Genomic DNA, 72,089 nt, shown 5'->3' with positions numbered 1-72,089 from the left:
GTATAGTAAGGCGTCAAAATCGGCCAAAAAAAGTCCAAATTTTTTTTTACCTCAAAATGTCATAAAAAACGTCATAGTATAGTAAGGCGTCAAAATCGGCCAAAAAAAGTCAAAAACTTATTTGACCTCAAAATGTCATAAAAAACGTCATAGTATAGTAAGGCGTCAAAATCGGCCAAAAAAAGTCAAAAATTTTTTTGACCTCAAAATGTCATAAAAAACGTCATAGTATAGTAAGTCGTGTTTTTCGACCAAAAAAAGTCAAAAAATTTTTTGACCTCAAAATGTCATAAAAAACGTCATAGTATAGTATGGCGTTTTTTTCGGCCAAAAAAAGTCAAAAGTTTTTTTGACCTCAAAATGTCATAAAAAACATCATAATATAGTATGGCGTCAAAATCGGACAAAAAAAGTCAAAATTTTTTTTGACCTCAAAATGTCATAAAAAACGTCATAGTATAGTATGGCGTTTTTTTCGGCCAAAAAAAGTCAAAATTTTTTTTGACCTCAAAATGTCATAAAAAACATCATAGTATAGTAAGGCGTCAAAATCGGACAAAAAAAGTCAAAAATTTTTTTGACCTCAAAATGTCATAAAAAACGTCATAGTATAGTATGGCGTTTTTTTCGGCCAAAAAAAGTCAAAAATTTTTTTGACCTCAAAATGTCATAAAAAACGTCATACTATAGTAAGGCGTCAAAAAATGCCAAAAAAAGTCAAAATTTTTTTTGACCTCAAAATGTCATAAAAAACGTCATACTATAGAAAGGCGTCAAAAAATGCCAAAAAAAGTCCAAATTTTTTTTGACCTCGAAATGTCATAAAAAACATCATACTATAGTAAGGCGTCAAAATTGTCCAAAAAAGTCCAAATTTTTTTTTTACCTCAAAATGTCATAAAAAACGTCATACTATAGTTAGGTGTCAAAAAATGCCAAAAAAAGTCAAAAATTTTTTTGGACCTCAAAATGTCATAAAAAACGTCTTAGTATAGTATGGCGTCAAAATCGGCCAAAAAAAGTCCAAATTTTTTTTGACCTCAAAATGTCATAAAAAACGTCATAGTATAGTAAGGCGTCAAAAAATGCCAAAAAAAGTCCAAATTTTTTTTGACCTCAAAATGTCATAAAAAACGTCATACTATAGTAAGGCGTCAAAAAATACCAAAAAAAGTCAAAAAATTTTTTGACCTCAAAATGTCATAAAAAACGTCATAGTATAGTAAGGCGTCAAAATCGGACAAAAAAAGTCAAAAAATTTTTTGACCTCAAAATGTCATAAAAAACGTCATAGTATAGTAAGGCGTCAAAATCGGACAAAAAAAGTCCAAATTTTTTTGGACCTCAAAATGTCATAAAAAACGTCATAGTATAGTAAGGCGTCAAAATCGGACAAAAAAAGTCAAAATTTTTTTTGACCTCAAAATGTCATAAAAAACGTCATAGTATAGTATGGCGTTTTTTTCGGCCAAAAAAAGTCAAAATTTTTTTGGACCTCAAAATGTCATAAAAAACGTCATAGTATAGTAAGGCGTCAAAATCGGCCAAAAAAAGTCAAAAAAATTTTTGACCTCAAAATGTCATAAAAAACGTCATAATATAGTAAGGCGTCAAAATCGGCCAAAAAAAGTCCAAATTTTTTTTGACCTCGAAATGTCATAAAAAACATCATACTATAGTAAGGCGTCAAAATTGTCCAAAAAAGTCCAAAATTTTTTTTTACCTCAAAATGTCATAAAAAACGTCATACTATAGTTAGGTGTCAAAAAATGCCAAAAAAAAGTCAAAAATTTTTTTGACCTCAAAATTTCATAAAAAACGTCTTAGTATAGTAAGGCGTCAAAATCGGCCAAAAAAAGTCAAAAAATTTTTTGACCTCAAAATGTCATAAAAAACATCATAGTATAGTAAGGCGTCAAAATCGGACAAAAAAAGTCAAAAAAATTTTTGACCTCAAAATGTCATAAAAAACGTCATAGTATAGTATGGCATTTTTTTCGGCCAAAAAAAGTCAACCTTTTTTTGGACCTCAAAATGTCATAAAAAACGTCATAGTATAGTATGGCGTTTTTTTCGGCCAAAAAAAGTCAAAATTTTTTTTGACCTCAAAATGTCATAAAAAACGTCATAGTATAGTAAGGCGTCAAAATCGGACAAAAAAAGTCCAAATTTTTTTTGACCTCAAAATGTCATAAAAAACATCATAGTATAGTATGGCGTTTTTTTCGGCCAAAAAAAGTCAAAATTTTTTTGGACCTCAAAATGTCATAAAAAACGTCATAGTATAGTAAGGCGTCAAAATCGGACAAAAAAAGTCAAAATTTTTTTTGACCTCAAAATGTCATAAAAAACGTCATAGTATAGTATGGCGTTTTTTTCGGCCAAAAAAAGTCAAAATTTTTTTGGACCTCAAAATGTCATAAAAAACATCATAGTATAGTAAGGCGTCAAAATCGGACAAAAAAAGTCAAAATTTTTTTTGACCTCAAAATGTCATAAAAAACATCATAGTATAGTAAGGCGTCAAAATCGGACAAAAAAAGTCAAAAATTTTTTTGACCTCAAAATGTCATAAAAAACGTCATAGTATAGTAAGGCGTCAAAATCGGACAAAAAAAGTCAAAAATTTTTTTGACCTCAAAATGTCATAAAAAACGTCATAGTATCGTAAGGCGTGTTTTTCGACCAAAAAAAGTCAAAAATTTTTTTGACCTCAAAATGTCATAAAAAACATCATAGTATAGTATGGCGTTCTTTTCGGCCGAAAAAAAGTCAAAATTTTTTTGGACCTCAAAATGTCATAAAAAACGTCATAGTATAGTATGGCGTTTTTTTCGGCCAAAAAAAGTCCAAATTTTTTTGGACCTCAAAATGTCATAAAAAACGTCATAGTATAGTAAGGCGTCAAAATCGGACAAAAAAAGTCAAATTTTTTTTTGACCTCAAAATGTCATAAAAAACGTCATAGTATAGTAAGGCGTCAAAATCGGCCAAAAAAAGTCAAAAATTTTTTTGACCTCAAAATGTCATAAAAAACATCATAGTATAGTATGGCGTTTTTTTCGGCCAAAAAAAGTCAAAATTTTTTTGGACCTCAAAATGTCATAAAAAACGTCATAGTATAGTAAGGCGTCAAAATCGGACAAAAAAAGTCAAAATTTTTTTTGACCTCAAAATGTCATAAAAAACGTCATAGTATAGTATGGCGTTTTTTTCGGCCAAAAAAAGTCAAAATTTTTTTTGACCTCAAAATGTCATAAAAAACATCATAGTATAGTAAGGCGTCAAAATCGGACAAAAAAAGTCAAAAAAATTTTTGACCTCAAAATGTCATAAAAAACGTCATAGTATAGTATGGCGTCAAAAAATGCCAAAAAAAGTCAAAATTTTTTTTGACCTCAAAATGTCATAAAAAACGTCATAGTATAGTATGGCGTTTTTTTCGGCCAAAAAAAGTCAAAAAATTTTTTGACCTCAAAATGTCATAAAAAACGTCATAGTATAGTAAGGCGTTTTTTTCGGCCAAAAAAAGTCAAAAATTTTTTGGACCTCAAAATGTCATAAAAAACATCATAGTATAGTAAGGCGTCAAAATCGGACAAAAAAAGTCAAAAAAATTTTTGACCTCAAAATGTCATAAAAAACGTCATAGTATAGTATGGCATTTTTTTCGGCCAAAAAAAGTCAAACTTTTTTTGGACCTCAAAATGTCATAAAAAACGTCATAGTATAGTAAGGCGTCAAAATCGGCCAAAAAAAGTCCAAATTTTTTTTGACCTCAAAATGTCATAAAAAACGTCATAGTATAGTAAGGCGTCAAAATCGGCCAAAAAAAGTCCAAATTTTTTTTTACCTCAAAATGTCGTAAAAAACGTCATAGTATAGTAAGGCGTTTTTTTTGGCCAAAAAAAGTCAAAAAATTTTTTGACCTCAAAATGTCATAAAAAACATCATAGTATAGTAAGGCGTCAAAATCGGCCAAAAAAAGTCAAAAATTTTTTTGACCTCAAAATGTCATAAAAAACGTCATAGTATAGTATGGCGTTTTTTTCGGCCAAAAAAAGTCAAAAATTTTTTTGACCTCAAAATGTCATAAAAAACGTCATAGTATAGTAAGGCGTCAAAATCGGCCAAAAAAAGTCCAAATTTTTTTTCACCTCAAAATGTCATAAAAAACGTCATAGTATAGTAAGGCGTCAAAATCGGCCAAAAAAAGTCCAAATTTTTTTTTACCTCAAAATGTCATAAAAAACGTCATAGTATAGTAAGGCGTCAAAATCGGCCAAAAAAAGTCAAAAACTTATTTGACCTCAAAATGTCATAAAAAACGTCATAGTATAGTAAGGCGTCAAAATCGGCCAAAAAAAGTCAAAAATTTTTTTGACCTCAAAATGTCATAAAAAACGTCATAGTATAGTAAGTCGTGTTTTTCGACCAAAAAAAGTCAAAAAATTTTTTGACCTCAAAATGTCATAAAAAACGTCATAGTATAGTATGGCGTCAAAAAATGCCAAAAAAAGTCAAAAATTTTTTTGACCTCAAAATGTCATAAAAAACGTCATAGTATAGTATGGCGTTTTTTTCGGCCAAAAAAAGTCAAAAATTTTTTTGACCTCAAAATGTCATAAAAAACATCATAGTATAGTAAGGCGTCAAAATCGGACAAAAAAAGTCAAAATTTTTTTTGACCTCAAAATGTCATAAAAAACGTCATAGTATAGTATGGCGTTTTTTTCGGCCAAAAAAAGTCAAAAGTTTTTTTGACCTCAAAATGTCATAAAAAACATCATAATATAGTATGGCGTCAAAATCGGACAAAAAAAGTCAAAATTTTTTTTGACCTCAAAATGTCATAAAAAACGTCATAGTATAGTATGGCGTTTTTTTCGGCCAAAAAAAGTCAAAATTTTTTTTGACCTCAAAATGTCATAAAAAACATCATAGTATAGTAAGGCGTCAAAATCGGACAAAAAAAGTCAAAAATTTTTTTGACCTCAAAATGTCATAAAAAACGTCATAGTATAGTATGGCGTTTTTTTCGGCCAAAAAAAGTCAAAATTTTTTTTGACCTCAAAATGTCATAAAAAACGTCATAGTATAGTAAGGCGTCAAAAAATGCCAAAAAAAGTCAAAATTTTTTTTGACCTCAAAATGTCATAAAAAACGTCATACTATAGAAAGGCGTCAAAAAATGCCAAAAAAAGTCCAAATTTTTTTTGACCTCGAAATGTCATAAAAAACATCATACTATAGTAAGGCGTCAAAATTGTCCAAAAAAGTCCAAATTTTTTTTTTACCTCAAAATGTCATAAAAAACGTCATACTATAGTTAGGTGTCAAAAAATGCCAAAAAAAGTCAAAAATTTTTTTGGACCTCAAAATGTCATAAAAAACGTCTTAGTATAGTATGGCGTCAAAATCGGCCAAAAAAAGTCCAAATTTTTTTTGACCTCAAAATGTCATAAAAAACGTCATAGTATAGTAAGGCGTCAAAAAATGCCAAAAAAAGTCCAAATTTTTTTTGACCTCAAAATGTCATAAAAAACGTCATACTATAGTAAGGCGTCAAAAAATACCAAAAAAAGTCAAAAATTTTTTTGACCTCAAAATGTCATAAAAAACGTCATACTATAGAAAGGCGTCAAAAAATGCCAAAAAAAGTCAAAATTTTTTTTGACCTCAAAATGTCATAAAAAACGTCATAGTATAGTATGGCGTCAAAAAATGCCAAAAAAAGTCCAAATTTTTTTTGACCTCAAAATGTCATAAAAAACATCATAGTATAGTAAGGCGTCAAAAAATGCCAAAAAAAGTCAAAATTTTTTTGACCTCAAAATGTCATAAAAAACGTCATACTATAGTAAGGCGTCAAAAAATACCAAAAAAAGTCAAAAAATTTTTTGACCTCAAAATGTCATAAAAAACGTCATACTATAGAAAGGCGTCAAAAAATGCCAAAAAAAAGTCAAAATTTTTTTTGACCTCAAAATGTCATAAAAAACGTCATAGTATAGTATGGCGTCAAAAAATGCCAAAAAAAGTCCAAATTTTTTTTGACCTCAAAATGTCATAAAAAACGTCATAGTATAGTAAGGCGTCAAAATCGGACAAAAAAAGTCAAAAAATTTTTTGACCTCAAAATGTCATAAAAAACGTCATAGTATAGTAAGGCGTCAAAATCGGCCAAAAAAAGTCAAAAATTTTTTTGACCTCAAAATGTCATAAAAAACGTCATAGTATAGTAAGGCGTTTTTTTCGACCAAAAAAAGTCAAAAAAATTTTTGACCTCAAAATGTCATAAAAAACGTCATAGTATAGTAAGGCGTGTTTTTCGACCAAAAAAAGTCAAAAAATTTTTTGACCTCAAAATGTCATAAAAAACGTCATAGTATAGTAAGGCGTCAAAAAATGCCAAAAAAAGTCAAAATTTTTTTTGACCTCAAAATGTCATAAAAAACGTCATACTATAGAAAGGCGTCAAAAAATGCCAAAAAAAGTCCAAATTTTTTTTGACCTCGAAATGTCATAAAAAACATCATACTATAGTAAGGCGTCAAAATTGTCCAAAAAAGTCCAAATTTTTTTTTTACCTCAAAATGTCATAAAAAACGTCATACTATAGTTAGGTGTCAAAAAATGCCAAAAAAAGTCAAAAATTTTTTTGGACCTCAAAATGTCATAAAAAACGTCTTAGTATAGTATGGCGTCAAAATCGGCCAAAAAAAGTCCAAATTTTTTTTGACCTCAAAATGTCATAAAAAACGTCATAGTATAGTAAGGCGTCAAAAAATGCCAAAAAAAGTCAAAATTTTTTTTGACCTCAAAATGTCATAAAAAACGTCATACTATAGTAAGGCGTCAAAAAATACCAAAAAAAGTCAAAAATTTTTTTGACCTCAAAATGTCATAAAAAACGTCATACTATAGAAAGGCGTCAAAAAATGCCAAAAAAAGTCCAAATTTTTTTTGACCTCAAAATGTCATAAAAAACGTCATAGTATAGTATGGCGTCAAAAAATGCCAAAAAAAGTCCAAATTTTTTTTGACCTCAAAATGTCATAAAAAACATCATAGTATAGTAAGGCGTCAAAAAATGCCAAAAAAAGTCAAAATTTTTTTGACCTCAAAATGTCATAAAAAACGTCATACTATAGTAAGGCGTCAAAAAATACCAAAAAAAGTCAAAATTTTTTTTGACCTCAAAATGTCATAAAAAACGTCATACTATAGAAAGGCGTCAAAAAATGCCAAAAAAAGTCAAAATTTTTTTTGACCTCAAAATGTCATAAAAAACGTCATAGTATAGTATGGCGTCAAAAAATGCCAAAAAAAGTCCAAATTTTTTTTGACCTCAAAATGTCATAAAAAACGTCATAGTATAGTAAGGCGTCAAAATCGGACAAAAAAAGTCAAAAAATTTTTTGACCTCAAAATGTCATAAAAAACGTCATAGTATAGTAAGGCGTCAAAATCGGCCAAAAAAAGTCAAAAAATTTTTTGACCTCAAAATGTCATAAAAAACGTCATAGTATAGTAAGGCGTTTTTTTCGACCAAAAAAAGTCAAAAAAATTTTTGACCTCAAAATGTCATAAAAAACGTCATAGTATAGTAAGGCGTGTTTTTCGACCAAAAAAAGTCAAAAAATTTTTTGACCTCAAAATGTCATAAAAAACGTCATAGTATAGTAAGGCGTCAAAATCGGCCAAAAAAAGTCAAAAAATTTTTTGACCTCAAAATGTCATAAAAAACGTCATAGTATAGTAAGGCGTGTTTTTCGACCAAAAAAAGTCAAAAAATTTTTTGACCTCAAAATGTCATAAAAAACGTCATAGTATAGTAAGGCGTCAAAATCGGCCAAAAAAAGTCAAAATTTTTTTTGACCTCAAAATGTCATAAAAAACGTCATAGTATAGTAAGGCGTTTTTTTCGACCAAAAAAAGTCAAAAAAATTTTTGACCTCAAAATGTCATAAAAAACGTCATAGTATAGTAAGGCGTGTTTTTCGACCAAAAAAAGTCAAAAAATTTTTTGACCTCAAAATGTCATAAAAAACGTCATAGTATAGTAAGGCGTCAAAATCGGCCAAAAAAAGTCAAAAAATTTTTTGACCTCAAAATGTCATAAAAAACGTCATAGTATAGTAAGGCGTCAAAATCGGCCAAAAAAAGTCAAAAATTTTTTTGACCTCAAAATGTCATAAAAAACATCATAGTATAGTAAGGCGTCAAAATCGGACAAAAAAAGTCAAAAAATTTTTTGACCTCAAAATGTCATAAAAAACGTCATAGTATAGTATGGCATTTTTTTCGGCCAAAAAAAGTCAAACTTTTTTTGGACCTCAAAATGTCATAAAAAACGTCATAGTATAGTAAGGCGTCAAAATCGGACAAAAAAAGTCAAAAAAGTCAAAATTTTTTTGACCTCAAAATGTCATAAAAAACGTCATAGTATAGTATGGCGTTTTTTTCGGCCAAAAAAAGTCAAAAGTTTTTTTGACCTCAAAATGACATAAAAAACGTCATAGTATAGTAAGGCGTCAAAATCGGCCAAAAAAAGTCAAAACATTTTTTGACCTCAAAATGTCATAAAAAACATCATAGTATAGTAAGGCGTCAAAGTCGGACAAAAAAAGTCAAAAAATTTTTTGACCTCAAAATGTCATAAAAAACGTCATAGTATAGTATGGCGTTTTTTTCGGCCAAAAAAAGTCAAACTTTTTTTGGACCTCAAAATGTCATAAAAAACGTCATAGTATAGTAAGGCGTCAAAATCGGACAAAAAAAGTCAAAATTTTTTTGACCTCAAAATGTCATAAAAAACGTCATAGTATAGTATGGCGTTTTTTTCGGCCAAAAAAAGTCAAAAAATTTTTTGACCTCAAAATGTCATAAAAAACGTCATAGTATAGTAAGGCGTCAAAATCGGCCAAAAAAAGTCCAAATTTTTTTTGACCTCAAAATGTCATAAAAAACGTCATAGTATAGTAAGGCGTCAAAATCGGCCAAAAAAAGTCAAAAAATTTTTTGACCTCAAAATGTCATAAAAAACGTCATAGTATAGTAAGGCGTCAAAATCGGACAAAAAAAGTCCAAATTTTTTTTCACCTCAAAATGTCATAAAAAACGTCATAGTATAGTAAGGCGTCAAAATCGGACAAAAAAAGTCAAAATTTTTTTTGACCTCAAAATGTCATAAAAAACGTCATAGTATAGTATGGCGTTTTTTTCGGCCAAAAAAAGTCCAAATTTTTTTTGACCTCAAAATGTCATAAAAAACATCATAGTATAGTAAGGCGTCAAAATCGGACAAAAAAAGTCAAAATTTTTTTTGACCTCAAAATGTCATAAAAAACGTCATAGTATAGTATGGCGTTTTTTTCGGACAAAAAAAGTCCAAATTTTTTTTGACCTCAAAATGTCATAAAAAACGTCATAGCATAGTAAGGCGTCAAAATCGGACAAAAAAAGTCAAAAATTTTTTTGACCTCAAAATGTCATAAAAAACGTCATAGTATAGTAAGGCGTTTTTTTCGGCCAAAAAAAGTCAAAAAAATTTTTGACCTCAAAATGTCATAAAAAACATCATAGTATAGTATGGCGTTTTTTTCGGGCAAGAAAAGTCAAAATTTTTTTGGGCCTCAAAAAGTGCCAGAAAACGTCATAGTATAGTATGTCGTTTTTTTCGGGCAAAAAAAGTCAAAACTTTTTTTGGCCTCAAAGTGTCATAAAAAACGTCATAGTATAGTATGGCGTTTTTTTCGGGCAAAAAAAGTCCAAATTTTTTTTGACCTCAAAATGTCATAAAAAACGTCATAGCATAGTAAGGCGTCAAAATCGGCCAAAAAAAGTCAAAATTTTTTTTGACCTCAAAATGTCATAAAAAACGTCATAGTATAGTAAGGCGTTTTTTTCGGCCAAAAAAAGTCCAAATTTTTTTTGACCTCAAAATGTCATAAAAAACGTCATAGTATAGTAAGGCGTTTTTTTCGGCCAAAAAAAGTCCAAATTTTTTTTGACCTCAAAATGTCATAAAAAACGTCATAGTATATTAAGGCGTTTTTTTCGACCAAAAAAAGTCAAAAAATTTTTTGACCTCAAAATGTCATAAAAAACGTCATAGTATAGTAAGGCGTCAAAATCGGCCAAAAAAAGTCAAAAAAATTTTTGACCTCAAAATGTCATAAAAAACGTCATAGCATAGTAAGGCGTCAAAATCGGCCAAAAAAAGTCAAAATTTTTTTTGACCTCAAAATGTCATAAAAAACGTCATAGTATAGTAAGGCGTTTTTTTCGGCCAAAAAAAGTCCAAATTTTTTTTGACCTCAAAATGTCATAAAAAACGTCATAGTATAGTAAGGCGTTTTTTTCGGCCAAAAAAAGTCCAAATTTTTTTTGACCTCAAAATGTCATAAAAAACGTCATAGTATAGTAAGGCGTTTTTTTCGACCAAAAAAAGTCAAAAAATTTTTTGACCTCAAAATGTCATAAAAAACGTCATAGTATAGTAAGGCGTCAAAATCGGCCAAAAAAAGTCAAAAAATTTTTTGACCTCAAAATGTCATAAAAAACGTCATAGTATAGTAAGGCGTCAAAATCGGCCAAAAAAAGGAAAAAAATTTTTTTACCTCAAAATGTCATAAAAAATGTCATAGTATAGTAAGGCGTTTTTTTCGGCCAAAAAAAGTCAAAAAATTTTTTGACCTCAAAATGTCATAAAAAACGTCATAGTATAGTAAGGCGTCAAAATCGGCCAAAAAAAGTCAAAATTTTTTTTGACCTCAAAATGTCATAAAAAACGTCATAGTATAGTAAGGCGTCAAAATCGGCCAAAAAAAGTCCAAATTTTTTTGGACCTCAAAATGTCATAAAAAAACGTCATAGTATAGTAAGGCGTCAAAATCGGCCAAAAAAAGTCAAAAAATTTTTTGACCTCAAAATGTCATAAAAAACGTCATAGTATAGTAAGGCGTCAAAATCGGCCAAAAAAAGTCCAAATTTTTTTGACCTCAAAATGTCATAAAAAACGTCATAGTATAGTAAGGCGTTTTTTTCGGCCAAAAAAAGTCAAAAAAATTTTTGACCTCAAAATGTCATAAAAAACGTCATAGTATAGTATGGCGTTTTTTTCGGGCAAGAAAAGTCAAAATTTTTTTGGGCCTCAAAAAGTGCCAGAAAACGTCATAGTATAGTATGTCGTTTTTTTCGGGCAAAAAAAGTCAAAACTTTTTTTGGCCTCAAAGTGTCATAAAAAACGTCATAGTATAGTATGGCGTTTTTTTCGGGCAAAAAAAGTCAAAATTTTTTTGGGCCTCAAAATGTCATAAAAAACGTCATAGTATAGTAAGGCGTCAAAATCGGCCAAAAAAAGTCAAAATTTTTTTTCACCTCAAAATGTCATAAAAAACGTCATAGTATAGTAAGGCGTTTTTTTCGACCAAAAAAAGTCAAAAAATTTTTTGACCTCAAAATGTCATAAAAAACGTCATAGTATAGTAAGGCGTCAAAATCGGCCAAAAAAAGTCCAAATTTTTTTGACCTCAAAATGTCATAAAAAACGTCATAGTATAGTAAAGCGTCAAAATCGGCCAAAAAAAGTCAAAAAATTTTTTGACCTCAAAATGTCATAAAAAACGTCATAGTATAGTAAGGCGTCAAAATCGGCCAAAAAAAGTCAAAAATTTTTTTGACCTCAAAATGTCATAAAAAACGTCATAGTATAGTAAGGCGTCAAAATCGGCCAAAAAAAGGCAAAAATTTTTTTTACCTCAAAATGTCATAAAAAATGTCATAGTATAGTAAGGCGTTTTTTTCGGCCAAAAAAAGTCAAAAAATTTTTTGACCTCAAAATGTCATAAAAAACATCATAGTATAGTAAGGCGTCAAAATCGGCCAAAAAAAGTCCAAATTTTTTTGGACCTCAAAATGTCATAAAAAACGTCATAGTATAGTAAGGCGTTTTTTTCGGCCAAAAAAAGTCCAAATTTTTTTTGACCTCAAAATGTCATAAAAAACGTCATAGTATAGTAAGGCGTTTTTTTCGACCAAAAAAAGTCAAAAAATTTTTTGACCTCAAAATGTCATAAAAAACGTCATAGTATAGTAAGGCGTCAAAATCGGCCAAAAAAAGTCCAAATTTTTTTGACCTCAAAATGTCATAAAAAACGTCATAGTATAGTATGGCGTTTTTTTCGGGCAAGAAAAGTCAAAATTTTTTTGGGCCTCAAAAAGTGCCAGAAAACGTCATAGTATAGTATGTCGTTTTTTTCGGGCAAAAAAAGTCAAAAAAATTTTTGACCTCAAAATGTCATAAAAAACGTCATAGTATAGTAAGGCGTCAAAATCGGCCAAAAAAAGTCAAAAAATTTTTTGACCTCAAAATGTCATAAAAAACATCATAGTATAGTAAGGCGTTTTTTTCGGCCAAAAAAAGTCAAAAAATTTTTTGACCTCAAAATGTCATAAAAAACGTCATAGTATAGTAAGGCGTCAAAATCGGCCAAAAAAAGTCCAAATTTTTTTTGACCTCAAAATGTCATAAAAAACGTCATAGTATAGTAAGGCGTCAAAATCGGCCAAAAAAAGTCCAAATTTTTTTGGACCTCAAAATGTCATAAAAAAACGTCATAGTATAGTAAGGCGTCAAAATCGGCCAAAAAAAGTCAAAAATTTTTTTGACCTCAAAATGTCATAAAAAACGTCATAGTATAGTAAGGCGTCAAAATCGGCCAAAAAAAGTCCAAATTTTTTTGACCTCAAAATGTCATAAAAAACGTCATAGTATAGTAAGGCGTTTTTTTCGGCCAAAAAAAGTCAAAAAAATTTTTGACCTCAAAATGTCATAAAAAACGTCATAGTATAGTATGGCGTTTTTTTCGGGCAAGAAAAGTCAAAATTTTTTTGGGCCTCAAAAAGTGCCAGAAAACGTCATAGTATAGTATGTCGTTTTTTTCGGGCAAAAAAAGTCAAAACTTTTTTTGGCCTCAAAGTGTCATAAAAAACGTCATAGTATAGTATGGCGTTTTTTTCGGGCAAAAAAAGTCAAAATTTTTTTGGGCCTCAAAATGTCATAAAAAACGTCATAGTATAGTAAAGCGTCAAAATCGGCCAAAAAAAGTCAAAAAATTTTTTGACCTCAAAATGTCATAAAAAACGTCATAGTATAGTAAGGCGTCAAAATCGGCCAAAAAAAGTCAAAAATTTTTTTGACCTCAAAATGTCATAAAAAACGTCATAGTATAGTAAGGCGTCAAAATCGGCCAAAAAAAGGCAAAAAATTTTTTTACCTCAAAATGTCATAAAAAATGTCATAGTATAGTAAGGCGTTTTTTTCGGCCAAAAAAAGTCAAAAAATTTTTTGACCTCAAAATGTCATAAAAAACGTCATAGTATAGTAAGGCGTCAAAATCGGCCAAAAAAAGTCCAAATTTTTTTGGACCTCAAAATGTCATAAAAAACGTCATAGTATAGTAAGGCGTTTTTTTCGGCCAAAAAAAGTCCAAATTTTTTTTGACCTCAAAATGTCATAAAAAACGTCTTAGTATAGTAAGGCGTCAAAATCGGCCAAAAAAAGTCCAAATTTTTTTTTACCTCAAAATGTCGTAAAAAACGTCATAGTATAGTAAGGCGTTTTTTTTGGCCAAAAAAAGTCAAAAAATTTTTTGACCTCAAAATGTCATAAAAAACGTTATAGTATAGTAAGGCGTCAAAATCGGCCAAAAAAAGTCAAAAATTTTTTTGACCTCAAAATGTCATAAAAAACGTCATAGTATAGTAAGGCGTGTTTTTCGACCAAAAAAAGTCAAAAAATTTTTTGACCTCAAAATGTCATAAAAAACGTCATAGTATAGTAAGGCGTCAAAATCGGCCAAAAAAAGTCCAAATTTTTTTTCACCTCAAAATGTCATAAAAAACGTCATAGTATAGTAAGGCGTCAAAATCGGCCAAAAAAAGTCCAAATTTTTTTTTACCTCAAAATGTCATAAAAAACGTCATAGTATAGTAAGGCGTCAAAATCGGCCAAAAAAAGTCAAAAACTTATTTGACCTCAAAATGTCATAAAAAACGTCATAGTATAGTAAGGCGTCAAAATCGGCCAAAAAAAGTCAAAAATTTTTTTGACCTCAAAATGTCATAAAAAACGTCATAGTATAGTAAGTCGTGTTTTTCGACCAAAAAAAGTCAAAAAATTTTTTGACCTCAAAATGTCATAAAAAACGTCATAGTATAGTATGGCGTTTTTTTCGGCCAAAAAAAGTCAAAAGTTTTTTTGACCTCAAAATGTCATAAAAAACATCATAATATAGTATGGCGTCAAAATCGGACAAAAAAAGTCAAAAATTTTTTTGACCTCAAAATGTCATAAAAAACGTCATAGTATAGTATGGCGTTTTTTTCGGCCAAAAAAAGTCAAAATTTTTTTTGACCTCAAAATGTCATAAAAAACATCATAGTATAGTAAGGCGTCAAAATCGGACAAAAAAAGTCAAAAATTTTTTTGACCTCAAAATGTCATAAAAAACGTCATAGTATAGTATGGCGTTTTTTTCGGCCAAAAAAAGTCAAAAATTTTTTTGACCTCAAAATGTCATAAAAAACGTCATACTATAGTAAGGCGTCAAAAAATGCCAAAAAAAGTCAAAATTTTTTTTGACCTCAAAATGTCATAAAAAACGTCATACTATAGAAAGGCGTCAAAAAATGCCAAAAAAAGTCCAAATTTTTTTTGACCTCGAAATGTCATAAAAAACATCATACTATAGTAAGGCGTCAAAATTGTCCAAAAAAGTCCAAATTTTTTTTTTACCTCAAAATGTCATAAAAAACGTCATACTATAGTTAGGTGTCAAAAAATGCCAAAAAAAGTCAAAAATTTTTTTGGACCTCAAAATGTCATAAAAAACGTCTTAGTATAGTATGGCGTCAAAATCGGCCAAAAAAAGTCCAAATTTTTTTTGACCTCAAAATGTCATAAAAAACGTCATAGTATAGTAAGGCGTCAAAAAATGCCAAAAAAAGTCCAAATTTTTTTTGACCTCAAAATGTCATAAAAAACGTCATACTATAGTAAGGCGTCAAAAAATACCAAAAAAAGTCAAAAAATTTTTTGACCTCAAAATGTCATAAAAAACGTCATAGTATAGTAAGGCGTCAAAATCGGACAAAAAAAGTCAAAAAATTTTTTGACCTCAAAATGTCATAAAAAACGTCATAGTATAGTAAGGCGTCAAAATCGGACAAAAAAAGTCCAAATTTTTTTGGACCTCAAAATGTCATAAAAAACGTCATAGTATAGTAAGGCGTCAAAATCGGACAAAAAAAGTCAAAATTTTTTTTGACCTCAAAATGTCATAAAAAACGTCATAGTATAGTATGGCGTTTTTTTCGGCCAAAAAAAGTCAAAATTTTTTTGGACCTCAAAATGTCATAAAAAACGTCATAGTATAGTAAGGCGTCAAAATCGGCCAAAAAAAGTCAAAAAAATTTTTGACCTCAAAATGTCATAAAAAACGTCATAATATAGTAAGGCGTCAAAATCGGCCAAAAAAAGTCCAAATTTTTTTTGACCTCGAAATGTCATAAAAAACATCATACTATAGTAAGGCGTCAAAATTGTCCAAAAAAGTCCAAAATTTTTTTTTACCTCAAAATGTCATAAAAAACGTCATACTATAGTTAGGTGTCAAAAAATGCCAAAAAAAAGTCAAAAATTTTTTTGACCTCAAAATTTCATAAAAAACGTCTTAGTATAGTAAGGCGTCAAAATCGGCCAAAAAAAGTCAAAAAATTTTTTGACCTCAAAATGTCATAAAAAACATCATAGTATAGTAAGGCGTCAAAATCGGACAAAAAAAGTCAAAAAAATTTTTGACCTCAAAATGTCATAAAAAACGTCATAGTATAGTATGGCATTTTTTTCGGCCAAAAAAAGTCAACCTTTTTTTGGACCTCAAAATGTCATAAAAAACGTCATAGTATAGTATGGCGTTTTTTTCGGCCAAAAAAAGTCAAAATTTTTTTTGACCTCAAAATGTCATAAAAAACGTCATAGTATAGTAAGGCGTCAAAATCGGACAAAAAAAGTCCAAATTTTTTTTGACCTCAAAATGTCATAAAAAACATCATAGTATAGTATGGCGTTTTTTTCGGCCAAAAAAAGTCAAAATTTTTTTGGACCTCAAAATGTCATAAAAAACGTCATAGTATAGTAAGGCGTCAAAATCGGACAAAAAAAGTCAAAATTTTTTTTGACCTCAAAATGTCATAAAAAACGTCATAGTATAGTATGGCGTTTTTTTCGGCCAAAAAAAGTCAAAATTTTTTTGGACCTCAAAATGTCATAAAAAACATCATAGTATAGTAAGGCGTCAAAATCGGACAAAAAAAGTCAAAATTTTTTTTGACCTCAAAATGTCATAAAAAACATCATAGTATAGTAAGGCGTCAAAATCGGACAAAAAAAGTCAAAAATTTTTTTGACCTCAAAATGTCATAAAAAACGTCATAGTATAGTAAGGCGTCAAAATCGGACAAAAAAAGTCAAAAATTTTTTTGACCTCAAAATGTCATAAAAAACGTCATAGTATCGTAAGGCGTGTTTTTCGACCAAAAAAAGTCAAAAATTTTTTTGACCTCAAAATGTCATAAAAAACATCATAGTATAGTATGGCGTTCTTTTCGGCCGAAAAAAAGTCAAAATTTTTTTGGACCTCAAAATGTCATAAAAAACGTCATAGTATAGTATGGCGTTTTTTTCGGCCAAAAAAAGTCCAAATTTTTTTGGACCTCAAAATGTCATAAAAAACGTCATAGTATAGTAAGGCGTCAAAATCGGACAAAAAAAGTCAAATTTTTTTTTGACCTCAAAATGTCATAAAAAACGTCATAGTATAGTAAGGCGTCAAAATCGGCCAAAAAAAGTCAAAAATTTTTTTGACCTCAAAATGTCATAAAAAACATCATAGTATAGTATGGCGTTTTTTTCGGCCAAAAAAAGTCAAAATTTTTTTGGACCTCAAAATGTCATAAAAAACGTCATAGTATAGTAAGGCGTCAAAATCGGACAAAAAAAGTCAAAATTTTTTTTGACCTCAAAATGTCATAAAAAACGTCATAGTATAGTATGGCGTTTTTTTCGGCCAAAAAAAGTCAAAATTTTTTTTGACCTCAAAATGTCATAAAAAACATCATAGTATAGTAAGGCGTCAAAATCGGACAAAAAAAGTCAAAAAAATTTTTGACCTCAAAATGTCATAAAAAACGTCATAGTATAGTATGGCGTCAAAAAATGCCAAAAAAAGTCAAAATTTTTTTTGACCTCAAAATGTCATAAAAAACGTCATAGTATAGTATGGCGTTTTTTTCGGCCAAAAAAAGTCAAAAAATTTTTTGACCTCAAAATGTCATAAAAAACGTCATAGTATAGTAAGGCGTTTTTTTCGGCCAAAAAAAGTCAAAAATTTTTTGGACCTCAAAATGTCATAAAAAACATCATAGTATAGTAAGGCGTCAAAATCGGACAAAAAAAGTCAAAAAAATTTTTGACCTCAAAATGTCATAAAAAACGTCATAGTATAGTATGGCATTTTTTTCGGCCAAAAAAAGTCAAACTTTTTTTGGACCTCAAAATGTCATAAAAAACGTCATAGTATAGTAAGGCGTCAAAATCGGCCAAAAAAAGTCCAAATTTTTTTTGACCTCAAAATGTCATAAAAAACGTCATAGTATAGTAAGGCGTCAAAATCGGCCAAAAAAAGTCCAAATTTTTTTTTACCTCAAAATGTCGTAAAAAACGTCATAGTATAGTAAGGCGTTTTTTTTGGCCAAAAAAAGTCAAAAAATTTTTTGACCTCAAAATGTCATAAAAAACATCATAGTATAGTAAGGCGTCAAAATCGGCCAAAAAAAGTCAAAAATTTTTTTGACCTCAAAATGTCATAAAAAACGTCATAGTATAGTATGGCGTTTTTTTCGGCCAAAAAAAGTCAAAAATTTTTTTGACCTCAAAATGTCATAAAAAACGTCATAGTATAGTAAGGCGTCAAAATCGGCCAAAAAAAGTCCAAATTTTTTTTCACCTCAAAATGTCATAAAAAACGTCATAGTATAGTAAGGCGTCAAAATCGGCCAAAAAAAGTCCAAATTTTTTTTTACCTCAAAATGTCATAAAAAACGTCATAGTATAGTAAGGCGTCAAAATCGGCCAAAAAAAGTCAAAAACTTATTTGACCTCAAAATGTCATAAAAAACGTCATAGTATAGTAAGGCGTCAAAATCGGCCAAAAAAAGTCAAAAATTTTTTTGACCTCAAAATGTCATAAAAAACGTCATAGTATAGTAAGTCGTGTTTTTCGACCAAAAAAAGTCAAAAAATTTTTTGACCTCAAAATGTCATAAAAAACGTCATAGTATAGTATGGCGTCAAAAAATGCCAAAAAAAGTCAAAAATTTTTTTGACCTCAAAATGTCATAAAAAACGTCATAGTATAGTATGGCGTTTTTTTCGGCCAAAAAAAGTCAAAAATTTTTTTGACCTCAAAATGTCATAAAAAACATCATAGTATAGTAAGGCGTCAAAATCGGACAAAAAAAGTCAAAATTTTTTTTGACCTCAAAATGTCATAAAAAACGTCATAGTATAGTATGGCGTTTTTTTCGGCCAAAAAAAGTCAAAAGTTTTTTTGACCTCAAAATGTCATAAAAAACATCATAATATAGTATGGCGTCAAAATCGGACAAAAAAAGTCAAAATTTTTTTTGACCTCAAAATGTCATAAAAAACGTCATAGTATAGTATGGCGTTTTTTTCGGCCAAAAAAAGTCAAAATTTTTTTTGACCTCAAAATGTCATAAAAAACATCATAGTATAGTAAGGCGTCAAAATCGGACAAAAAAAGTCAAAAATTTTTTTGACCTCAAAATGTCATAAAAAACGTCATAGTATAGTATGGCGTTTTTTTCGGCCAAAAAAAGTCAAAATTTTTTTTGACCTCAAAATGTCATAAAAAACGTCATAGTATAGTAAGGCGTCAAAAAATGCCAAAAAAAGTCAAAATTTTTTTTGACCTCAAAATGTCATAAAAAACGTCATACTATAGAAAGGCGTCAAAAAATGCCAAAAAAAGTCCAAATTTTTTTTGACCTCGAAATGTCATAAAAAACATCATACTATAGTAAGGCGTCAAAATTGTCCAAAAAAGTCCAAATTTTTTTTTTACCTCAAAATGTCATAAAAAACGTCATACTATAGTTAGGTGTCAAAAAATGCCAAAAAAAGTCAAAAATTTTTTTGGACCTCAAAATGTCATAAAAAACGTCTTAGTATAGTATGGCGTCAAAATCGGCCAAAAAAAGTCCAAATTTTTTTTGACCTCAAAATGTCATAAAAAACGTCATAGTATAGTAAGGCGTCAAAAAATGCCAAAAAAAGTCCAAATTTTTTTTGACCTCAAAATGTCATAAAAAACGTCATACTATAGTAAGGCGTCAAAAAATACCAAAAAAAGTCAAAAATTTTTTTGACCTCAAAATGTCATAAAAAACGTCATACTATAGAAAGGCGTCAAAAAATGCCAAAAAAAGTCAAAATTTTTTTTGACCTCAAAATGTCATAAAAAACGTCATAGTATAGTATGGCGTCAAAAAATGCCAAAAAAAGTCCAAATTTTTTTTGACCTCAAAATGTCATAAAAAACATCATAGTATAGTAAGGCGTCAAAAAATGCCAAAAAAAGTCAAAATTTTTTTGACCTCAAAATGTCATAAAAAACGTCATACTATAGTAAGGCGTCAAAAAATACCAAAAAAAGTCAAAAAATTTTTTGACCTCAAAATGTCATAAAAAACGTCATACTATAGAAAGGCGTCAAAAAATGCCAAAAAAAAGTCAAAATTTTTTTTGACCTCAAAATGTCATAAAAAACGTCATAGTATAGTATGGCGTCAAAAAATGCCAAAAAAAGTCCAAATTTTTTTTGACCTCAAAATGTCATAAAAAACGTCATAGTATAGTAAGGCGTCAAAATCGGACAAAAAAAGTCAAAAAATTTTTTGACCTCAAAATGTCATAAAAAACGTCATAGTATAGTAAGGCGTCAAAATCGGCCAAAAAAAGTCAAAAATTTTTTTGACCTCAAAATGTCATAAAAAACGTCATAGTATAGTAAGGCGTTTTTTTCGACCAAAAAAAGTCAAAAAAATTTTTGACCTCAAAATGTCATAAAAAACGTCATAGTATAGTAAGGCGTGTTTTTCGACCAAAAAAAGTCAAAAAATTTTTTGACCTCAAAATGTCATAAAAAACGTCATAGTATAGTAAGGCGTCAAAAAATGCCAAAAAAAGTCAAAATTTTTTTTGACCTCAAAATGTCATAAAAAACGTCATACTATAGAAAGGCGTCAAAAAATGCCAAAAAAAGTCCAAATTTTTTTTGACCTCGAAATGTCATAAAAAACATCATACTATAGTAAGGCGTCAAAATTGTCCAAAAAAGTCCAAATTTTTTTTTTACCTCAAAATGTCATAAAAAACGTCATACTATAGTTAGGTGTCAAAAAATGCCAAAAAAAGTCAAAAATTTTTTTGGACCTCAAAATGTCATAAAAAACGTCTTAGTATAGTATGGCGTCAAAATCGGCCAAAAAAAGTCCAAATTTTTTTTGACCTCAAAATGTCATAAAAAACGTCATAGTATAGTAAGGCGTCAAAAAATGCCAAAAAAAGTCAAAATTTTTTTTGACCTCAAAATGTCATAAAAAACGTCATACTATAGTAAGGCGTCAAAAAATACCAAAAAAAGTCAAAAATTTTTTTGACCTCAAAATGTCATAAAAAACGTCATACTATAGAAAGGCGTCAAAAAATGCCAAAAAAAGTCCAAATTTTTTTTGACCTCAAAATGTCATAAAAAACGTCATAGTATAGTATGGCGTCAAAAAATGCCAAAAAAAGTCCAAATTTTTTTTGACCTCAAAATGTCATAAAAAACATCATAGTATAGTAAGGCGTCAAAAAATGCCAAAAAAAGTCAAAATTTTTTTGACCTCAAAATGTCATAAAAAACGTCATACTATAGTAAGGCGTCAAAAAATACCAAAAAAAGTCAAAATTTTTTTTGACCTCAAAATGTCATAAAAAACGTCATACTATAGAAAGGCGTCAAAAAATGCCAAAAAAAGTCAAAATTTTTTTTGACCTCAAAATGTCATAAAAAACGTCATAGTATAGTATGGCGTCAAAAAATGCCAAAAAAAGTCCAAATTTTTTTTGACCTCAAAATGTCATAAAAAACGTCATAGTATAGTAAGGCGTCAAAATCGGACAAAAAAAGTCAAAAAATTTTTTGACCTCAAAATGTCATAAAAAACGTCATAGTATAGTAAGGCGTCAAAATCGGCCAAAAAAAGTCAAAAAATTTTTTGACCTCAAAATGTCATAAAAAACGTCATAGTATAGTAAGGCGTTTTTTTCGACCAAAAAAAGTCAAAAAAATTTTTGACCTCAAAATGTCATAAAAAACGTCATAGTATAGTAAGGCGTGTTTTTCGACCAAAAAAAGTCAAAAAATTTTTTGACCTCAAAATGTCATAAAAAACGTCATAGTATAGTAAGGCGTCAAAATCGGCCAAAAAAAGTCAAAAAATTTTTTGACCTCAAAATGTCATAAAAAACGTCATAGTATAGTAAGGCGTGTTTTTCGACCAAAAAAAGTCAAAAAATTTTTTGACCTCAAAATGTCATAAAAAACGTCATAGTATAGTAAGGCGTCAAAATCGGCCAAAAAAAGTCAAAATTTTTTTTGACCTCAAAATGTCATAAAAAACGTCATAGTATAGTAAGGCGTTTTTTTCGACCAAAAAAAGTCAAAAAAATTTTTGACCTCAAAATGTCATAAAAAACGTCATAGTATAGTAAGGCGTGTTTTTCGACCAAAAAAAGTCAAAAAATTTTTTGACCTCAAAATGTCATAAAAAACGTCATAGTATAGTAAGGCGTCAAAATCGGCCAAAAAAAGTCAAAAAATTTTTTGACCTCAAAATGTCATAAAAAACGTCATAGTATAGTAAGGCGTCAAAATCGGCCAAAAAAAGTCAAAAATTTTTTTGACCTCAAAATGTCATAAAAAACATCATAGTATAGTAAGGCGTCAAAATCGGACAAAAAAAGTCAAAAAATTTTTTGACCTCAAAATGTCATAAAAAACGTCATAGTATAGTATGGCATTTTTTTCGGCCAAAAAAAGTCAAACTTTTTTTGGACCTCAAAATGTCATAAAAAACGTCATAGTATAGTAAGGCGTCAAAATCGGACAAAAAAAGTCAAAAAAGTCAAAATTTTTTTGACCTCAAAATGTCATAAAAAACGTCATAGTATAGTATGGCGTTTTTTTCGGCCAAAAAAAGTCAAAAGTTTTTTTGACCTCAAAATGACATAAAAAACGTCATAGTATAGTAAGGCGTCAAAATCGGCCAAAAAAAGTCAAAACATTTTTTGACCTCAAAATGTCATAAAAAACATCATAGTATAGTAAGGCGTCAAAGTCGGACAAAAAAAGTCAAAAAATTTTTTGACCTCAAAATGTCATAAAAAACGTCATAGTATAGTATGGCGTTTTTTTCGGCCAAAAAAAGTCAAACTTTTTTTGGACCTCAAAATGTCATAAAAAACGTCATAGTATAGTAAGGCGTCAAAATCGGACAAAAAAAGTCAAAATTTTTTTGACCTCAAAATGTCATAAAAAACGTCATAGTATAGTATGGCGTTTTTTTCGGCCAAAAAAAGTCAAAAAATTTTTTGACCTCAAAATGTCATAAAAAACGTCATAGTATAGTAAGGCGTCAAAATCGGCCAAAAAAAGTCCAAATTTTTTTTGACCTCAAAATGTCATAAAAAACGTCATAGTATAGTAAGGCGTCAAAATCGGCCAAAAAAAGTCAAAAAATTTTTTGACCTCAAAATGTCATAAAAAACGTCATAGTATAGTAAGGCGTCAAAATCGGACAAAAAAAGTCCAAATTTTTTTTCACCTCAAAATGTCATAAAAAACGTCATAGTATAGTAAGGCGTCAAAATCGGACAAAAAAAGTCAAAATTATTTTTTGACCTCAAAATGTCATAAAAAACGTCATAGTATAGTATGGCGTTTTTTTCGGCCAAAAAAAGTCCAAATTTTTTTTGACCTCAAAATGTCATAAAAAACATCATAGTATAGTAAGGCGTCAAAATCGGACAAAAAAAGTCAAAATTTTTTTTGACCTCAAAATGTCATAAAAAACGTCATAGTATAGTATGGCGTTTTTTTCGGACAAAAAAAGTCCAAATTTTTTTTGACCTCAAAATGTCATAAAAAACGTCATAGCATAGTAAGGCGTCAAAATCGGACAAAAAAAGTCAAAAATTTTTTTGACCTCAAAATGTCATAAAAAACGTCATAGTATAGTAAGGCGTTTTTTTCGGCCAAAAAAAGTCAAAAAAATTTTTGACCTCAAAATGTCATAAAAAACATCATAGTATAGTATGGCGTTTTTTTCGGGCAAGAAAAGTCAAAATTTTTTTGGGCCTCAAAAAGTGCCAGAAAACGTCATAGTATAGTATGTCGTTTTTTTCGGGCAAAAAAAGTCAAAACTTTTTTTGGCCTCAAAGTGTCATAAAAAACGTCATAGTATAGTATGGCGTTTTTTTCGGGCAAAAAAAGTCCAAATTTTTTTTGACCTCAAAATGTCATAAAAAACGTCATAGCATAGTAAGGCGTCAAAATCGGCCAAAAAAAGTCAAAATTTTTTTTGACCTCAAAATGTCATAAAAAACGTCATAGTATAGTAAGGCGTTTTTTTCGGCCAAAAAAAGTCCAAATTTTTTTTGACCTCAAAATGTCATAAAAAACGTCATAGTATAGTAAGGCGTTTTTTTCGGCCAAAAAAAGTCCAAATTTTTTTTGACCTCAAAATGTCATAAAAAACGTCATAGTATAGTAAGGCGTTTTTTTCGACCAAAAAAAGTCAAAAAATTTTTTGACCTCAAAATGTCATAAAAAACGTCATAGTATAGTAAGGCGTCAAAATCGGCCAAAAAAAGTCAAAAAAATTTTTGACCTCAAAATGTCATAAAAAACGTCATAGCATAGTAAGGCGTCAAAATCGGCCAAAAAAAGTCAAAATTTTTTTTGACCTCAAAATGTCATAAAAAACGTCATAGTATAGTAAGGCGTTTTTTTCGGCCAAAAAAAGTCCAAATTTTTTTTGACCTCAAAATGTCATAAAAAACGTCATAGTATAGTAAGGCGTTTTTTTCGGCCAAAAAAAGTCCAAATTTTTTTTGACCTCAAAATGTCATAAAAAACGTCATAGTATAGTAAGGCGTTTTTTTCGACCAAAAAAAGTCAAAAAATTTTTTGACCTCAAAATGTCATAAAAAACGTCATAGTATAGTAAGGCGTCAAAATCGGCCAAAAAAAGTCAAAAAATTTTTTGACCTCAAAATGTCATAAAAAACGTCATAGTATAGTAAGGCGTCAAAATCGGCCAAAAAAAGGAAAAAAATTTTTTTACCTCAAAATGTCATAAAAAATGTCATAGTATAGTAAGGCGTTTTTTTCGGCCAAAAAAAGTCAAAAAATTTTTTGACCTCAAAATGTCATAAAAAACGTCATAGTATAGTAAGGCGTCAAAATCGGCCAAAAAAAGTCAAAATTTTTTTTGACCTCAAAATGTCATAAAAAACGTCATAGTATAGTAAGGCGTCAAAATCGGCCAAAAAAAGTCCAAATTTTTTTGGACCTCAAAATGTCATAAAAAAACGTCATAGTATAGTAAGGCGTCAAAATCGGCCAAAAAAAGTCAAAAATTTTTTTGACCTCAAAATGTCATAAAAAACGTCATAGTATAGTAAGGCGTCAAAATCGGCCAAAAAAAGTCCAAATTTTTTTGACCTCAAAATGTCATAAAAAACGTCATAGTATAGTAAGGCGTTTTTTTCGGCCAAAAAAAGTCAAAAAAATTTTTGACCTCAAAATGTCATAAAAAACGTCATAGTATAGTATGGCGTTTTTTTCGGGCAAGAAAAGTCAAAATTTTTTTGGGCCTCAAAAAGTGCCAGAAAACGTCATAGTATAGTATGTCGTTTTTTTCGGGCAAAAAAAGTCAAAACTTTTTTTGGCCTCAAAGTGTCATAAAAAACGTCATAGTATAGTATGGCGTTTTTTTCGGGCAAAAAAAGTCAAAATTTTTTTGGGCCTCAAAATGTCATAAAAAACGTCATAGTATAGTAAGGCGTCAAAATCGGCCAAAAAAAGTCAAAATTTTTTTTCACCTCAAAATGTCATAAAAAACGTCATAGTATAGTAAGGCGTTTTTTTCGACCAAAAAAAGTCAAAAAATTTTTTGACCTCAAAATGTCATAAAAAACGTCATAGTATAGTAAGGCGTCAAAATCGGCCAAAAAAAGTCCAAATTTTTTTGACCTCAAAATGTCATAAAAAACGTCATAGTATAGTAAAGCGTCAAAATCGGCCAAAAAAAGTCAAAAAATTTTTTGACCTCAAAATGTCATAAAAAACGTCATAGTATAGTAAGGCGTCAAAATCGGCCAAAAAAAGTCAAAAATTTTTTTGACCTCAAAATGTCATAAAAAACGTCATAGTATAGTAAGGCGTCAAAATCGGCCAAAAAAAGGCAAAAATTTTTTTTACCTCAAAATGTCATAAAAAATGTCATAGTATAGTAAGGCGTTTTTTTCGGCCAAAAAAAGTCAAAAAATTTTTTGACCTCAAAATGTCATAAAAAACATCATAGTATAGTAAGGCGTCAAAATCGGCCAAAAAAAGTCCAAATTTTTTTGGACCTCAAAATGTCATAAAAAACGTCATAGTATAGTAAGGCGTTTTTTTCGGCCAAAAAAAGTCCAAATTTTTTTTGACCTCAAAATGTCATAAAAAACGTCATAGTATAGTAAGGCGTTTTTTTCGACCAAAAAAAGTCAAAAAATTTTTTGACCTCAAAATGTCATAAAAAACGTCATAGTATAGTAAGGCGTCAAAATCGGCCAAAAAAAGTCCAAATTTTTTTGACCTCAAAATGTCATAAAAAACGTCATAGTATAGTATGGCGTTTTTTTCGGGCAAGAAAAGTCAAAATTTTTTTGGGCCTCAAAAAGTGCCAGAAAACGTCATAGTATAGTATGTCGTTTTTTTCGGGCAAAAAAAGTCAAAAAAATTTTTGACCTCAAAATGTCATAAAAAACGTCATAGTATAGTAAGGCGTCAAAATCGGCCAAAAAAAGTCAAAAAATTTTTTGACCTCAAAATGTCATAAAAAACATCATAGTATAGTAAGGCGTTTTTTTCGGCCAAAAAAAGTCAAAAAATTTTTTGACCTCAAAATGTCATAAAAAACGTCATAGTATAGTAAGGCGTCAAAATCGGCCAAAAAAAGTCCAAATTTTTTTTGACCTCAAAATGTCATAAAAAACGTCATAGTATAGTAAGGCGTCAAAATCGGCCAAAAAAAGTCCAAATTTTTTTGGACCTCAAAATGTCATAAAAAAACGTCATAGTATAGTAAGGCGTCAAAATCGGCCAAAAAAAGTCAAAAATTTTTTTGACCTCAAAATGTCATAAAAAACGTCATAGTATAGTAAGGCGTCAAAATCGGCCAAAAAAAGTCCAAATTTTTTTGACCTCAAAATGTCATAAAAAACGTCATAGTATAGTAAGGCGTTTTTTTCGGCCAAAAAAAGTCAAAAAAATTTTTGACCTCAAAATGTCATAAAAAACGTCATAGTATAGTATGGCGTTTTTTTCGGGCAAGAAAAGTCAAAATTTTTTTGGGCCTCAAAAAGTGCCAGAAAACGTCATAGTATAGTATGTCGTTTTTTTCGGGCAAAAAAAGTCAAAACTTTTTTTGGCCTCAAAGTGTCATAAAAAACGTCATAGTATAGTATGGCGTTTTTTTCGGGCAAAAAAAGTCAAAATTTTTTTGGGCCTCAAAATGTCATAAAAAACGTCATAGTATAGTAAAGCGTCAAAATCGGCCAAAAAAAGTCAAAAAATTTTTTGACCTCAAAATGTCATAAAAAACGTCATAGTATAGTAAGGCGTCAAAATCGGCCAAAAAAAGTCAAAAATTTTTTTGACCTCAAAATGTCATAAAAAACGTCATAGTATAGTAAGGCGTCAAAATCGGCCAAAAAAAGGCAAAAAATTTTTTTACCTCAAAATGTCATAAAAAATGTCATAGTATAGTAAGGCGTTTTTTTCGGCCAAAAAAAGTCAAAAAATTTTTTGACCTCAAAATGTCATAAAAAACGTCATAGTATAGTAAGGCGTCAAAATCGGCCAAAAAAAGTCCAAATTTTTTTGGACCTCAAAATGTCATAAAAAACGTCATAGTATAGTAAGGCGTTTTTTTCGGCCAAAAAAAGTCCAAATTTTTTTTGACCTCAAAATGTCATAAAAAACGTCATAGTATAGTAAGGCGTTTTTTTCGACCAAAAAAAGTCAAAAAATTTTTTGACCTCAAAATGTCATAAAAAACGTCATAGTATAGTAAGGCGTCAAAATCGGCCAAAAAAAGTCCAAATTTTTTTGACCTCAAAATGTCATAAAAAACGTCATAGTATAGTATGGCGTTTTTTTCGGGCAAGAAAAGTCAAAATTTTTTTGGGCCTCAAAAAGTGCCAGAAAACGTCATAGTATAGTATGGCGTTTTTTTCGGCCAAAAAAAGTCAAAAATTTTTTTGACCTCAAAATGTCATAAAAAACGTCATAGTATAGTAAGGCGTCAAAATCGGCCAAAAAAAGTCAAAAAATTTTTTGACCTCAAAATGTCATAAAAAACGTCATAGTATAGTAAGGCGTTTTTTTCGGCCAAAAAAAGTCCAAATTTTTTTTGACCTCAAAATGTCATAAAAAACGTCATAGCATAGTAAGGCGTCAAAATCGGCCAAAAAAAGTCAAAATTTTTTTTGACCTCAAAATGTCATAAAAAACGTCATAGTATAGTAAGGCGTTTTTTTCGGCCAAAAAAAGTCCAAATTTTTTTTGACCTCAAAATGTCATAAAAAACGTCATAGTATAGTAAGGCGTTTTTTTCGGCCAAAAAAAGTCCAAATTTTTTTTGACCTCAAAATGTCATAAAAAACGTCATAGTATAGTAAGGCGTTTTTTTCGACCAAAAAAAGTCAAAAAATTTTTTGACCTCAAAATGTCATAAAAAACGTCATAGTATAGTAAGGCGTCAAAATCGGCCAAAAAAAGTCAAAAAATTTTTTGACCTCAAAATGTCATAAAAAACGTCATAGCATAGTAAGGCGTCAAAATCGGCCAAAAAAAGTCAAAATTTTTTTTGACCTCAAAATGTCATAAAAAACGTCATAGTATAGTAAGGCGTTTTTTTCGGCCAAAAAAAGTCCAAATTTTTTTTGACCTCAAAATGTCATAAAAAACATCATAGTATAGTAAGGCGTTTTTTTCGACCAAAAAAAGTCAAAAAATTTTTTGACCTCAAAATGTCATAAAAAACGTCATAGTATAGTAAGGCGTCAAAATCGGCCAAAAAAAGTCAAAAAATTTTTTGACCTCAAAATGTCATAAAAAACGTCATAGTATAGTAAGGCGTCAAAATCGGCCAAAAAAAGGAAAACATTTTTTTTACCTCAAAATGTCATAAAAAATGTCATAGTATAGTAAGGCGTTTTTTTCGGCCAAAAAAAGTCAAAAAAATTTTTGACCTCAAAATGTCATAAAAAACGTCATAGTATAGTAAGGCGTCAAAATCGGCCAAAAAAAGTCCAAATTTTTTTTGACCTCAAAATGTCATAAAAAACGTCATAGTATAGTAAGGCGTCAAAATCGGCCAAAAAAAGTCCAAATTTTTTTGGACCTCAAAATGTCATAAAAAAACGTCATAGTATAGTAAGGCGTCAAAATCGGCCAAAAAAAGTCAAAAATTTTTTTGACCTCAAAATGTCATAAAAAACGTCATAGTATAGTAAGGCGTCAAAATCGGCCAAAAAAAGTCCAAATTTTTTTGACCTCAAAATGTCATAAAAAACGTCATAGTATAGTAAGGCGTTTTTTTCGGCCAAAAAAAGTCAAAAAAATTTTTGACCTCAAAATGTCATAAAAAACGTCATAGTATAGTATGGCGTTTTTTTCGGGCAAGAAAAGTCAAAATTTTTTTGGGCCTCAAAAAGTGCCAGAAAACGTCATAGTATAGTATGTCGTTTTTTTCGGGCAAAAAAAGTCAAAACTTTTTTTGGCCTCAAAGTGTCATAAAAAACGTCATAGTATAGTATGGCGTTTTTTTCGGGCAAAAAAAGTCAAAATTTTTTTGGGCCTCAAAATGTCATAAAAAACGTCATAGTATAGTAAGGCGTCAAAATCGGCCAAAAAAAGTCCAAATTTTTTTGGACCTCAAAATGTCATAAAAAAACGTCATAGTATAGTAAGGCGTCAAAATCGGCCAAAAAAAGTCAAAAATTTTTTTGACCTCAAAATGTCATAAAAAACATCATAGTATAGTAAGGCGTCAAAATCGGACAAAAAAAGTCAAAAAATTTTTTGACCTCAAAATGTCATAAAAAACGTCATAGTATAGTATGGCATTTTTTTCGGCCAAAAAAAGTCAAACTTTTTTTGGACCTCAAAATGTCATAAAAAACGTCATAGTATAGTAAGGCGTCAAAATCGGACAAAAAAAGTCAAAAAAGTCAAAATTTTTTTGACCTCAAAATGTCATAAAAAACGTCATAGTATAGTATGGCATTTTTTTCGGCCAAAAAAAGTCAAAAGTTTTTTTGACCTCAAAATGTCATAAAAAACGTCATAGTATAGTAAGGCGTCAAAATCGGCCAAAAAAAGTCCAAATTTTTTTGACCTCAAAATGTCATAAAAAACATCATAGTATAGTAAGGCGTCAAAATCGGACAAAAAAAGTCAAAAAATTTTTTGACCTCAAAATGTCATAAAAAACGTCATAGTATAGTATGGCATTTTTTTCGGCCAAAAAAAGTCAAACTTTTTTTGGACCTCAAAATGTCATAAAAAACGTCATAGTATAGTAAGGCGTCAAAATCGGACAAAAAAAGTCAAAAAAGTCAAAATTTTTTTGACCTCAAAATGTCATAAAAAACGTCATAGTATAGTATGGCATTTTTTTCGGCCAAAAAAAGTCAAAAGTTTTTTTGACCTCAAAATGTCATAAAAAACGTCATAGTATAGTAAGGCGTCAAAATCGGAAAAAAAAAGTCCAAATTTTTTTGGACCTCAAAATGTCATAAAAAACGTCATAGTATAGTAAGGCGTCAAAATCGGACAAAAAAAGTCCAAATTTTTTTTGACCTCAAAATGTCATAAAAAACGTCATACTATAGTAAGGCGTCAAAATCGGACAAAAAAAGTAAAAAAATTTTTTGACCTCAAAATGTCATAAAAAACATCATAGTATAGTAAGGCGTCAAAATCGGACAAAAAAATTCAAAATTTTTTTTGACCTCAAAATGTCATAAAAAACGTCATAGTATAGTATGGCGTTTTTTTCGGCCAAAACAAGTCAAAAATTTTTTTGACCTCAAAATGTCATAAAAAACGTCATAGTATAGTAAGGCGTCAAAATCGGCCAAAAAAAGTCAAAATTTTTTTTGACCTCAAAATGTCATAAAAAACGTCATAGTATAGTAAGGCATTTTTTTCGGCCAAAAAAAGTCCAAATTTTTTTTGACCTCAAAATGGCATAAAAAAACGTCATAGTATAGTAAGGCGTTTTTTTCGACCAAAAAAAGTCAAAAAATTTTTTGACCTCAAAATGTCATAAAAAACGTCATAGCATAGTAAGGCGTCAAAATCGGCCAAAAAAAGTCAAAATTTTTTTTGACCTCAAAATGTCATAAAAAACGTCATAGTATAGTAAGGCGTTTTTTTCGGCCAAAAAAAGTCCAAATTTTTTTTGACCTCAAAATGTCATAAAAAACGTCATAGTATAGTAAGGCCTTTTTTTCAACCAAAAAAAGTCAAAAAATTTTTTGACCTCAAAATGTCATAAAAAACGTCATAGTATAGTAAGGCGTCAAAATCGGCCAAAAAAAGTCCAAATTTTTTTGACCTCAAAATGTCATAAAAAACGTCATAGTATAGTAAGGCGTTTTTTTCGGCCAAAAAAAGTCAAAAAAATTTTTGACCTCAAAATGTCATAAAAAACGTCATAGTATAGTATGGCGTTTTTTTCGGGCAAGAAAAGTCAAAATTTTTTTGGGCCTCAAAAAGTGCCAGAAAACGTCATAGTATAGTATGTCGTTTTTTTCGGGCAAAAAAAGTCAAAACTTTTTTTGGCCTCAAAGTGTCATAAAAAACGTCATAGTATAGTATGGCGTTTTTTTCGGGCAAAAAAAGTCAAAATTTTTTTGGGCCTCAAAATGTCATAAAAAACGTCATAGTATAGTAAGGCGTCAAAATCGGCCAAAAAAAGTCCAAATTTTTTTTGACCTCAAAATGTCATAAAAAATGTCATAGTATAGTAAGGCGTTTTTTTCGACCAAAAAAAGTCAAAAAATTTTTTTACCTCAAAATGTCATAAAAAACGTCATAGTATAGTAAGGCGTCAAAATCGGCCAAAAAAAGTCCAAATTTTTTTGACCTCAAAATGTCATAAAAAACGTCATAGTATAGTAAAGCGTCAAAATCGGCCAAAAAAAGTCAAAAATTTTTTTGACCTCAAAATGTCATAAAAAACGTCATAGTATAGTAAGGCGTCAAAATCGGCCAAAAAAAGTCAAAAATTTTTTTGACCTCAAAATGTCATAAAAAACGTCATAGTATAGTAAGGCGTCAAAATCGGCCAAAAAAAGGCAAAAAATTTTTTTACCTCAAAATGTCATAAAAAATGTCATAGTATAGTAAGGCGTTTTTTTCGGCCAAAAAAAGTCAAAAAATTTTTTGACCTCAAAATGTCATAAAAAACGTCATAGTATAGTAAGGCGTCAAAATCAGCCAAAAAAAGTCCAAATTTTTTTGGACCTCAAAATGTCATAAAAAACGTCATAGTATAGTAAGGCGTCAAAATCGGCCAAAAAAAGTCAAAATTTTTTTGGACCTCAAAATGTCATAAAAAAACGTCATAGTATAGTAAGGCGTCAAAATCGGCCAAAAAAAGTCAAAAATTTTTTTCACCTCAAAATGTCATAAAAAACGTCATAGTATAGTAAGGCGTCAAAATCGGCCAAAAAAAGTCAAAATTTTTTTGACCTCAAAATGTCATAAAAAACTTCATAGTATAGTAAAGCGTCAAAATCGGCCAAAAAAAGTCAAAAATTTTTTTTACCTCAAAATGTCATAAAAAACGTCATAGTATAGTAAGGCGTCAAAATCGGCCAAAAAAAGTCCAAATTTTTTTTACCTCAAAATGTCATAAAAAACGTCATAGTATAGTAAGGCGTTTTTTTCGGCAAAAAAAAGTCAAAAACATTTTTGACCTCAAAATGTCATAAAAAACGTCATAGTATAGTAAGGCGTCAAAATCGGCCAAAAAAAGTCAAAATTTTTTTGACCTCAAAATGTCATAAAAAACGTCATAGTATAGTAAAGCGTCAAAATCGGCCAAAAAAAGTCAAAAATGTTTTTGACCTCAAAATGTCATAAAAAACGTCATAGTATAGTAAGGCTTCAAAATCGGCCAAAAAAAGTCAAAAAATTTTTTCACCTCAAAATGTCATAAAAAACGTCATAGTATAGTAAGGCGTCAAAATCGGCCAAAAAAAGTCAAAATTTTTTTGGACCTCAAAATGTCATAAAAAACGTCATAGTATAGTAAGGCGTCAAAACCGGCCAAAAAAAGTCAAACATTTTTTTGACCTCAAAATGTCATAAAAAACGTCATAGTACAGTAAGGCGTGTTTTTCGACCAAAAAAAGTCAAAAAATCTTTTGACCTCAAAATGTTATAAAAAACGTCATCGTATAGTAAGGCGTCAAAATCGGCCAAAAAAAGTCAAAATTTTTTTGGACCTCAAAATGTCATAAAAAACGTCATAGTATAGTAAGGCGTCAAAATCGGCCAAAAAAAGTCAAAATTTTTTTGGACCTCAAAATGTCATAAAAAACGTCATAGTATAGTAAGGCGTCAAAATCGGCCAAAAAAAGTCAAACATTTTTTTGACCTCAAAATGTCATAAAAAACGTCATAGTATAGTAAGGCGTCAAAATCGGCCAAAAAAAGTCAAAAAATTATTTGACCTCAAAATGTCATAAAAAACGTCATAGTATAGTAAGGCGTCAAAATCGGCCAAAAAAAGTCAAACATTTTTTTGACCTCAAAATGTTATAAAAAACGTCATCGTATAGTAAGGCGTGTTTTTCGACCAAAAAAAGTAAAAAAATTTTTTTGACCTCAAAATGTCATAAAAAACGTCATAGTATAGTAAGGCGTCAAAATCGGCCAAAAAAAGTCAAAAAATTTTTTGACCTCAAAATGTCATAAAAAACGTCATAGTATAGTAAGGCGTCAAAATCGGCCAAAAACAGTCAAACATTTTTTTGACCTCAAAATGTTATAAAAAACGTCATCGTATAGTAAGGCGTGTTTTTCGACCAAAAAAAGTAAAAAAATTTTTTGACCTCAAAATGTCATAAAAAACGTCATAGTATAGTAAGGCGTCAAAATCGGCCAAAAAAAGTCAAAATTTTTTTGGACCTCAAAATGTCATAAAAAACGTCATAGTATAGTAAGGCGTTTTTTTCGGCCAAAAAAAGTCAAACATTTTTTTGACCTCAAAATGTTATAAAAAACGTCATAGTATAGTAAGGCGTGTTTTTCGACCAAAAAAAGTCAAAAAATTTTTTGACCTCAAAATGTCATAAAAAACGTCATAGTATAGTAAGGCGTCAAAATCGGCCAAAAAAAGTCAAACATTTTTTTGACCTCAAAATGTCATAAAAAACGTCATAGTATAGTAAGGCGTCAAAATCGGCCAAAAAAAGTCAAAATTTTTTTGGACCTCAAAATGTCATAAAAAACGTCATAGTATAGTAAGGCGTCAAAATCGGCCAAAAAAAGTCAAAATTTTTTTGGACCTCAAAATGTCATAAAAAATGTCATAGTATAGTAAGGCGTCAAAATCGGCCAAAAAAAGTCAAAAAATTTTTTGACCTCAAAATGTCATAAAAAACGTCATAGTATAGTAAGGCGTGTTTTTCGACCAAAAAAAGTCAAAAAATTTTTTCACCTCAAAATGTCATAAAAAACGTCATAATATAGTAAGGCGTCAAAATCGGCCAAAAAAAGTCCAAATTTTTTTTTGACCTTAAAATGTCATAAAAAACGTCATAGTATAGTAAGGCGTTTTTTTCGGCCAAAAAAAGTCAAAACATTTTTTGACCTCAAAATGTCATAAAAAACGTCATAGTATAGTAAGGCCTCAAAATCGGCCAAAAAAAGTCAAAAATTTTTTTGACCTCAAAATGTCATAAAAAACGTCATAGTATAGTAAGGCGTCAAAATCGGCCAAAAAAAGTCCAAATTTTTTTGGACCTCAAAATGTCATAAAAAACGTCATAGTATAGTAAGGCGTCAAAATTTGCCAGAACAAGTCAAAATTTTTTTGGACCTCAAAATGTCATAAAAAACGTCATACGGCCGTAAGTCGTCAAAATCGGCCAAAAAAAGTCACATTTTTTTCAGACCTTAAAATGTCATAAAAAACGCCGTAAGGCATCAAAATCGGCCAAAAAATTGAAAATTTTTTTCCGACCTCAAAATGACATAAAAAAACGTCATACAGCTGTAAGGCGTCAAAATCAGCCAAAAAAAGTCATGTTTTTTTCAGACCTCAAAATGTCATAAAAAATGTCATACGGGTGTAAGGCGTCAAAATCGGCCAAAAAAAGTGAAATTTTTTTTTTGGCCTCCAAATGTTATAAAAATGGTCATAGTATAGTAAGGCGTCAAAAAATGCCAAAAAAAGTCATATTTTTGTAAGACCTCAAAAAGTAATAAAAAACGTCATACGGTCGTAAGGCGTCAAAAAAATGCCAAAAAAAGTCATATTTTTGTAAGACCTCAAAATGTTATAAGAAATGTCATACCGCCGTAAGGCGTCAAAAAAAATGCCAAAAAAAGTCATATTTTTGTAAGACCTCAAAATATCATAAAATAACGTCATACGGCCGGACGACCTGCACTACCTCCTGAGCCACAGCTTCCCCTGTCTTTTAGTAGAGACTAAACTGACCTCATTTGCAGACTTGATACTTGTTGCAGGGCTGAGCTTTGTGGGTGGAACAAAGAAGATCAGAGTGATGTTATTTTATAATAAACAGGTTTCAAGTTGGCCAGAAGCTCTGCTGCTGTCAGTCTACACAGTCAGCATTGCTCATAACAGCTGACCATAATTCAAGGTGACCTGCATACATGTGGTATTCTGTGTTTTTGTGTCATGCAGAGAATCCCCCTCATGTACTTGTTCCTCAAACATACAGTAAAGCAGTGGTCTCTGAACTTGTTGTTAGGATGTGTGACATAGTTGGGCCTGCTCTGGTCATTTGTCAATGCTACAGAGCAGGCCTTAAAATAAGGACACATACCACACGTGTAAGTGAGAAAATTCCTGAGTAATTACATCTGTTGCGTTTTTAGGTCCACTATTAATTGGTTACAGATGAGCGAGGGAATACACCAGCACAGAATGTCCAAAATACCTCAAAAGAATAACAGCAGGAAAGGCGAGGTGAGGTGTACAGTTCCTCTTTGCTTTTGAAATTTCTTGGAAGCTAAAGTCAAATCAGTTGCCAACAAGCCCTGGCGTACTGCCGCCTCTTAACAGACAGGTCTACAGCAGAGCAGTGCTCAGTGGAATGCCAAACATTTGTTTCATATGCTGAAAAAAAGCCTGCTGATTTTCCTCCCTCTCCTCCGCTCAGAGCTCTTTTAGATGGAGGTCTTTCAGCCACCTGTGCATATTCAGCATAGCAGAGGAGAACGTCGGGCACATGGAGTAATGTACTGAAGGAATGTCGTCCCGCAGAGCAGCCACTCAATAAAGAGGGAGTGTGAAGAATGTGCAATTGCACACACAGGATATTACTGTACATGTGTTTAACATAACCTGCTGTCAAAGGCTGCACTGGCCAACCGCAACGGTTTGTCAAATTCTAATCCAGGGCAATTTTCCACTGTTTTAAGATGATTTGGACAAATCAGATACACTCAGCTGAAGCTCTGAGAGTGGCCTGCATTGGCTCCAACAGCCAGGCTGTAGCTTACTGTAGCTTATTACACCAAGGCTGTTTGCTAAATCTATACCATCTACTGGTATGTAGCTGCCCTTGGACGTTATATATGTATATTATCTATATCCTCCTGAGACCCGGCAATTCGTTTTTGTCCTCTGTGGGGGACATGAGTCTGAGACCCTTAGGTCAAAATATCATTTATAGAATCTATCTCAATCGTACTGTCCTTTCTCGTGATGCTTCAGTTGTGGAGTTGTGGCCAACACAGCAAATGCACTGTCTTTTAAAAGTGGCTGGAATTCTAACTTCCATATTTTATGGCAACAAGAGAGATAAGTCATTGATTTTTGCAGATATGTTTCTGTTGCTAAAAAACACGTTTTTTTCTTTTATATCAAAGTCTTGATTTCAAATTAGTAAGTTTTTTTTAAAGGCACAATAATTTAATAACACATTTTTGATTCAATGTCCTTTGTAGTGGACATCAGGACTTACTAACCCCAATTTTTAATACATTAAGGAACAGAGGGCTAAGTGAGGCAGAGAGGATTTTGCTAAGAATTGTGGAGGGAAATTGTGTAGAAAGGGAAATGAAAGCAGTTTTAGTTCACTGTTCACACTGTTGATCAAACACACGCACGCACATACACACACACACACACACACACACACACACATACACACGCACACACACACACACACACACACACACACACACACACACACACACACACACACACACACACACAGTATACAATCCTTTAAAAGCTTGATTTGGCAAACTACTTACCCTGTTGATTTACATTTATCTGCTAAAAATGGATTAAACTTTTATGTCTCCTTTCTTAAGTTTCAGAATTCATCAGAATTGGAAGCCATCTGACCAGTGGCGGTTCTACATTGAATTACCCACAACTCCAACATTGCCAAAACAATTTAGAAATTAAAGTTATCAGAAATTAAATAAATATACTCTATATACATAAAAGTGGCAAAAATATACACAATCACACATAACAATGGCAGAGAATAACAATAATATAAAATAAAAACAATATAATTTTATTACTTTAGAATAATAAAGAAAATAAAAGAATAACATACAAATAAAATATAGAATAAATATTATCTAATTATAACACTATTACTACTAAAATACTATTTTAAAAAACTAACAAACTAACTAACAAAAACTAAAACCTGACATTTCTGGCCTTCCTTGATGCAAAATCATCAATAATGTCTTCATATGAAACCTCCCCTTCCCCTATTGAGTGATTGATACTGTTGACAGCAAGGCCAGTGAGCCATTCCTGACACATGGTTGACCTCAGGTACGACTTGATCAACTTGAGCTTTGAAAAGCTCCTCTCTACTTGAGCCACAGTGACTGCCAGAGTAAGAGTGATGAGCCTGGCTCATATGGGGGACCCTCCTGCCGATGGCCAGGCTGGGTGAAAGGAGGAAAAGGAGGAAGATAGGACAGCTAGGAATGGAGGAGAGGAGGAGAAGGACATGCAGCATAATACAATCAGCATTTAGATTACAGTTAGTGAACAGTTAGTGGATAATGTGTGCTCAGCAGATTAGAGTTATGATAGGAAACAGAGCACAGAAGCAAAAAGCTGTCATGATTGGTAATTATTTGCATTACAGTCTGCATAGAATATTAATCCAAAATTTATCTGTAGCCGGGTGGAACATTAAATATGTGTTAGAAATGGATCATTGTAGACAATAAACAGCAGCAGGTGGGTGGAGCCAGGACCAAAGACAGAGAACATGCAGCTCCGGAGCCAGAGATACAGGCCTCTCTGGGGCCTGAGTTGAGGGCGGGGGCGTGGCACAGCCCGAGCGATGTGCATGGTGACTGTGAATGCAATAGAATGAAAGGGCACAGGCCTCTCTGGGGCCTGAGTCGAGGAGGGGGTGGTGGGGGCATGGCACAGGGTGGGACTGTTCAGGAATGAGATTGTCGCTAATAACATCACAAGTCTGGTACTGTCACTGTTGTCCTTTTATACCCCACAGTCTCATGACCGTCTCTTGTATAATTGCCCTTGTCTCTGAACTTTTTGAGCAGGCAGATGAACTGGATGCAAAGATCTCTATTATGATTAATATGATCATCTCTTCCCTTTGATTCTGCTCTGACTGGCACCCTTACAGAGCTTTGATAATTATCCGATTATTAGATGTGGTTCGAATGGTGAACAGAAATAAGAGCCAAAAGGGCAAAGGCCACCTTTCATCTAATTCCAGGGTTGGTTAATTATTTTTTTTGGAGTAGTCTGTTCGTGGAGCTGTCATGGTCCCCATTTCTGGAGGCTTGGCCCCTGAGGCCATCCAAGGCTGTAATTAAGCTTGAGCGAAGTGGAGGACGGAGAGAGAGGAACTCTCAGCACTCAGCCTGACGGATTGCAGAGCACTCGGAAGTGGGCTGAGAGTGGCGCCGCTCACTTTGGGCCCAACCCCCCCGCGCCCCCAGACTGTATCACTTCCTACGTCAGTATTTCTCTGTCTTGTATTCACATATTAGGACTTTTGAATGTATTCACACACATTCGTGCATTTCCTCATCTGCAAAACACATCTATTCTCATTTTTCTCACTCTAAGTCATTCACTCTGTCACTGAGCTTTGTTATTTAAGAACCATTGAAAATTAATTACATGGACAACATGGTTTTGATGTAAACATGTGCTAGCAAACTGTTTTTAATTAAGTACAAAGCACTTTTGCAGTCATGTTTCTGTATATCATTTTTTTCTGAGTGTTTTTAATCCACAACAATGGTGTCAAATGATTTAAATCCAAATGAAACAGACAACAATACTTGTCATTTATTCTTGCACAGTCATGCATCATTTTCTCACTGACAGGGACACACCATCACTCATTGTAAACAAAGACAAAATTACAGTTGCTGGAAGAGGAAATATCCCTGGCAGATGCAGGTCCGACAATGCTCCATTTATTTTATAAGTGATGGTGGTGATGTGGTTTCAAGATGTGGTTTGGTGAAGAAATAGAGAGAAGACAGAGTTATCACAGTCCATGTAAAAAGCTGTAGCTGTCTCTGACAGGTTCGCCCAACTGTGGAAACCTAATCTAATTTGCCTTCAATAGTATCAGTGTGCAAGCCAAATTACTTTTATACTTAAAAAAAAAAAAGTTATTTAAGCCACATTTAACATCATTCCTGTCCATTTCCTTTTGTTGTTTCATCTATTTTATGTAATTATATGTAATTATTAATGTGCAGCTTATTTTTAGTCTCGTTTTTTGTTTTTTTAAATAGTTATGTTATAATTAAATGGGATAAGTGTAGGAAACAATTCTCTGCTTCCCCTGGCTTATGGAAGCAGGCAAATAGCCATGATCACTGACAAGTCATGACAACTTCATCTTACCTCACTCTGCAGTACAGTGATTCCCAGCCAGCAGTACTTGTGACAGCCAGGGTTTGCATTAACTCAGCTAATCTGAAAAAAAAAGGAAAAATATAATCTTGTAAATTAAAAAAAGGAAACATATCCACATATTTATGTTTAGGAGAAAGTAAACATACAAATTGTATTACAAATTTACAAATTGAATCAATCTCAGCTTTAGTATATTTATAGCATGTGAATACTAGTTGGCAAGTGTGCAGAGAAGTGGGAATGGACAGCGAAAAGTAATGGATAAATGGTTAAATCCACCAGCTTCAGCCAATCCAAGTGGTAGAACAATTGCAAACATGACCAAACCCATTATGAAAAAAATTTAAAAAAAAGAAAAGAAAAACAAGGCAGTGTCTCTGTGCTCGGGAGCAAAATATTAGTCACACTAATTATTCATTAACAAGCATCCACTTTAATCCATGGCATCCCCTCATTTTGACCTGATTTGAACTGTTACATGGCCTGATGTGAAAGTCCAGATTGTCTCACAGTGCGTTTAGAGGTTTCAACGTCTGCTGAAAGCCAAACAGGGGCCTCAAATTGTGCAGCCATCCCAGAATGCACTTTCTATTTTTGCTCCCCAACCTTTGTTCTGCCTCAGAGGAAAGAGATGAGCCCTGCCCCTCTAATTAAGTGGTCGTAAAAATGCAGCAGAGCTGGGGTGCTCAAGGAATGAGAATGAGTTCTCCTGGTCTGATGAACGGGGCCTTTCACCTCCACGTTATCTTAAATGAAACTTAGTGTTAGTCTGCTGTAGGAGACTGGTGTAAATGAGTTTTTTATTGGAAAGCTGGTATTTGTTGGTATTATTGTATGTAACAATCATTATCAGTGTCTGTTACACTTCTTTGCTCAGGTCAGGAATGTCAACACAGTTGCGGTAATTATATTTCAGAAGCTCGTCAGCAGTCGTCATGTGTTGGCTGGGAAATAAACCTAAATCTGCTCTTGAGCAATTTCTTGTCTGTTTTTCTTTTTGTGGTACTCCTGTATTATTAATAAGCTTGGTAATAGTAAATATTAAGACACATAAATCAAGCTTATTGCAGTATCAAGCCAGGCCAGCTCTCTCATGCTCACACACACTGTTATTACCTGTGTGAAATATTGTCTTTGCTGACAGGTTCCTCTGTAGTCTAATGACGTTGTCTGGTTTTCTGGACTTTCCCCGGCTTCTTTTATTTCGAGGCCACTCTGCACTAAATAACAGAGGAAGACGGGCTCTGGGCCCTCTGCAGTCGCCACACCTGGGCCTTCGCTTCCTTCCTGCCCTCCCCGGGAATTCTTCACTTTCACCACCTGCAGAGGGGACAGTAGTGAGGGGGTTGGGGGGTGGGATGGGGGGGGCGGGGGGCGGGGGGGTCTACCCCATTATACCTTTCCTCCCTCTTAGGCTTGGCTCTGCAATTTTATTCCCTCTCAGCACCATTAGAGTAACCTGTCCTGGCTTGTGTGGAGGTACAGTCCTCTTTTACTGCACTTCACAAATGAGACAGTGGACATGTTCCTGTTAGATATGTACAAATGTGCTGCAAGAGAAAAAGACAGTTGCAAGTTACTCATGTCAGTTTTATTAAAACATGTGGCGGTGATGGTGCACTTTGATCTAGCACAATTACTATTTCACCCTTAAGCAACAGCTAAAAGTTGATTTTGACTGGGGAAATAAGCCACGTCACAAAACCACTCCATTCATATGCAGGTTCAAAAGTTTTGTGTTGCTAGTGTCCTCTGCTGGCTGCAAACTGAACTGAAGCTATTCCTTTCTGGTCTGTCTACCCTTTTCACATCCTGCTTTCTACTGTGAGATTATAGCTATGACTGGAAGACACTAAAAGATAGACACTTTCCTGTGACTAATGCTCCAGATGTTAAGGCTTTACAGGTCTTTGGTTCAGCAGTGTACAACATGCCAATGGGTCAGTCATTACAAACTCATGTTGTGCAGCTAAGCAACTTAAACTTAAAATTTTAAACTGTAGCTGAGACCCAAAAAGTTCACAAGATTACCTAAGAAAATCCTAAATTTTAAGGAAATGCATAGAAAATGCTGTACAACACATCTACAATATTTCCATGAGATGGAACAAAACTTCAGTGAAGAGCTGACACAAGTTGACATAGAATATAGCTGGAGCTGGTCAGAGAATTATGGAATAAGATTAAGAGAAGATTTAAAGGGTTGACGGATTACCAAGATTACATAAATGTTTCCTTTTGTTTACTTACAGAACACATCAAACAATGCAATATCAATATACATATAAACTGTTCACATAGCATGTTATAAACAGAGGCACAGTATTGTATGAGATAAGTATGAGGTACAGATAAAAGGTAATGAAAATGATAACAGCATAACAAATGTGTACATATTCAATGGAAGAACATCAACAGAGCTTTATTGTGGTGGTAGGTCCCTCTCTGGATAAAATGGCTGCCCAACATACAAAAACAGTTGAAGGGAACGATTTTTTTTTAAATTTCTGTCATCATCTCATACACAACATCAACAAACACTCATCTGGGATGATAAACATCTTCCAGAGCAAGTATATTGTATATGTCATTGACAGATGACCGGCTGAATATGTCAAATACTAAATTTATTTGTGCAATTCCAACACTGAGCGCTTTCTTTCTTCTAAGTTTTCCTCCAAGACCTGTCTGTTTAAACACAAACGTAATGACAGCATTTGTTCTCTCAATACAAACTCGATACTGAAACACTGCAGTGCTGTTAGTGGCCATGGGGCCCTCACAAAGGGGGCTAAACAAAGTAAAATTTGACAGCTGTGAGTGGAATGCCACTACCTTCTACACAAAGTACTGATGTGTTTTTAACCAACTCCTGTCAAGTCAATATATATTAGCGTTTCATTAAAATATTTTCCTATGCTTTCTCTTATTTCAGAACACACACACATACTCACATATGCACACACTCTTTCATTAAACTGTTGCTGACAGCTTTATAAGTGGTCATATTCACATACATCTTAAGAAGAATACGATTTAACAAGTTTCAGAGAAGCCACATACACGCGGCACATGTACAGAAGGCCATGGTTTAAAAAAATAAAAATTCTACACTGCATAGATAAAATAAGATAATCCTGTACCCAGTCCCAGAGTCCAAATTATACACTTTCTTTGTACATTTTTAACTCCATGAGGAAACACTGTATGCTGGACAGATGCGGCAGACAGGTGCTTGTACATCGGCTACAGCTTCACAGGATGTTAATAGGTTTGATGAAGCTTCTTTTGGTTAAATACTAGAAAAGAAGTAACATGCAAATGTTGGGTTTTCTTGATTTGCCCATAAAAAAATCTACACATGAATAAGAAAAGCAGCCTTTGTGTTATGTCCTTAAAATATGAGTGAATATATCTAACTGTTTAAGACATTACAGTTATAAAAAAGAAGAAAAAAATTACACATTTCCTATGATTTTGATTCTTAATTAGCTAATTTACAGTTCATTTTACAGGAAAGAAAAATAGCAAAATAGCAGAAGATTTATGTTTTTCTATTAAAAGATGTAATTAAATATCCTGGTGCTGGTACGTGATCATAATGTATATAATATCCAGTTAATATCCAGGGTTAATGTTCAGGTCATCACCATCTTCAGTCCTTACATTTTGTCCCTTGTTCAGCAGTTCAGTCTTTATTTGTTATCACTCCTCTTAGTAAAAGTCTGTCCAGGTGATCAACTCTGTCTTACTTACTCTTCTGTGAGCCAATCATCACCTTGGACACAAAGTTGACAATGGCACTGGCTGGCTGCTCAGGGTCATGCTCTGCAAACAGGTGGCATATATTGTCCATGGAAGTGCCAGTTTTCCTCGCCACAAAGCCAAAGATCCTGCAAAGGGAAGCAAAGTACTTAATCATCTGCCTCAAATTGACCAAGTCCCTGTGTAGATTGATGGGCAAAAATGGCAATAAAATTAAATCTGCAAAATAAATTGTGAAAAAAGTGAAGGAATTGAATACTTTCTGAAGCCAATATATGTTAAAAAAAAAGTTACTTACTTTGCTGAAGGACAGCCATCTTTCTTCCACCTATGTTAAGTGAAAAGAGGATAATAGAGGATTATTTAGCTATTGTCTTATAAGCACTTATCAAATACGCAGAGCCTCCCTTTGCATGTTCAAAATTAGCTCTGAAAATAAATTTTATTTTCATTGGATGATATGTTGATATGCCTTTGCTTATGTAATGCCTTGCTCAAAGCTATAATTATCTAGGAAACATTTTGTCATGCCACACCTTCTTGGAGTAATAACAGGTTTGCTTAACCAATAGCCATGACTAACACTCTGATAATCCTTCAGTGACATGTGGTCAGACCTAAATTAGTGATACTCACTTTCTATCTTGAGGGTCCAAAGCACAAAATATAACTGTATTGACGTTGTAATGCCTCCTGAAGAAGAGCCTAAAAAAAGACAAAGTGATGGTTATTGTGAGAAGTGGATCTTTACATGTATGTACGGTGTAAAACTTTGGTACTTACTTCCTCTGGTTGTCAGTGAGGGTGATTCCCTGGGAAGAAACTTTGAAGTGAACTACGGTGGAGGTTGGAGGAGGGCTGGCGCTCAGAGTCATACTGGTGGCTTTCTGTACTGCCTGGGCGCCCGTCAGGGACTCCATCTCCACTGAGCCCAGGTACCACACGTTACAGGCTGCAGCAGAACACAGATTCAAATTACACTCAGATCACATCAGCTAAGTGCAAATAACTGCGGAGCAAGTGTATACAGTGACAAACTCCTACAGTCCATAATAACAGGACAAGAAAAAATGGCCACGTGTGGATGCCCTCATTTCCAAAAGTGTCACAGGACTGCACACGAGGATTGTGTCAGTGTTTATGTACAGTGCCACCAGTTTGTCATGATGTCTATTCATAGCATGTGAAGTTAGACCCTTGATTACCTGCACCCTGTTTAAGCAGCTCAGCAGCGGAGTTGGTGACTGACTGTGAAGTATTCTCCACAACATCTTCAAGAGGATCTATGAACAAGAAAAGCAAAAACATTAGTCAGATTATTTAGTGAAAACCACAACAGATACATAAACAAATAAAATGACTAAATGGCTGGACAGTTAAATGGATTGACTGGAAGATATGGGTAGCCACAAAACCTAAATAATGTTTATTTTTAATTTATGACCATAATCCCTAAGAAAATAAAACTGTGTGACTGTGTGTGAATGTTTACCTCTGTCAGGTATGATAAGTTTACAGGGCAGGGCCAAGGGAGTGATTGAATGTTGGCAGACCAACGCTGTTAAGCTTCCTGTAAAAAAAAAAAGCAAATTAAATCAAAATTACAGTCAGATTTGATGCTTTATCAGTTACTTGCTTATTATGTCTACTAAATTATAGTACGTCTAAATAATGTCAGTGCAATGGCAATCTTGTTGGTTTGACTGATCATTCATGTCATCACTTTGCCACATCATCAACTGTCTGCTGCAGAGATACTGCTTTTATTCACCGCTAGCCACTGGTGCATTGCACCACAGACCAGTAGAGGGCAGTGTTGTGCATGACTGCTTGGTCTTCGGTGCGATACAGCCAAACAGCCAGGAGCTGTCACTGTTGTAAGGCAACTGTGCAAGGAGAGGTTTTAACATAGCATGCACTCACCAAAATAGGGCTCATTAGGGCAACCCTTCAGCCGAACTCCTTTCTGTGTACACTCGATCAGGAAGTGGCGTACTAATTCATTGGATAGATCACCTCCTGTTAGAAAAAAGGGCCAACAGAAGATGCGGAAAGACATATGAGAGATTATTAATTCCTCAAAACCGTCCACTATCTGACACCCTAGATTTCTTCTGGCCTAAATAAGAGCTCCTCCAAGCATTTATCTCGACACAACACGTAATTTTCCAGCCTTGTAGAGTTACATAAAACATATTAAATCACTCCATTCAATCTCTCCAAAGATTAATGGGATTATGATTCAACAGAAGCGTCTCTGAGGGGGCAGGAGGAGTCTACGTGAGGAATGTCTTGACACAAAGGCTTGGAGAAAGACCCGATCCTTAAGGTGGGTTGGGTTTCACACTTATAAGGAGCCACAATGCCCTAAGCTGAAAGTGTGGAGAAGGACCGTGTCATGATGTCACCACAGGTGCCGTTGGACTGCGGAGGGGTGAAAGCAAACAAAAGGACAGGTGTGAGTGGGGGATAAAACGAAATGGCTGAACGCTGTGGTGGGCTGGCAGAAGAAGGGCATAAGGGCATCCTTTGTGCCCTCATGTGTTGGTCTTTTCAAAAGATATACCTTGTTTCAAATTCAACTTGTTTGTGATGTACATTGGGTGAGATTTAATGTCCTCTGGTCCTTTTTTTGAGTGGGAAAAACCGATTTGTGAATCCCTATCACCACTCAACTGGTCTTTGTTTCACGTTGAAACATGGCCAGAGAATGTTTGGACAGATTCCTCTGGAGTCTTTGTTTTTCTTTACAAAAAAAAAAAAAAATCCTCTTCCCGTACTTCCTGAAACAAACACACTAGGAAGTAAATATCCAAGCAGCTTGTTTTGAACCCAGTCCTTGGATATTAAACCTAGTTATGTGGGGCAGGGAGCTTCCCAAGAGAAGGCCCTGGGATCAGAGGAGGCTTATGGACTCGGCACATCCTTTGTGAAGGGGTGAAACATTAGCTGTACATCTAAGACTATCGGGCAATAGGGGTCTGTTTGGCTTCATCATGACGATGCCCAGGAGAGAAACACAGAGCGAGGAGCTCTCACACACAAACAGAGGCAGGGACTCTCATGTTCCACCATGAAGGTGAGTACAGTGGGCTGTAACTGTAGATGGCTTTGTCTGGGGACTGTGTGATGTATGATTCCCATGAACACTGGTGCACCAATCCCTGATATCTTCATTATGATAACTGAAAGAATGTGTTTCAGCATTTTGGGAAAGCCATATTGAATGCATACTGCCTTCCTTTCTGAGAGTGAAATCAGAAGTTCAGTAGCGCTTAAGCGGTTTCTCCCTGCTGCTTTCTTTCAGTCTAAGCTAGGCTAACCGTGTCCAGACTTCAGCTACATAATTAACACACTCGTATGAAACGAGTATGAATCTTTTCATCTCACTCTTGGAGAGACAGCAAAAAGTGCATTTCCCAAAAATGCTAAATTATGATATTATTAAAAGTTAAGAATATAATACTAGCTGTAATAATGCAATACATGTCACATTCACGTGTCGCACCTTTCTTGGTCTGTTGGAGAACAGAGGGTGGGGGTGTAGCCACCTTCATTGCCAGTCCATAGGCCCCTCTGAAGGAGTGGCTATCCCTCACAATGAAGCAGCCAGGCTCCTTGTCTTTCAAGACTGAAATGGCTGAGGGAAGAGAAATATAATTATGAGGCTGATCTACAGTTCTACAGAAAAGTTTTTCTTTTATTACTTAGCGGGCACTGAAAGTCTACCTTGATCTCTTGAGATATCTGGCTTATACCAGAATTTCGATGTGTCCTGCACAAATTTTACAGTAACCTGCTTGCTGGCCAGTACATCTGAAAAACACACAACAAAACAGCGACAACAGCCTTAGCAGTACTCATTTGTGTGTGTTAATCACCTCAAGTGACATCAATGAGGCCATTAGTTTCTTTAGCAGGCCTTGGCTTACCTGGCAGAGGTGAGGCTGTGTCTGGTGTCTGAGCTGACAAGTCAGGCAAGACATTGGGGAAAGGGATACTAACAGAGCTTCCACTGTGGGGACTTGAGAACCCACTGAGGGCTGGAGAGGCTGTTCCCAGCGAATGCTCCCCATCTGACGCCCTCTTCTTCTCAGGCAGAAGCGGTGGCTGTATGTGGGGCATCTGTAACTGATTCTGCCCATCCAAGGAGGTCAAATGATCCCTGTCCATGCCCCCATTTCCCAGCAGAGAACTGGAGTTTGGGCAGTCCGTGCCATAGCCGACACCTGAGTCATCCTGATCGTCAAAGCTTTGAGCTGGACTGTGGCTGAGAGCGTAGCGAGCCATGCGGCTCCGCTGGCTGCTTCGAGGAGAGCTGTGGGCATTGGGGGCGGGGTGGATATGGGCGTGGTGCAGGGGAGGAGAGTGGTGGCCATAGTCCAGTGGCATGGAGTGCTGTGGTGGTTGTCTGGTAGAGGTGTAGCTGCTCAGAGAGGAGTGGCGGCTCAGGACGGGATGCTCTGGCCAGGACTGATTCATGGATGAGCTTGAATTAAGGAAAAAAAAAGACTTGAAATTAATATGAAAGGGCTGCAGGTGCTGTCAACCCCACTGATCCCACATTCTAACTTCTAACTTACATAATCTAGTGGTAAAATGCTAATGATGCTTTTTCTTTTCGTAGAGGTGAGATTTCTACCTGTCTGTTCGCTGAAGGGTCCCAACAACGGAGACAGATTGTGTAGCACTTAGAGTCCTGTGGCAGTTGATGGAGGAGTCTGGCAAACCGCCAACTCCAACATGGCCAATCATCTCTGAATATTCCCGTGGTTCTGCGTGAGAGCAAGAAAACAAATTGTTGAGAGTTCTTCAAGCATATTTATGAAGGCGTTCACAGCCAGGATGGAGCCGCTTTTGTTTTAAATGCTATAAACATGAAAACAAATACAAAGATGGAGAGAGAGGGAAGATGGACACAACAAATTTAATAACTTAAAATAAGCAAAGATAAACTTGCTGAAATAAGAACTGTGTGATGTGGGGGAAAGAAACAGCCACAGAGAATGGAAAAAAAATCCACAGGAAAGAACTCTGGGTTCTTTCTAGTGACAAACAATCAATATTGGGAGTTAAAATGAAATGAAAGCTAAACCCAGCCATCAATCTATATAAAACCAATCAACAATTACTGCTGCCACAAATCCGCAGAGTCAACAAATCAAACTCAATTGCAGCTGGAAATTAAAAGCCCTAATTATTTAAAAGCTGTATTTCAATCGGTCATAGTCTGGAGCCACTGAAATCTTTAAGCTCATGTTCCAACTCAGCATTCACAGCCAGGTCTTCTCTGAGTAACATTTACAGGAGCAAGACGTGCAAAGCTGAAAGAGTTGCTGGTTTCTCCTTGTCCCTGTTTCCCTTGTGTACACAGAGACAAATGTTTTTTTGTGTCATGTTTCCTGACCCACAGTAACCATGGAGATGTGGCAGCACTGAATGTGGTGGTTCTTGTCTGGATGTCTGAGGTAGTAAGAGGCACAGCAGGGGCACGGATCTGCTCCCAGGCCCTACAACCTTTATACATACTGTAGATCTCTATGGAAACAAGTCAATAATAGGTCAAAGTAGAGTGAAAATGAAAGTCAAGGTTAGGAGATCTTCCATCATGGAGAGATCATCCATTTGTATGTGGGTAGTTCCTGACATGTACAATCTTGTGCTTCTGTGATAATACTGAACCAAAACATACAAAATAAAATGTAGCTAACTCAATATAAACTGTCTGGAATGCGACATAAAAGTCAGCAGACAAGCTTTACACCACCTGTACATTTTTTTAAAATTCTTCTATCATTAAGATTGAGTAAACAATAAAAAAACAACATGAAAGGATTCCACATAAAGGAAGTCCACAAATGTTGCTGCTACAAAGTGCTATAAATGCACAACTTTCCCCATCTCTGAGAACTATCTTACAGCCCAGGGTGTGTTCCACACCAGATAAACACCACAGAAAAAAAACATCCACACACAAAGAAACACAGGGGGCACGGTTTTAATCAAAAGAACAACACTGTTGCATCTAAAAAAAAGTTTTCGCCTGAGACCGTGACCACATGGACATTCTCCAAAAACCAAACAAGAAGGGCATAGACCGGTTAGGAATCTCCCTGCTTTTGCATTTATGAGACGTCTTTGTTTTTTGGCCTCTGTCTCAAAACCACTAAAATTCCAAGAACAACAATCTCACCGTCACAAGGTAAAGCGAGGGGAAGCCCAGATAGTTCTGTTCTAATGAGACAATGGACCCAACAGACATGAAAGAAGACCTCCCACTCACATCATGTCTTTTTGTCACTCACTATCTTTAATTGGTTTAGGGGAAAAAACACAAATAAAGTTAATAGAAGAATAGGAGAAATGTAAAGAGTGTTTACACAAATAAAATTTTCTTTGTTTCTTTACAGCACTTTGGTCAATTGTTTAACTTCCTATAATAAGATGACTTAAATTCATAGGCTTACAAAGCGGTCAAAAGATCCCCTATTTTTAGTTCACAACGCAATGACATTTCTGTATTTTAAATATATACTCTCAAATTATACAGATAACTGTTTTTCTATGCAGCTGTTCTGTGTCTATTCTTAAACTCTGTTGCCAAGTTCCCAGAGAAAGATCCTTTTCTTCCTACACACTGAAGAATTTTTTTTTTACCAGCTTCATGTGATGCTCCGTTTTCTCAAAATACTGAGTTCAGTTTGCATCTCGAAGAGATTTGAAACCTACCATGGTCTGTTCTGTAGCCTCCATACGACTGCATGCTAGGAGATGGTGTTTGCCTGAGGTGAATGAATTCTGACATATTTTTCACTGAAAACACAAAGGAAACAAGGATAGGGACATGAAATTAAACCTAAAAACACTCAACACTGCTCACAAATACATGCAAAATCAAACACAGACAAAAGGAACTTATTCATAATGACACAAGAAAACATACAGTGCTTACCATACGGTGTAGGTGGAGAGATGGGGAAGGCAGGAGTGGGTGGAGTCATGCCACTCCCGGCCTCGACCCCACTGTCCATGTCTGGGCCCTGGGCCCTGTAGTCTGCACTGTCACTCCTGTACAACATGGGATGCTGGAACAAATAACATACACATGCATGTATGTATAGTAAGAATCCATTGAGAATAGAATTTAATGGGAAAAACAACATACATACATACACACACTGTACATACATGCTGTTTTTACCTGAGACTGTGGCACACAGGAAGAGTATGTCCTCTGGCCCCTGTACTCCTCTGTCCCACCCCACCCTGATCCACAGAAACCTGGGTGATCTGTGACATCACTTCCTTGGTGACTCAAACTCCGTGTGACACCCACCCGCCCCTCACTGGACTGGACAGCTGGATACACACAGGTAGACAGCAGAAAGCAGGTCATTAAATGTTAACAGATTTACAGGCATCACTGATTTCAAGGAATTAAAGTCCATAAAAACACAGAAAGAAAAAATAACCTATTTCCACTGTATCTCATAATTTTTGTAGTTTTTAATTAGAGCTAGCTCAGAATAATTCAAATGGACAACAAATGAGCACTGACAATCACGCTAATTTCAGTTCACATTTTGATGTAGAGAACTGTGCAAACTGGGTTGCCTACTTCCAGGATTTCTCTCTGGAAAAAACTTGGGGCTGATGACATTTTTATTTAGCCAGTCCATAAATGAAATGACCACACTGCTATCTCCGGGGTCATATTCTGAGAGGACAGCTGAGGAATTCCAGGGTGCCGGCTGGTGGGCTAGAGGGTGTGAAGTATGTACGTGGGGGGTTCAATGTTGTGACTACTCTGAGGAGTGCTGCCACTCAGCACCAGGGTGTTAATTTGAGCCCTCCCAGCGAGCTCCAGCCTCTCAGGCCTGAAGAATGCTAATGGTGCCAAAGTGTTACTGCCGGGGATCATTACTCACTTGGTCTGAGCCGAATATGGATGACACGGACAGTGACATGCATACTTGACAGTGTTTCTCCATGCATGCTTTTCAGTGATGCAAGTAGTTTTTCCTCTTGAATTATATAGATCTGTCTGCAGGAACTTGTGTGTTCTATGTGTGTATTTTGTCTGTATGTTGGTTACGAGGTGTGTGAAACAGTCATGGGCACGGGCAAGCATGGATCTGAATGGTTCGGTTGTTGTCATACGACTGAGACAAGCTCTCATTCTCTCCAATGACTCACTCTCAGTTCCATCATTTATGTAACCTAATACAACCTCAACCACTGGGACATACTTTTTTTTTTTTTTTTTTACATAACCCAGATATCAGCTAAAGAAAACGCAGATGCATTTTGGGTCTTCAGCCAAGACCGTGCTTGAAAAAGTAAAATAAATATTACATAAAAATAACAAAAATATCACTGCCTCTTGCAAGCCATGGAGCAGTAAAGAACTTTTTATTGGACTATATTTTCTTTGGTCCCCCCCCACCTTACTGACTTTTGTCACTTCTCATCAGCTGCTGTACGACAGCCCCAGTTCCCTTTATACAACATAAATTCTGTAACCTCCATCCATCCTCCATCTCCCTCCTTCCCTTCTCTCCCTTAATGCAGTTAAGGGTGTTAAAACGACTTGGCAGATTGTCATTATCCATAAAATCAAAACAATTTAAATCAGCCTTCCTTTTCTCGTAAATAGCTTTTGCTCCAGCTTCATGTAATAACATGGCTCTGCAGAATGACTCCAAGCCATGACTCCTATCACTAGTGCAAACTTATAAAAGCCTACATTAAAAGCAAGCAATCCATTACTTCCTACAGATTTTTGGGGGGAATTAGCAAAGATATAGCCTTTGGCGTTTGTTTCTTGGAATGGTACTTCTGTATGGTTGATATGCACAGACAGGTACGCCATTGGAATCGAATGGAAAAAACTTTGCCTCCGGGCTCACTTGTTCCTTCCTTGGAAATTCCTCAGGCCTCTCCATTTTGTGCACCCCCCCCCCCCCCCCCGCAACCACATGTACATGCTGGAGTGTGATTCACGCACTGCTAATATCCAGACAGTTTTCTGCATTCTCTCTGCCTCACTGGCTTTCAGCTAAACAAAAATATAATGGAGTAGCATGACTATTCTGGAGTAAGCTGCACTGAACTTCATAACCTTTAAAGGTGAGCCAAATCTGACATAAAAGAAAAAGCTCTTATCTTTGTAACATTGGAAAGAGACAGTCATCAAGAACATGATAAAAAAATTACAAAATGTCAGTGATAGAATCAGCCATACTGTACTGTTACTGAGAGAAATTCTTTTGAAGTGTTTCAAGATCATAGACTGAATCCTTGAATATTGTCCTGGGATAAGTATAAACATGAATGAATTGGAAATAACTTTGGTGGATATTTGTTGGAAGTGTCATTACATTGCATAACCTCTGTAAAGCACAACAAACCTAACAACAACAATCAAAGGAGACTTTTTAGAATTATAGCAACACATCATTGATAGGAACTCAAAAGAAAAGAGCCTGGAAAGATGGAAGTGCACTGCTGCGCAACCACAACAATAACATGACACAGTAATAAAAAGAGCATCTATTAGAGATGACTAACATTAAATGAAAGAAGTGGTGCATGTTGTATACGCAATACTTAAAACTTGTACACACAACAATAACCTGTCAGCCTGCGGGGGAGTCTGAGGGAAACACAATTTTAAGGACTTTGATTTTCTAAATGTCCGTATACCTCCAAATGCAATCTCTATAATCCAAAACTGAGAGACAGCAATGTTCAGAAAGGTTGATGACAGCTGCTCTCTGTTTCTTCATGTACCATACTGATCCTGTAGTCAGATAGCTCTACAGACAGGTCTGGACAGCACTCCTTCCTCAGAAACATACTGAAAACATCTGAAAACCTGGCAACAACCCTGCTATTTCTGCCACTAAAACACGCCAGGTGGGAGAGGGAGAGAAGGTGTGCTTTGTTAAGCAAACTTCGTAGTGCAGGAGAAGAAAACCTGATGCGGTCTGAGAAGTTTTAAGATATTCTCAGCATGTTCATAAAAGCTGTTTCATAACTTATATATTTGCCATGTTCACTAGACATTTCTAGCCATTTAAACCGCTTCTCTGGTTTCATAATGATCTATCACACATTTCTTTTCACGACCACACCTCCAGACCACAGCACATCATCATCATCATCATCATCATCACCACCACCACCACCACCACCACACCCAGACTGTCTGACTATCTTACCTGTCTGCTGTGTGTTTGTCAGGGTTGATGCGTTATTATCGTTGAATCTGATATTGATGCCGTTTGAGCATTTGCCGACTGAGCTGTTTACGTGTGTGCTGCCGTTCCTCTTAATGGAGCTGCTGTGGCTCGACACCGGCACGAATGTGGGATCCAGGTCCATGATCAGCTGGTTGAGCTGATCGATGGAGTTGTCAATGTCCATCGTTAAAGATTTGAACTCCTCATCCTGTTTGTTGTTGTTGTTATTGTTTAATGCCGTCTGTTCCTTGTGGGGTGCTGTGTTTCTCAGAGCATCCACTGTTGTGTCCCTGGTAGGGCCCTGTGCTTCAGTGGGCAGGCCTGCTTTCATTGAACTGCTCCCTTGTTTGTTCCCTGGGTATCTTTCAGTATCATTTCCTTCCTCTGGCATGTAGATAAACTGCTGTGCAGCAACCATCTGCTGCTGGCGAACCCAGGACTGTGTGGAATAGCTTCCCTGTCTGTAGACATGCTGCTTGGGCATGGGAGCACTACTGGGATTAGAGGAGGCCACAGAGTTGCTCCGGGAGCTCAGACAGCCCCTTCTAGCCTCAGCATAGGCTCTCTCATATTCCTCCATGGCAGGGGGTGCAGCATGGTGAAGCTGATGCTGGCTTTGGCTTTGCAGCTCATCTCCTCCAGGACTCCCAAAGCCATCCGACAGCAAGGAATTCTGGCTGCTCTTGTGGCAGGAGGACGACAAGGTCCCCAAACTATCCACGCTGTGTAAATCATGACCTGTAATGACCTCATCATCCAGAATGTCTGTTTCCCTCTCTCTGGGACGGGGGTCTCCATTGATGTGAACTTGGGCTGGGACTACCTGCTGGATCCCCACCCTAGGACCTTGATCATCCATCTCCTCCAGCGAGGGGTCCTCAAGACCAAAACCGCTTAGGAGGCGCTTCAGCTGGACCTTTTCCTGCTGGCTGGGGCCCTGTGGCTGGTTAGCCCTGACGGTGGCAGTGGTGATGGTAGTGATAGGCGTGGGTCTGTCTGCCCACAGGGAAGTGCTAGACAGGCCAGAGTCACTGCTGACAGAGAGGGCGTGGTCGCTGTGGTCAGGGCTGGAGGTGGTGGAGGTTGTGCGGGCCCCTCGGCCCAGTGTTGCCTCTCCTCCGCTGGGGCTCCTCTTGTTAGCCGCTTTGTCCTGGTTTAGGCCTTGAGAGCGTGGCGCTGCAAAATAGAAGAGATGCAGCGCTTCATACAGTCAGCTGGTATGGGCACACGTACACACAGAGACACACAAACAGCAGAGACTCGCACAGAAAAACACAAACGGCACAAAACCACAGACAAAGCAAGACTCTATTAACAAGCACAGTCATGTCATCCCACAAACTCTATCATTCAGAAACTGTTATTGACAAAGCTCAACACTTATTATCACACCTCAATTGACAAAGAACATTCCAGACAATACTGAGTATCAGGCTACAAATTACTATGGGAAATACATTTGCATCATGTTACAGAACTGAGACAAATCACATAATTAGATGTGTCAAAAAAGTAACACTTATTTTTGATTTTCTAATCCAAGTTTGGTAAAAGCAAAGATTTGTTTGTTATAACAACTTCACTCTCTCCCATCAGGCCATCAGGTGAAGTGCCAAGGCACTACGCACAGCAGACATTCTCAGGTTATATAAGACATCTTAAGTCTTCCGTATGCCATTACAAGAGTCAGACGGCTGTGGATCTTCAGAGTTTGACCCTTGCATTCCTCACCCTGCTGTGATTAAACCACCCTACTCCCTCTTGCTTGCCCCTTGACCCCCAGCATATGTCCAAACAACCTCCTTAATCCTCAGAAGTAAAAGAGAAATCATAGAGGTCACTTTGCAAGGAAGAGTCACATCCATCACGACATACACAATGAGAACAACAACAAAAAAAAATGAAGCACAACTTTGCTTTGGTAGACTTACGCAAAATGAGGGCTGAAGAAGAATTCCAAGTGCATATGCGCACAGTGGCCAAATAAGTGAAACTGCTGTTTCACTGTCACTCTCCCTCTGCCTCAACAAAAGAGCTGGAACATGACTCCTATGCTTCTCCCTCAATCTACCGCCTTAAGTACTTGCCTTTCAGTCAAACCATGACTGGAGGATCTGAATACCAGACACGCATGAAAAAAGCTCCCCCTCCTCCTAAAAGCTCCTGCATGTATGCCTTGTCTGCCCCCCCCCCCAGCTCACACAAGCACACTAGTGGAACCTGCATTCAGCCTTGAGCAGCCTTAGCTCAGGCCTCCATGCAGGTCAGTTCCGCCGGGAGTTCTCCAACAAATCCCTCTCGTGACTTTCCCTCTAGGAAGGTGCAGGCAGGCTTTGAGACAGATGTTTCCCCTTTCCCTCAACACTGGCCATCTTTCTCTTTCTCTGTCACCCCTGTCATCCTGCCTGCCTTTTCTTTTCCCTCCCCCTTACAGCCACCCATCTGTCTCAGGAAAAAAAAATATCTCTTACCTTCGCTCCCACTGCCAGGTAAGAACACTAGACAATCCCCGTCTCCAGTAAAGCAACACCCGAAGAGGAGAAAAGACCACACAGACGCACGAGAGCAGACATGGCTTTTAACCAGCAGATAATGGTCAGGGTCAAATCAAGGGAGTTCGAATAAGTTGGCCCTGCTTTCTTTCTCTGCGGAGAAGGTGAGAGTGTTTGCACTCCACACAAGGGGGGACCTTGAGATCTCCAAATAAGAGCAGAGGAATGTAAACAAGTGGGGCGGGGTTTAAGGGTGGGGGCGTGCCGGAGGAAAGCAGTAACCCGACCTCTTGCCCTGCATTAGGGGACTACCCCACTGGGCAGAGAGGAAGGAGGGGGGCAAAGAGGGGAAAGAAAGAAAGAAAGAGAGAGGGCGGCCCAGAGAGGATCAGAGAATGAAAACAACATTCCTGCAGCTCCAGACTTTTTCACTCTGTAAAAAGACACTTTTTAATTAAAGCAATCCATGCCTTCCACTCGGAGCTCTGGGCAATGTTCATGAAAAGCAGCAGCCAAGTTGTTTTTCTCTCACTCTTGCGTGTCATGAAATTACATGCCTGCCGTCCTCATGTACAATATCACCATGAAACAGATGTGCCTTAAATGCAATTATGGGGTTTGACAATTGTTATAAAAACTGTTTTACCTGTCGGGATTGCACTGACATCAACAAACCCATGAATGGTTAACCAAATATGTTCTTTGCTGGAGAACTTGAGAAAATCAGTCAACCCATTTATATCTAGCATTCATGATAATCCACCGATTACAGTGCAGAAAGCGGCGAGACCAGAACTGTTCCTCTGGCCGCTCTCGTATCGCAGGAGGAGGTCTGGCTGTGTATGGCTATGCAATTACCCAACCCTTTCCATTCCTTCTCAGTTACTACCATTCAGCACCTCCTGAATGCCAAAACTGTGAGTCGAAAGCATAATGATGATCATCATAGTCATTTTCTTCCGCCCAAGGTTCCACATGTGCCTCTGATCTGTAGACGACAACCCTCTGGGAAGTGTATATCTTAAAATCCTGTGTACTGTTTGTACAGGACATACTGTACATACAAAAACTGTAGAGAGGAACAAACTACTCACCCATAGTAGTAGCAAGCCCTGCAAATAGTTTTATTTGTTTGGGTTTTGACAGTTCTTCACAGAGAATTTTGCCTCTACTCTAGTACAACATAAGTAAATTCAGGATTGTCACCAGTGGTCAAAACACCGGAAAAACTACATTAAATTTTTTTTTTCAAAAACAACATATGGGACAATCCACAGACTTTGCTGCAATCAGTTTTCTCTTTTTTGGCAACTTTTTAAATTGATATTTTCTAGCAAAATGAGTGGGTTTGATATGGGTAACACAACACTCGTACATGCAGGAACTCTGAATGACATGTAAAGTGTTACATCGGATATTGTTCATATCATAGTCAGATCTCAGTTGCTCCATACAGTTTACTTCAGAAGGCCAAAAGTATATTCATGTGTCTGTGCCATAGGCTTATCTGGGACTTTGCCCAGCTATATTATATGACAAAATAACTTCTATTCCAGATGATTTATTTACTTATTTAATGACCTCCTTCAGACACTGAAAAATTAAAGTATGAACCCATAAAATATGAAAACGATGTTTATTTTTTTACTACCACGCTGACTCCTGGTGTTGTTTAAGCATTAATAAATTAAACAACTCTGCAATCACCAAATATCAGATTATGTTCTTCCAATAGATCTCTCATCAGGATCTTGGGACTGGTGGTCTTAGTCTGGTCTTCCTATATATTATTCCAATCCTCATTAGTTATTGAGAGCAATGTTTGAACTACATCCTATCACAGAACTAATTTCCATGAAGATTGTAGACTGAAAGCAAGGTCTGTGGATTATTCAGACTAACAACAATCTGTTACCACTTAATTTCACCTTATACATGAGCAATAACCATTCACAAACTTCAACTATTCGTTTCCACAAGCAGCCGTTAGCTAAGCCACTCAAAGACAATGACCCGCTTCAACAGTAAACTCAAGTAAACAACCTTTCTGGAAAAACAATCTTTTAAAATTCAGCTCTTAATTCACATGTGGAGATAAACACTGGTGACTGAAGAAAAGCCATTGAAGTAAATTAAGTTTTCTTTTCACAACCTTAGCACTACAGTGGCAAAGGTTTTTTAGACTTCCTCCTCCTTACCAGCCTTTGAGTGACAGCCTCTCGGAGGCAAACTGGGCCTTCCAGAGAACTGGTGCTAAGTAGATGTAGAATTTCAACAAAGCTCACAGTCTTCCCTCTCAGATGTAGTGTTTACATGAGAAAACAAGGCTGTAAATATCCCACATGAATGCTTTGGAATAAAGGCAAGACAACATATTGCTTCTTTGTTGATGTCTTTGTTGTGCTTTGATGAATTCTTAAATTTGAGCGGTTGCTCTTTGATTGCATTTCCAGAGGTGTGCATAAAATCCTATATGGATGTGTTGGGATATTTTAAACGAAAAAAAAGGCAGCTCATTTTCATCAAGCTGCTTATAAAAGCACTCAATGAATACTGGGAAAGGGTGGATCTGTGTTTTAATGCAACCACCACGTCGCTCTATTCTGGGAGGTTGTTGTGAATTCTGTGGTTGAGTGCAGAGCAACAACCACAGCTAGAACGGGACGCCCTGACAGGGTGGCTCTCTGAGAGTGACTGTGTGTGTGTGTGTGTGTGTGTGTGTGTGTGTGTGTGGGTGCTAGTGAGACTGCGCGTGTGTGTGTGCCTGTGTGTGTGGGATGGTTAAAGCATGCCTTTTCATTTGATGAAACAACAAAATAGAAATTTCTTGAGAACTAGCTGCTCTTCCTCTGAAACCAGCATTCCCTACATACAACAACACTCCTCCCTATCCTTCACACAGAAACAACACTGTGCATCATACCAATCATATTGCAACCTTAAGACCTTCTTACACTGAGATAAATTTTAGCCTCCATTTCTTGTCCTCGCTGTAATAAAAATGCAGGCAGGCTCCTGTGGAAACAAGACTTTATGTCCCACTCTTGAGTAATAACTCCTGCTACCAATGACTGCAACATAAACCACGCTAGTGGTGACTGTGTGTGCATGTTAATGCAATCACACTGCACTCCCTCAATAACATGGGGCACAGGACCTGTCACACTGTGTTAATTCCCTGAAAGATAAAGAGTGTTTGTGTGAGTGTGTGTGTTTGTGTGAGTGAAAAACAGAGAGAACAAACTGAGCAACAAAAAAGTAACAGAAAAAGAAAAGAGGCTAATTTAATATCTAAATATCACCCTGTGCATTCTTCTACCATTCATAAACAGCCACTGTTGCTTTTGCTCAGATAGCTTCTGATTCATTAGGAGGACTTTGGCACTGTTATGACAGAGTATTGTGAGTCATTTAGTGACTAAAGCAGCATAGCAACAGTACCTTCACCATCACAGATGTTCTGGTAGGAGTCCCAGCGGGTTAGAGCATCTGCTGTGTTGTAGTCCACAATAACATCTGCCCCATTTTGCCACCTGTCAGCACCTGGAGCCAAAAATAATATTATTGTAGATACTGTATCTACTGTTTGGATATGTCTTTTTTCTGGATTAACTACTCATGTTATTGTAACATCTGTCATGGCTCAAAGGAGGAGGAAGTAGCATTTGACTGAGCAGGATATTTTAACGTAGATATTTAGGACTGGGCAATAATTTGATGTTAGTTTTCAGTGGAATGGTATCACAATGGCATGATATCCTTATTTATATACTTATCTTATTTTTACTACATTTCCGAGTTTAAAAGCCTTTAAATGAATATTTATCACAAAATATGTTTACTCATTTTTTTTTTTTTTGCTTATATGAGAAGACTGACTCCACTCTCATCTGTATGCTAAATATGAAGCTTCAGCCAGAAGATGTTTAGCGTACAGACATGTGAGTAAAATTTCCCTAAATGTTCAACCATTCCTTATAAAACTAAATCAGTATATTGCATAGGTTTTCATGGTGAACCCTGAAGCTGTGGCCTGAAATCATACTTATATTGTATTTTTGAGGGAAATATCACATTTTTGATCAAAATAACCAGCATATGCTAAACAAACTCTCACAGAAATCTTTCATTAATATTCTGTAAAATAAAATATTGTTATATTTTATAAAGGTATTTGAAAGAAACACAAGTTAATACATACACACATACAGGCCCATACAACATAGTTTCATTCCTGTGGGACTGTGGGGCAGCACATGCTGTGCTTCTTTGCCTCTCTGTCAGCACACACTTCACACTACATTTCCCCTCTGCAGAATTCCACATCCATTCTCACCAGGGGGCAGAGGGGGAGGAACAGAGCACAGGACGGCACAAAGGGAGAAATGGACAAAGCACTGCGTCTGCTTTTCCAACTAAGTCTTCCTGTAGAAGCTTCTGAAAAAGCTGAAGAGTTAGGGAATCTACCTGGGATTCTCTCTGGTCCCTCGGAGAACACCACTTCCACTTTTCCATAATCTGGAAATCTGGGATCTGGAATATAAAGCAGACAGAAGTGGAAAGTTGAATGGTGTTTTCTGTGAGTAGTATTCTCTCAGTACACGTAACATGTTTAGGAAAACAAGATTATTGGTCTCAAAGCGCCAAGTCTAAATTAAGTCCAGACTGCAGATTCTGCGTGGAGCAGAGGAGTTGCCGTAAACTAGTGGCGGCACGTTGAGACCTGTTCTTCGGGGTTTTTTTTTCAGGTCTACCTTTGTTGGCAGTCTCCATGTCCTCTTTTTCAAACATCAGGTTGTAGCCCTGTACTGCTCCCGTGTGGAACTGCAGCCGGAAAATAACTTCACGCTCTGAAGTTAGGTCACTTTTGTGATAGCATTTAATCTACAAAAGAAAATTTAAAAAAATACTGTGATTCCTTCAATAAGAACAGATGTCAGAATCTCTGTAAAAGGCATCTTGTTTCTATCCCTACCATGATGTCCCCTTTCAGAAGTTGCGCAGGCTCCAGGGTGATGCATACCCGGTCTCTGTGGCCTGGACCAATATGACTGTAGTAAAAACAACAGAGGAGCCAGCGTTTGGAAGCAATCAGATATTTACAGAAAGCAGTAACAGAATTTAAATCACCATTAAGCTAAGTTAAACAGAAAATTGCTTTGAAGTGTTCCAACATTCTTTGAAGTAAACAGTAATGTTTAAATTTACTGTACCACATGTGTAAGCATACTTACTATATTCCAGATGAATACACTGCTTGCATTCCCTGGTAAACCTTGATGTAAGGACGACATACTGAAAAAAATAAATAAATAAATAAAAATCTACAAGTGCACTGATAACATGACCTCAAGAGTAGCTTCTCAGATTGTTTTGCTCACAGCTAACGTGTGTTAAGCTGATGTTGTGAGAAAGGGATTTCAGCTCCGTGATGTGACGAAAACCTTTGTTGTTTCAGTGAAATTAGTGACAACAGCAATTTATATGCAAACACGGGTGTGAATTCCCATGGGTTTACTGGGAACCCATAAAGACGTTCAGTTATGTGCCTCTATCTGTCTGAGCATGCATGTGTGTGTATTGGAAAAAGAGAAAGATATAAAGCAAAGATAAGTCTCCATCTTGTTTACTGCTCCAACTCTGATGTGGTTGAGTCTGGATTCTTTTATACTGTCGTGGTAGCACTGACTGTGTTTTCATTGGAAATTGCAGCTGTGTATAGTGGTAAACAATGATTGAGTTTAACCTCCAGTGGCGTCAAAGTTTGGTATCCCATGAAGGATGACACAGTGCAGGAACAAGGGGGAGGCGTTGATCTTCATGGATCCACTTAGAAGACTGTTCAGAATCCAAACATACCTGAAAAGAAAGCATAGACGTGGACGTAAAAAACAAAAAAAAAAAATGATAAAAAAAAAAATCAATGAAACAAAGGCAGCGATATCCTGTCTGTCACTCACAAGAACCCCACAAATGATAGATCCTACACTTTCCATTATGCAAGTTTATTTGCATTAAAAAATTGTGCTTCCCAGCCTAAGCTGAGATAACCGTGGTGGCATCACAACGACATGGGGCATGAATGTGTTTGGAGGGAGACGTGGGTCAACAAAGCGCCAAGACATGGTTAGACGCATGTTGCTATGCAGAAGGGCGTGCTTATGTTTTGGGTCTTACCGTTTCTGCGAAGGTGTCATCAGAGCTGAGACCTTATCATCGTAGTATTTCCTCATGGCGAAGCGGTCCAACGCCTGATCAGCACTTTGAAGGAGACAGAGAGATACATTAAACACTTTAGGCAATTATGACCTGGGGGAGATTACACTCTGCTGCTCTATAATTCAGTGGTGTTAACCCTGACTTCAATTAGGACAGCGCACAGGCGCACACACATGCATACACACGCATAATGGACAAGAGTGAAAGTAACCGGAGAGACAGGGGATTCCAGCAGAGAGGAAGAGAATGCCAGCCTTAAGTAAACACGGAGGGGGAGAGGAGGACAGAGAGGCCGGAGTGTGTGCACAGCTCGGCTATTCAGACAGACCTAAAACCAACAGGCGCCGGAGCCTTTTCACCATGTTTCTCTCTTGTCGTCCCTCTCCCCCCCGAATCTATTCTATTGTAAATCTGCCTCATTGTTTTCCTATCTCTTCCTCTGCTCCTCTTTTTGCCCTCTGTCTTTCACATTCACCTTACCGATCCGGTCTCCCTCAGTGGGACACAAACGCTAAGGAAAGCACAGATTGGCTAGATCGAAGGCCGATGTGTGCTCATGCCACAATGACCGCTGTATGCAGAAAGGATCTACGTAGTGGTATAACACCAGGGCGCCTCTCCAAATGTTTGCCAAATTTCTTGGTTTAAGGCTCAGTAAAGCACAGGCCTCGCTAAATTTGTTTGACTGACAATGGTTAGAAAATTAGAATGGGTTTACTCCACGATGAATAGATTTCATGAAACTGACACTGTGGCCAGAAGCTATTACAGTAACTAACATGTTTCCAAGTTGATTCATGCAATTCAATACGGGGTGATTCATGCCTTAAACTGTGTGGTTTTCCCTTTACTCTGAAAGAGGTGACTTTTCTTTGACTCACTTTCTGATTCACCTTGACCCCGAGTTAAAAGAGGTAAATAAATCAGCCGTGGTTACGCAGTGACATTGCTTGTGGTCTACGAAATGAGTCTTCATGAATTGTTGCAGCGTGTTGTTGTTGTCATTTGCTGCCAACAGTGAGTGGGAGCGCACACATTACAGTAAATCTTAACTTCAGGGCAAACATTTATAGTAACGTAAATGTGAGACATAGTAGTGGTTACCTGGCTGACACATCAGTGAAATGCACAAAAGATGAAATGACAACGCCGATTCGACCCTTGCCGCCCTAAAGAAACAGGAGAGGACAGGAAATGATTCACTACAAATTCTGTACTTGTGGCTTTACTCTGATTTCAATGCCCCAAAAACCTTTTTTTCTAAACCATCTTCCTACAACGGATGATGGAATCCTGCCTAAACACACTATTTTCTGGTAAAGTTAGAAAAGTTTTCATTATTTCACATAAGAGACAGACACCTCACAACTGCATTATTTTAAGACAACTTATCCTTAAATGTTACTGAGGAATATTTAAGATTTGAGGCCCAGTTTCCAGAGGCATTAACAAAAAAAGAACTTAAGAAATGTGTAAAGATTAAATAAGGACTATGTGGTTAAAAGTGGAGTAAATACTAAATTGTTAATGACACAACACAACATGCAGATGCTCACCCTGCAGTGTATAACCACCACATGTAGAGGGTCAGCATTGAGCCAGCTCTCCATGGCCTTACAGATGGTGCAGATCTTATCCAGAGGTGGAGCGTGCAGGTCCGGCCAACCTGTATCCAGGGTCTGAAAATACATCATACACTGTGAACAGATATCATATCTTTCTACACAGCCAGTGGTCACATCTTCTGTCCCTATGCATTACCACTCAATATTATGGTGGTTACTGGTTAGACACAGCTGATCAAAGAGGATGAGCAAGGTCTACTTTGCCATTCTGTGTTTTGCTCTTTTTTGTGTGTGTTTTGTTCCCAAACTGATGTATATCTACACACTTGTTCTGACAGGATCTTATTAACTTCGATGCAGATGGTAGTCACTTCAGCTTACCTTGGGGTTCATTTTGGAGAGATCGTGCCTTCTCTCAGAGAGGTTGATAATCTAAAGCAAACATACAACAAAGTCTATGATTTTAAATATTGTAAGTAAGATTCCTGGAGCACACTTCTGCTTTAACAACCTACTGTTACACTATCATGATCAAAAGATGAGCTCAGCGCTTTGAGATCAATAATTTTATGTCAATACTCCATGAAAGCCCATTAACCCAGCCATCAATACTGTTTGCACTTTGACACTTGGCTTCAGCACAATTCAAGGCGAGACAACGAGCACTGACCAGGTAATTATCTGCATGCTTTGACTTGAGCATTCGCGTGACATCCTTCAGGTTGTGTGAGTAGATCTCCTCTGAGGAACCCCGGGGGAAGGACACGGCAATGATACGTTCTGTGATATACGTGAGGTCGAGTTCATATCCCTCCTCCATCCCTGAATCTTGGGACTTCCTGTTAAAAATATTGAAGCAGACATACAGCTAGATAAGTTTTCTTCAGTTACCTCACACCATTTCTACTTTAGGCAGGTGACTTTGCTCAAGTCAATATTTGATGGTCAAAGTCCTCAGCTTTAGTCATTGTGTCAAGTTTCAAGCAGATATCTTTAGAAAATGACCTCAATTCCAGATTGCATGACAAAGGGTGTCTTGTTTGCACAGCAATGGTCAACAGTCTGTGTCACAAACAGTGTACTGGTTGAAATGAAGCAAAATATCAAGGGCTTTTTAACATGAGAGATGATTGTTGCTTATCTGTACTGCAAAGAAACATACAGTGCAGTGGTATTCAAAGATCGGACACCAGCAATCTTGTTACCACAGACAGTCAGTCGGAGCTACAGTGACAAAGAAAAAAAAAAACTTTCAAAGAATTCCAGTTGAAACCAGTTGCTGTAAATCCCTGAGTGATGGCGTGTCCCTGTGACCTCATGGCCATGAACTTCCTGCAGTGGTGGTCTGGAGAGAGCCTGTCTCCCCCACCCCCTGCCCCTTGCCACCCCACCACACCACACCACACCACACCCACACACACACATCCCTTAATCTCTTATCTAGTCATCTCTGTGTGCTCTGTGCTGGTTGTCAGTGTTGCTGCTAACTAACACTAGTGCTGACACTGTTAGTCCATGAATCAATAAGTCAACTGACAACTAATTGTTTACAGCATTCATCAAATTTTCATCTCATTAATTGCAAAATTTTGCAGAATCTGCCTGTTATATATAGTTATAGTATGTTATATGATTGTAAAATTAATATGCTGAGGTTTATGATTGTCAGAAAAAAAGCCCAAAGTGATGTCTTCAAATTGCTTTTATTGTCTGTTTGAGAGCCCAAAGTTTAAAGATACTAAGTTTACAATAATGTAAGGAAAGCCTCCAAATAAATAATTGAGAATTTGGCTTTTTTTTTCTTGAAAAATTACTTAAATGGCTGACAAATGGTTGGAATTTTATTTTCTGCCAACCAACTAATTGATTAATCAACTTCATTTCAGCTCTTTCTCTATCCCTGACAAAATCTTGTATTTTATAAATATATTAGAACATCATCAACAAACCAAACCGCACTTTTTGACAGATCCAGATTTAGTCTCTACACGTGCTGCATTTGTAAAAGATCAGTTCTGACTGACTGACTGACGATTCAGAATTCACACAAACACATACTCTCATGAACAGAAACACATTCCTAAAGTTGCCAAAGACATCATCATCCTTCTTGAATGACACCAATTGTTTGTTGTGATTAAACGAGCCACAGTCAAGAATGTGTCTGTCAATTAAGTCCGCAATGACTGCAGGCTACAGCCCAACACTTTGAAGGGGGCCAGAGAGGGAGTCATATACCGGGGACAGTGTAGCCACAGTTTAAACCAATCCTCAGAGTGGAATGAAAGAGGCCATGTGTATGAAGAGGTCACCACTAGGGGAAACAGGGCTGGCTGTTCAGTGAGTGTGTGTGTGTTGGTGGAGGTGGTGGGAGGGGTAAGAGGTCTTCGGGGATTGTTGGAACTAATGGCAGGGTTAGTCTATTTCCCCTGAGACTCTTAGGAAAATCTGTTGACTAATGGGAAATTAATGAACAGTTCGGCCAGCACTTAGGCTCTGTGTATCTCCAGGGCAGGGGTATGGGAAGAAGGCATAGTAATGTAGTGTGAAAGTATTGTGCTAACTAGAAATGGGAAGGGTGTCTAACCAACAGTTAACCTCTGTGTGACCCAGGAGTGTGAAAGCCTGTTACTAAATTAATTTGGTGCAACAATCATGAGTTTAAAAGTTTTAAAGAAAAAGTTTAACAGTTTGCAAAATACCAGTATTTGATTTCTTGGAGAGAGTTAGATGAAATGACTGATTTCACTCTTAAATGTGGTAAGAAGCAAAAATGCAAAAATGTTTGCTTAGCTTAGGATAAAGACTGGGCAAAGGGTGGAAACAGCTAGTCTGGCTCTGCTCAAGAGTAACAAAATCCGCCTACCACAACTTCTAAAACTGACTCACTAACAAGTTGTATCTAGTATGTTTAATCCACACAAAAACAAAACAAAAAAAAGAACGACATGTTGGGAGTTATGGGCAAGACTATTTTACAGCTGGGTGCAATAACTTCCTACTTACTTACTTCTGCCAAGAAATTGTTTGGCACATAAGACCAAGTGTTGTTTTTACTTCTTTTGTTTTTGGACGTGCTCTAGTGCTGGTAGGTGGAAGTTTGCAGAAATATTACACAACAGAATAAATCATAAAATGTCTATGTATGAACTTGAGGCCTATTAATTTCACATGAATCATTCATGCACAGTGCTGCAGGAACCAACATCCTTTTCCTCCTAAGACCTCTCACTTCTCCAACACATCATTCAAGCCAACGCGAGCGACTTGCCTCAGCACGCACTAAAGATAATTGGTCTTTAATTTGCACTGACTGCTTTTGTTCCTGGTTCGAGGCACAGCATAAGCTCACAAAGGCAGAATAAGCAGTGCCAAGGAACTCAAATCCCGAGCCCACCCATGGCACTGTGAGAGCAAGTCTGGTAGCGGAGTGGGGTAGGCAGAGAGATTCGAGAAAATGGGTTGCCAGGTCTACTGTCAACAAGCTGCAACAGGTTTACTAAGGTCAGGATGTTGGGGGATTAGGGTGTGTCTGGCTCCCCCAGCTCCAAACTCTGCAGGTAAGAGCTTGACTAGGTTGCGTGGGTGCTGTCAGCCACGTTCACACAGGCATGACCACCTCCAAATGCCTTTCTCTCAATTACCCTGAACAATGCTCAGAATAAATTAATCAAAAATTCCACTTATGACTAAAAAATGCAAGGAAGACAGAGTAGGCAATATTAAGACATTTTAAAGTGCTGGGATGAAGAGTGTTTCCATTTCAGGAGCCACACCCTTCACCTGGCCCACATGGTATGGAATCTTCCATTTTGCATGAGCAGGTGGACCAGGGGATGAAAGAAGACGGCATCATGTAATAGGACATAAAGTGCAGGGAGAATTGTCTCAAAATCCAGACATCAGTAAGTCAGCCCCGAAGGGTTAAATCATCAGTCTCATCATGTGAACAGTGACCTCATGGTTGTTTTCATTTTTGAGTCCACTGTGGTAACAACAGTTGGCAAAAACTTTGCATGCTTGTCTGTCACAAATAATAAGTCTCTCCCAGGCCTCGGGCTGAGCCACAGCAACCAAATCCATTTACGTGAAAGTTTGTTTGTATGTGATTAGACTGGTTGCTACATGTCTACAGGCTCCCCAACTGTATTTTCCATTAGAGATCTCTGTGTGGTCATCATCCTGCAGATTGTTTTCACATATTTTTACAAACCAGTGGAAGAAGAAATACAGTATGTAGAAACAACCTTCTAGAACAACAGATACCATTTGGGCGGCACTGATTCATTATTCAATTCTTATTTTGCTTTTTATAAGATTCTGAAAAATGTAAAAAAAAATGACAAATTCCAATTACAAGTTTCCACCAGAGCCTAAACTGACATGATTTTTTTCTCAACAAGCTCGACAAAGCCCAAATGTATCAAATTTTATAATGCTATGAAGCAGAAAAGCACCACATACTGCAGAAGCTGGAACCACCTAACTTTAGTTTAGATCTATCAAATAAGAGACTTAAATCTACCTCATCCACGAATCTATATTTAAAAGAACAGGATAAAAATGAAGAAGCGATGCAAAGTGTCTTTAAATCAATCACAGAAAACTAAAATCTCTGCAAAGACTATGCCTGGACACATATGAAAACAATCAAGGCATCCCTTCCCCCATTCACACTCTGAAATCAAACTGAATTGCTTCTGTTGGCTCAAACGTCTGGTTTATGATTGACAAGTTGTGCCAACAGCCTCCATTTTGTGACAACTTGAATATTTTTATAGGTCCATTAAAATGAAATTATGTGTCTCAAATGAAAAATGGGTGCACTCATATTCATCAGCATTAGGAAAAAAAAAACACTTTTCCAAACCCCGTGCTACACCTCAACACAAACCTCATCTACTGTGCAGCTAAGGTTATAGCTCAGATTCAATGTGGGGTGATAAAGCTCATCCAACCCTGCTTCTAGGAACTGACTCTGTTTCGCACCTATGGAAAAAAAAAAAAGCAGCTACACATACAGTACACCACTGTCTCTTTGGGAGACTCTGGACAGATTAATGATCTCCTAAGCTGTTTGTCTGCAAACCTGAGTAACACCTAAAGTGCCATATATGCTTCAGGAAGTCTGGCTGCCTGTCAGTTTACTGCTGGACTGAAATGTTTGTTTTTTTTTCTCTCAGCATTTATACTAAATTTAGCTACATTTCTTTCAATAACCTTTATTTCTTTGTTTTCCCTGCATATGAAAAGAACTATTCATGCCTATTTACCACTCCATCACATGAGAGGCCCCAGATGGTATTTAGCGTTCACATCTAATAGCCATCTAATAGCCTTGATACCATCAGCTTCACTGTTCCAAACCGCCTTGTATTCATACTGGGCACGAGAGCATGCCTTATGCTTCTGGATAACATGTCCACAGTGACGTAACAGGCTGGTTTAAGGGCCCAGAGAGGGACAAGGCCACAGTTTGTTCTGGCCTTTTCCTGTCAGGGGCTCCATGTGTTTACGCTGTGGCTTTGACACCCATTCACTGCTGAAGAACTGAAATAAACAAAACCATGAGAACTATTGAAAAAAAGCCACGGAAGAAGGGAGTCAGGCATTTTTAGTAAGTTTATTTAGTAACCCTGGAACTCTAACATGTATTTGTCCCACTTTTTCATGAGATATTTTGAAGGGAATAAAAATGACAGCCCTGGCTCTGAGCAAATCTGTGCACCCTTAGGGCTCCTAAAGTACTCCCTAATTACCGTTTTCTATCCCAAGGTCATAGTGGAATGCGTTCCAAAATGGATTACGTTCCCACTCTCGCTCTCTCATTCTCTCTCATCTCTTTTGCTTTCCCCTCTTTCTTGCCATTCTTGCCCCTTTATTACTTTCAGTCTCCCTCCTTCTCCAGGTCTCTCTCTCTCTCTCTGTTTAATGGCTTACACATGTCAGCCAAGTGGCCGTGGCACTGCTGTGACAAAGTGAAATGCCCCTGTGCTCCGTCCCATGCTGTTTCCCCCAGGGTTGGGATCACAGTGTTCTGCTTACAGTACACAACCCCAATCCTCGGCCAACCGACCTGTCCAAACCGCACTATCGGGATCCCCATTCATCAGTCGCTCTGCCTGCCCTTTGTAAGCCTGTTATCAGTGAGAGAAAACGGACACTTTCTGACTGTTTCTGACGCACATTTCTTTCGCCTAGAGGGACAGATATTGCTCATACAACTCTGACCTCAAAATAGAACCAGCAACAAAAGCTATAATTGCCAGTTCAAAAAATGTTTCTCCTGTCTCCCTTGGTCTGTAATTAAAGTTAATCTTGAAAGAGTTTAGCCTGCAAAATGTTCGGAACAACCTGCACGGTTTATGTTGCTTGAAAGAAAGGTGTGCATGAGGGCGTGCATGCAGGTGTGTGTCTAATTTCCAAGCAGGGAAAGGGAGGGACTGATATTCAGGTGAAGAGAGCTGTAGCTGCTGTGATGTAAGGACGCTTGTACATGTCATCAACAATGGCTGCCTGAGAAGCATAGCCCTAAGGCCGCAAATACCACGCAGCAGCTGTAGCTCAGAGAAAAAAAAAAAAAGCCATACTCTTTCGATTTTTTTTGTCTCCATCAGTTATCCATCAGGAGGACAGTACAAACAGTCAACAAAGGACGACAAAGTAGGCCTGTTGTGTTTTTGGAGCTCTATAGACCACTGGGTACAAGTCTTCCACAAGAATGGCCCCATATGTTTCACATTATAAAGGTCTCCAGTACACCATAGCCCACAACAGCAAGGAACCCCAAATTACAGCTACCACAAAACACAATTCATTGAGAATGACGAGAAGGCCAAAAAAAAAAAAACTCAAAAAGACTAATAGAAGCGAGGCTGAGCTTTAGGGTGTTCAATTCAAATGCTTTCAATGATATTCTTTCACATTATAAAGGGGGAGAAAAAACATCACAAGATCAGTGCTTGCTCAGTTTGAATGACTTCTCTGTCTTCAGAGTCCTGCTGAAAGAGCAGGAGCACATCCACACATAGACACACACACCCCTAGTTTTAGTAGGGCTCAAAGCCAAAGTAAATACACAGAGTGGTGCCCTGTTTTGCTGTTTTGAATAAATGAGCAAACTCAGTGAAATGTGACTGTGCAAAAGGGCTAAAGAGGGGAGGAAAAAGAGACTGAAAGGTACTTTGGTGTGTGGAAGTCTAATCCCGCTTTTAAGTACTGACCAGCCCGACTTTAAAACCCTGCCTGCTAATGATTGACCGTGGAAAAGTTCATACGCCGTGCCTTACCTTTTCAAACTGAGAGCGAGTTCTTTGATTCCTCTTTTTCTTCTGATTCCCTTTGAAAGTCAGAGCTGCTGAAAGAGAGCCCTCAGCCCGTCATACAGGCTTAGAGCAGGCTGAGAGGCTCATTTTGCTCTGCTGGAATGCGTTCTCTCAAGCCTGATCACAGACGCTTCTGTTAGCTCACTTTGTCCCTGGCTGGACCCGGTGCTCTCGTCGGCCTTTTCTGTGGCTGTCGGTGACAGTTAAAACAAAACAAAACAAAACAAGACAAAACAAAAAACAAAACAAAACAAAACAATGGAAGCTCGGTTCCTGAACTGCTGAAGCTCCTACAGCCCGCTGTTGCTGCTCAACCCCGCAAAGAACACTTCCTCTAGTCCAAGCTGCCGCTGCAGCCGCCACAAGTCCTGGCACGGGATAGTCCTCCCACTGCGCCGCTAGGGCTGTCTCCCGCCCCCTTTTCCCTCCCCCTTTCACTCTGCCTCCAGTATCTGTGCCCCCCTCCTTCTGCACTCCCTCCATTTGTTGTCACCCTCACCCATAACACGCACACATACTTCCTCTAGCCACCCCCCCCCCATAGGACCCCCCAAAAGACTCCTTCACATGCGAAGACAGGACAAGAAATAATACAATCACTTCTTTGGTGGTGTCAGACTATTATGTCACAGAATATAAAATTTTAAAGGCATTTCATTAGGTCTCAACAAAGTATAATTCTAGAAATGTGTGGCCATATGGTAGTATTTTTTAATATCCTACACATGTGACTTGTCAGATCAGTTTTACTCATTTTGCCTCAAATCACAAATTTGCCTGAAAGGAATTCGGTACCCTTTGTGTTCATGTTAAAAACTAAATAACTAAACTGTATGTAAGTAA

General features: G+C 35.9%; 1 protein-coding gene across 2 annotated transcripts; it reads right to left on the bottom strand.

The window, feature by feature from the left end:
- Positions 1-41,221: 41,221 nt before the first annotated feature.
- Positions 41,222-71,574, bottom strand: LOC121192871 (tensin-3-like). 2 transcript variants are annotated; one of them, XM_041054815.1, is made up of 27 exons: positions 71,211-71,574; positions 64,592-64,760; positions 64,303-64,353; positions 63,913-64,035; positions 63,461-63,525; positions 62,315-62,398; positions 61,884-61,996; positions 61,372-61,432; positions 61,113-61,188; positions 60,892-61,021; positions 60,605-60,670; positions 59,579-59,680; positions 53,625-54,821; positions 50,603-50,760; positions 50,354-50,486; positions 50,131-50,214; positions 48,044-48,176; positions 47,334-47,890; positions 47,131-47,217; positions 46,910-47,041; positions 45,325-45,420; positions 44,894-44,971; positions 44,607-44,684; positions 44,185-44,353; positions 44,038-44,106; positions 43,700-43,729; positions 41,222-43,529 (listed from the first exon to the last, which is right to left on the bottom strand). In XM_041054815.1, exons 2-27 carry the CDS (start codon positions 64,739-64,741, stop codon positions 43,385-43,387), a joined length of 4,167 nt encoding a protein of 1,388 aa, XP_040910749.1. In that variant the 5' UTR covers positions 64,742-64,760; positions 71,211-71,574; the 3' UTR covers positions 41,222-43,384. The 2 variants fall into 2 exon arrangements, with proteins under 2 accessions (XP_040910749.1, XP_040910750.1); XM_041054816.1 differs by lacking the exon at positions 53,625-54,821.
- Positions 71,575-72,089: the final 515 nt, after the last annotated feature.

This window comes from Toxotes jaculatrix, chromosome 14, assembly GCF_017976425.1.
Source record: "Toxotes jaculatrix isolate fToxJac2 chromosome 14, fToxJac2.pri, whole genome shotgun sequence".
Classification (NCBI taxonomy): Eukaryota; Metazoa; Chordata; class Actinopteri; family Toxotidae; genus Toxotes; species Toxotes jaculatrix.
Note: the sequence above shows the minus strand (reverse complement) of the source record. Positions and strands in the feature narration are given on the sequence as shown.

Excerpts from the sequence above, each read along its gene's own strand:
- LOC121192871 (XM_041054815.1), bottom strand. The coding sequence starts at position 64,741 with ATGGAGGAGGGATATGAACTCGACCTCACGTATATCACAGAACGTATC. Across the intron at positions 50,761-53,624 it reads GACAAACACACAGCAGACAG|CTGTCCAGTCCAGTGAGGGG; the intron begins GTAAGATAGTCA and ends GTGTGTATCCAG. Across the intron at positions 44,685-44,893 it reads ACTTATCATACCTGACAGAG|ATCCTCTTGAAGATGTTGTG; the intron begins GTAAACATTCAC and ends TCTTGTTCATAG.